Source organism: Arvicanthis niloticus, chromosome 13 (assembly GCF_011762505.2).
Source record: "Arvicanthis niloticus isolate mArvNil1 chromosome 13, mArvNil1.pat.X, whole genome shotgun sequence".
Classification (NCBI taxonomy): domain Eukaryota; kingdom Metazoa; phylum Chordata; class Mammalia; order Rodentia; family Muridae; genus Arvicanthis; species Arvicanthis niloticus.
Genome location: NC_047670.1, coordinates 6,317,776 through 6,389,277, shown reverse-complemented (window position 1 = coordinate 6,389,277; position 71,502 = coordinate 6,317,776). Strand labels below are relative to the sequence as shown.

Below are 71,502 nucleotides of genomic sequence, written 5' to 3'. Positions count from 1 at the left end.
TATTTCTCCATCTCCCCTTCCTCTGCCCAATCTCTGGCTCCAGCCTTTATTTTACAAATTAAGATGGGCAGAAAGTTCACTAGAAATCACTCACATGACTCACACCTCCTCTGCAGCCCTTCACAGGAAAGGGGAATTAATATCAAAATACAAGGCCGGGGCCATCCACAACATGCTTGTCAATAAAGATAGCTACCACCCACCTCCTGGGGTCCAATTATAGGATTAGGGATGGCTGTAAGAAACTGTGCAATTGCCCGGCAGTGGTGGCGCACGCCTTTAATCCCAGCACTTGGGAGGCAGAGGCAGGCAGATTTCTGAGTTCGAGGCCAGCCTGGTCTACAGAGTGAGTTCCAGGACAGCCAGGACTACACAGAGAAACCCTGTCTCGAAAAACCAAAAAAAAAAAAAAAAAAAAAAAAAAAGAAAGAAACTGTGCAATTGGTTACAATTGGTCCTTATCAAGTACTTTTAGGAAAACCTTGGCCCCTACTCTACTTTCAACATATACTTCAGTCACCCCTTCATCTTGCAAGGCTTTTGGAAGGAGCAGGTACAGTTCCGTCCCTCAGGACAGCAGACATCTCCTTTAGCAACACTTACTATGTAAGTTTTTTTTATTAGCTCTAACCAGATCTTATAATTTACTTGACTCTGCCCTCCATTCTTCTTGCCCCACCCAAGCCCTGCTTTGGATTCTATTATCTGCACAATAAAATCTGTTCTTGGGTCAATTCAGCAAGCAATCTGAACATCTCCTACATTTGAGGTACTATTCTATATTTGATATAGTATTAAATACAACACAGTAAACACCTACACTGAACTCAAGATCTCTAAGATGGGATGTCTTTGTCTGGCATTTAACATATTTTAAATGTTGGCTCAGTCTACCTTTTCCTTGGTATCTCCTTAAGCCTCAGCACTCTGCACCTGGTCGCCTGGCCCCTTGCACAGCCATTTTCTTTTCTTTTCTGCTGTGGCTAGCCCATTTCTACCTCCCAGCTGTCACTAATATTTGTTTAGGAAATCTTTCTTTCCTTAACCATACACAGTTGTCTCATTCTTTATACGCATTGAGTGTCTTTTCCAAAGCATTTGTCCCAGGCTTGATTTTTCATTTTCAATATGTAACTAGTGGTTTGTTATGTTCCCTCTCATTTATAAGGTTCCAGAAGCCAGATTTGGCCTCCTTCGTTGCCCATTGTATTAAAATTGCCTTGAGCCTTTATCTTTTAGATGCTAAATAAAATACATTGAGTAGATTACTGAGTCTCTTCTATGCACCTGCCCAAGTGAGTCTGGCACAGGTTTCTGTACCTACTCTCCTTTCCTTTGTGTTCTTGCCGTATCCCCTCTGCTTGGAATGTTTGTTGGCACATCTTCACAAACCTCTTTTAAATGTGTTCCTCTCATTATCACTTCTATGGTTATTTACAGCTTATGGCTAATTTTATAACTTTCTCATCATTTACTAGGTTCGGCTATATGGTTATAATCTGATATTTTACACATTATACATTTGTTCTCTGTGACATTTACATTTTTTTTTTATTCCTGATGAGGGTAGAGCCATTGTTCTCAGGTTTTAGAATGGAAAAAAAAGTTACAACCTAACTACCTGAAAAAGGAATGTCGGGCTGTAAACAGAGGAGAGACATAGAAAAATATTATGAATTGTTATTGACAGTTCAAATTCAGAAAATAAAAAGAAAACAAAATAAAACAACATTCATCAGCAATAGAAAATATGAATGATTTATCACACAGTCATCTTTACCACAGGGAAAATTAGTTAAACACAGCCACATGCAAGAGTTTTCATGAAACAAAAATGTAACAATGAATGGAAAGATAAAAGCCGAAGAATGTGCACCACGTCACTCTACATACATATCATCCAAAGGGCGTCACCGCATGGGCTAAGCACCAGTGTCTAGTATTATGCCTATGAAGAAAGATCAAGAAAAAAAGTTACTGGGTGCCAAGAAAAGAATATCTGTAGTGAGGAAGGATGGCTGTTTGTAGAATACCTGAGGAGGGGTTGGATAGCATACCTGAGGTGCAAGGGGCTTCCTGATGTCCTGCTCTGGCTTCTTTAATGTTCTCTGTATAATTCTTTATGAATCTGTCTGTAAAATGTGTTTACATGCTTTTCCATAAATGTATTAGGGTTTGTAATAAAAATGTCTATTGTAAGGTCATATGTGCTAATATCAACAATTAATAAATGGGTCCCCATGAAACTAAAAAATTTTTGTGAGGCAAAGGACATTATCAATAGGACATAACAGCAGCCTACAGAATGGAAAAAGATTTTCACCAACTCCGCATCTGACAGAAAACTATTATACAAAATACATAAAGATCTCAAGAAACTAGACAATCGCAAACCAAATAATGCAATAAAAAATGGGGGTACCCATCTAAAGAGAGAAAATTCTCAATAGAGAAATCTCAAATCACTAAGAAATACTTAAAGTTAAAGAAATGTTCAACATCCTTAGCCAGCAGGTAAATTCAAATCAAAACCACTTTAAGATTTAATCATCCACTGGTCAGAATGGTTAAGATCAATAACTCAACTGACAGCGCATGGTGGGGAGCATGTGGAGCAAGGGGAACACTCCTCCGTTGATGGTGGGAGTGCAAAATTTGTAAGCCACTTTGGAAATCAATATGGTGGTTTTCCAGAGAATAGGATCAATCAACCTCAGGTTCCAGATACACCACTCTTGGGCATATACCCAAAGGACACTCCATCCTACCACAAATATAAGTTTAACTATGTTCATCGTGGCTTTATTTATATTAGTTAGAATCTAGAAACAATATAGATGCCCTCTAACTGAAGAAAATGTGGTATATCTACACAATAGAATATTACTCAGCTGTTTTAAAAAATGACATTGAAAGAGTTAAAAAATTTTAAACCTTCCACAGATGGAGTTAAGAGTGTAGATCAGCTTGTTCTTCGATCTGGGTCCTAGGAAACTAGCTATCCACAAGACAAAATAGATAAATAGGAGTTCAGAGCTGAGAGTTCAGGCAGCGTGACCGTGCACCATGGGTACCAGAAACTAAAAACTGACCATAAGATAGATTGAATAGGGTTTGAGCTGGGAGTTCAAGTTAGCGTGCCTGTGCACCCTGGAGACCAGGAACTTGGCTGACCACAAGATAGATGGCTGATTATGTATAGGCTCTTAGAGAATAGCCTGTTCCTTGTACCCTGTCACAAACTGAATAATGGGCTGGGACTTTCCACAGGTGCTCTCCAATAGCCCTCCCTTACTCCCCCTGGGTTGTGGTTTCCCCCCTGAGTTGTGGTTTTGGGCTTTAAATTCTCTCTGTCTCCAAAGCCCCGGGGTCAGACCCCATTGCCCCTGCGTGGGCTACAGGTCTTGACCTCAGTATACTGATTAAAATATACCTCTTGCTGATTACATCAAGTTTGGTGTCTTGTGGGTTAATGGGTGACCGAGAATTCCCAAGGCTTGGGTGAGGTCCTCCATTCTTGGGGGCCTTACAACATCATGAAATTTTCAGGCAAATGGATGGAACTAGAAAACAACAGCCTAAACAAGTTAACCTGGACACCCAAAGAATACAAACATGGTATGTATTCACTTATAACTGCCAATAGCATGCACTTATGTAAATGATAAGTATACTAAACCTACAGACCCAGAAAGGCTAAGTAACAAGATGGGCTCTAAGTGGACATATGGATCTCTCTAGGAAGGGGAAATAGAATAGATTTTGCAGGTGGACTGAGAGTGGGTAGAAACAGAACAGGAGGGATGGAGGGGAGGAGGAAGAGTGCAGGAAGAGATGACTAGAATTGTGAAGCATTTGTGGGATACAATGTGGAAACCTAGTTCAGTAGAAACTCCCAGGATCCTATGAAGGTGTCTTAGGGTTTCACTTACTGTGATAAAAACACCATGACCAAAAGGCACATTGGTGAGGAAAGGGTTAATTCAGCTTACACTCCCAGAGTATAGGCCATCACTGGAGGTAGTTCAGCTTCAGAAAATAACCATCAAAACTAGGTGGCTTAGGACTACATCCAGGAGGTTGAGGCAGGAGGACTAGCCTGAACATGAGGTCCTGTGTCTAAAAAAATCATAACGAAACAAAACAACAACAACAAAAGCCCCTTTACTGTTTACACAGCTACCCAATAAACTGTTGTAATCTAAATAAAGAATAACACAAAATTCAAATTCCAGAACAAGGAGCATAAACTAAGTTCTTTGTTTCCTCTGTTTGCCTGGACAAAAATAGCAGCAGTAATTTGCTTGGCTCACATTTCAAGTGTGAAAGAGGAAAATTGGGGCATAATAAGGGTGCAAAATGCTGAAGGAACTCCTATTATTATTCCATAAAATTCAAGGAAGGTCTGAATAATGTGTAGAGTTTGGGCAATGGGGATGAAGATGGTCTAATAGACAATGAAGGTCTGTCATGTCATCACAGTTTGCTCTCCTCATTATCAGGGCCGTGTGTGTGTGTGTGTGTGTGTGTGTGTGTGTGTGTGTGTGCCTGTGCGCGCGTGAGCGCATGCGTGTGAGCGCATGCGTGTGTGCACATGCGTGTGTGTGTGTGTGTGTGCATACGCATATGTGCCCCTGCATGGTGTATATGTATGTACATGTGTGATTCTGTATGTGTGTTGAAAAACATCTTTTAATCAAGAGTTTTTCATCAGCCAGTACGTTTGTAACATTTTCTTAAGTAATTGCTCTTAGAGAGATAATTTTAGTAGTCCTTATAGGCATACATGAAATTATTTGAAATGACACCTTAAATTACATTTGGCATGGGTTGAATCTTCAAGTAAATTAGTCTAATTAACTATGGAGATTTTTTGATGATGCAATGACAGCTACTATTAACATCACTCCTTGAAATTCTTAGCAATCAAACAGGAATGAGATCTTTTAAACTATGATTTATTTTCTAGCAAGGATATTTTGAACAAGGGCAAGTGCTTACCCCTTCCTCTAGTGCTACGTGCAGTGTGCACGTCAAGATTTCCTTTCTCCAAGTAAAAATGGGCCAACATTTTGTTAGAACTTCTGGGCACCCCTCCTGTATTATCAGAGGAATGATGCAGATTGTTGGATCTAGCAGATGATTTCGGTATTTTATCAGTTATTTATCAGAGACAGCCCTCTCAATACATTCATTTCTTCAACAAGTATTGATAGAGTATTGACAAGTATTGATTGAAAGCTAAGCTCTGCTTTCCAAACTGGGAGGATATGGTGGACAAAATCAATACCAATGTTTGTTCTTTTGGGAAACGTTGTAGAGGCAGAGGGCATTGAAAAGACAGAGTCTGTAAAGCAACCCAGCGTATAGTAAGTGGTGGGCAATGACATGGAGAAGCTCAGGGGAGGGCTAGAGGCCTGTGGTTGTTAGAGTTTGAGAAGATAGGCAACAGTTCTAAATGTGAGGGGGTGGTGAGCACAGAGTGAATAAGATGTGGGGAACCAGTAGGGTCAGGTGTGCTCAGAGGAGGAGCATGTATGTGTTCTGCATTTCAGCCAGAGCCCAGGGAGGCCACGAGGCTGAAGCAGAGAGACCTTGACTCCAGTGCGATGTGCACTCCTCTGAGTACTCTCTACTACTGAGTGGTAGAGAGCAAGGACAGGTTTAATTATCCTGGCAGGAGTGAAGAGAGTCTAAGATGTTTGTGCTCCTCCCTGTGGCTTATCAGACTATGGGAACAACTGTCCTTCCTTGGAAAATTGGAGTTTCCCTAAGAATCTCATGATGGGAGAAGAAAAAGGCCCAAGGCTGATGCCAACTAGAGGAGGAACTTGTATTCCAGAAAGAGATTCCGTGGAGTCCAGACAGGTTGTCACACCCCCTTCCAGGGGAGACTGGAGTGGAGATAATTCTGGGTGAGACCACAGTCTGACTGTGACTACTCTGCTATTTCTTGATTCCTATTTAAACAAGAACTTCTGATTAGGACCCAAGATGAACTTGGGAGTATCAGTAGACCTCTTTGCTCCTCTTCCCAATGTGAGCACACTGAGTGTATCTCTCTTCTCTTTCGGCTTTTCCTATTACTTGAAGATTGGTGGGCAAGTCTAAGACCCTGGCACTGACTCTAAAAACTCCCATAGCTTAAGGAATACTGTAAATAGCAGGGGTTGATATCACTGTTGTCTGGCCTTGAAGACTAGCTGAAGACCTTGGCTTTAGAGTAAGGTAGGAAGTTACTCTAGTTCTGTGTAGGAGGACATATGTATAGGGTGTTCTGGTATTAGTCTACTGAAACACTCTTGGTAAGAAGTAACTATATCTCCAAGCACAGTATGGGCAATTCAGGTGGGGACAGGTGGTCAGGTTTACAGTCAAATCTAAGAACCTCTGAAGTCTTTAACATCTTTGTAAGCTGTTCTAGTCACCGGCACAGTATGCTTTCATTTTGAATTAGGGCAATCAAACTTCTAGTTTTATAAAATTGTTGCTTTTCATTATGACTACCTTTCTGCTCATTATTATGCTTGAGTGTTACATGCCATGCGTGTTTGGTTCTGAGAAACAAGAAATTCTGATGGAAAGAATGTGTACATGCTTGCCGAGCTGCTTAACAGATAACTATGCGATGCTGTCTGCAGTGTGTTTAAAGGGTGATTCTTCTTTGCTGCTTTAGAGAGCTCATTTGACATTCTAAAAATGGATGCAATTTCACAGGGCAACCAGAATGTATCAATTAGCTTGACATCTAGGTCTCTTTAACAGATCTATAAATTTCCAATTTCCTTTGCCATCTTAACCATGGTAAATCATCTTGAACAAGATCATTCTTTTGAACAAGAGGCTCCTTATTAGCTGAGATCAATTGAGATTAGAAAATGAAAAATACTCCAGATGCTGAGAACTCTTTATGAAACCACATTTGTCAGACGAGTGTGGAATGAAGATTAATGTGTTATTTTCAGGTTCTAAATCATTGATTTACAAATTTCTTTTCTATATCTCACTGCTGGATTAAACACTAATGTGTGTGCGGACGGTTTACTTGCTGGAAAGCACCATCTCTCTCCCACTGAACTTATATATTAATGGAAGGGAATGAATTTTAATTTAAATGTGCTTTGCTTTGCATACCACATGCGGTTTTGAAAGTGCTACACATTACAGTGGATGAAATAGTTTTCTGTTGGATTATAAATCATTGACTAGATTCTTTGTTTTAAGTAACCATTGATTTTTTTATCTTTTTTGTTAAAATATGGGACCCTTAGTGTATAGTATAGACCCCATGTGATCTGAACTTTGTGTGCCTTCAGAGGAAATCTTAGCATGCTTTTTTAATGGACTTCCTTCAAACGCTAATATAATATTTGGATATTTTGGGTATAGTGTATTTTGTATTATAATTCTCTTTAATATTCTTTCATATTGTAGAACAATATACTACTTTATTAATCGTCATGCCTTGACAAGAATGTAGGCTGCAAAGAATGCATAAAGGATAGAAAATACACTCAAAGCTTTATAGAGCCATGGTTTAAGTGATTTCAGTGATTAAGAGCACTCTTGCTTGTCTAAGTTAGGGTTATTATTGCACGATGGAAAAAAATGGCTGTCTTAGTTATGATTACTATTGCTGTGACCATGGAAACTAAAGAAATGTTTAATTCAGGCTAACTTACAGTTCAGAGGTTTAGTCCAATATCTTCATGGCAGCAAGCATGGTAACTTGCAGGAAGACATGGTACTAGGGAGGTTAGTTGAAAATTCTATATTCAGATCTGGGGAGAGAGAGTAAGAATGAGAGAGGGGGTATACATGGAGGGAGAGGGAGAGGAAGAGGGAGAAGGAGAGGAAGACCACCATCTTTCCCCCAGTGGTACACTTCCTCCAACAAAGCTACACCTGCTCCGGGGCCACACCTCCTACTTCCTGCTTTGGGGCCACACCTCCTACTTCCTGCTCTGGGGCCACACCTCCTACTTCCTGCCAAGTAGCCCTATTCCCTAATGACCAAACTTTCAAATCTATGAGCCAGTTGGGGGGCATTTTTATTCAAATGACCACAATGACCAAAAGTAACTTGGGGAGAACAAAGTTTGACTTACATACCCGGAGCCATTGTTAATAGAGGGAAGTCAAGACAAGAACTCATATAGGTAACATCATGGAAGCAGGAGCTGATGCAGAGGCATGGATGGGTGCTGTTTGCTGGCTTGCTCCTCATGGCCTTCTCAGCTTGCTTTCATATAGAACCCAGGACCACCAGCCCAGGGATGCTACCCCTACAATGAACTGGGCTCAGCATCCATCATTTATTAAGAAAATGCCCTACAGGCCTGTCTACAGCCCAGTCTTATGGAGGGAAGCATTTCTTAAACTGAGTTTCCCTTCTCTCAGATGGCTGTACCCTGTGTTAAGCTGACATAAAACTGGGCAGCACACAGCTCTATCCTGAGGACCAGAGTTAGGATCCCGCATCCTTATTGGGTGGTTGCCACCCACCTCTACTCCAGCTCCAAAGGATCTGACTCTGTTCTGGCCTCTGAGGATACTTTAGAGTGTGCATAACTGCATACACACTCAAAGATAATAACCATACCAATAAATCTTTTAGAAATCTACTCAAGTAAAACAGTAACTAAGTGAATGAAGAAAATTCATTTACTAGGCACTAATTTTTCTGTGCAAACTTTGTGACTTCTTTTCATTTTTCAAATAACAGCATAGTTTCCCCTTTTCCCCAGGCTCTTCTTTGACTTCACGACAAGATCTGTTTTCTGTGTATTATTTGTTTTGTATGTGCCCAGATTTCTCCTCAGAAACTGTTAGAACCTTCCTTTATCAAGTCTATTATCTGTGAGACAATTTGTTTACTTTCTGGGTTCCCTCTAAGCTGTAAGCTCTGTGAAAACAGGAAGCATTTCTATTCGTTCTTCATTTTATCCCTAAGCTTTCTACCACAGCGGAAGGATATGCATGATCCGTGTGCATCTGATGAATGAATATGGACAGGAGCTAGTTACGCAGCTCAGTACCCTTTTGGTTCTCAGGTTCTGACTGTTCAATGTTCTCTCAGAACCACCACCAAAACAAAATGTATAATTGGTAGACCACCAGATAATGACTTAATATACTGGATTCATTTCTATTTAGGCATACATGAATTTAATAATGTTTATGGGATCCATTACTTTTTTAATTTTAAAAAAAAACTTTAGAGACTTTTGTATGTGAATACTGTATTTACATCATTTCCTGCCCCCCAGTTCTTCCCTTGAGCCCCCAATTCCTTCTCAAGTTCTTGACCCATCCAACTATCTATATATCCACATCCACACACACACACATACACACACATACACTCACACACGTGTACACACACACCCACACACCCACACACCCGCTGAGCCCATTTAGGAATGCTTGTATGTATATGTGTTAAGAGCTGGCCCATTGGGATTGGATAATCCTCACCAGGGATGAAGCGTGACAGGCTATTAAAAACTGCTAAGAGAAGAATAAGTCTTTTTCATGGGGGAGCCCCCATAGGATCTAATACTTTTAAAGTCATAACAACCTCCCCTTCATTTCATGTTATTCAATTAAGCAAATGTTCATTGAGTTTCTGTTCTTAGTGGGGGAAGTTGTACAAACAATGAAAAGAATGAAATCTTACTGTGTAGCCCAGGCTAGCTTGCTTGAACTGTGAGAGCACACCACCAGACCGGACTGGGAAGACCAATGAAGAAGGATTTAAGCCTGAAGCATCTCTTCCACTCTGACTGCTTTTGTGAATTTGGCCCAGCTACTGATTGAGTCTGAGGTTCTTCATCTATTGGAACAAATAAACTATTTTTATCCTAAGAAGAGTAGACATGAGGCCGCTTCACAAAGACACCTTTGTGTACTTATGAATGAGTTAGCAGGATTTTAAAAAAGATGTTTACAATAAACATGTAGAAATAGCTATTTTGTCAAGTCTATCTACACACAGTTGATAATGCAGACAGTACCTATGACACCCAGAGGGTGCCTGACAGATTACAACGGTTACTTCCAACTTCAAAAAGCAAGTTTCAGCTGGATTTCCCAGCATCATAGATCCAGAACACACACAATAAAGGGGAGGTCAAGTGTCCAGCAGTGGGAACAGCTGCATGACGAGATGTGATCAAGAAAGTAAGGAAACGTGTTCTAGGAGCTTTCAGATAGTTGGCAAAAATACTGGTTACACTGGATACTTAACAAATTAGAGAAAAATGTATGTTATTAACCATATGCTTTAGATGGTCAGTAGAATATGACAGGAGCTTTCGGCTATTGTGGCTGTGTGTGCACGTGCACAAGCGTGCATGTGTGTGTGTTACTAATAACCTCAATGTTCAATTTTTGGCAAAAATTTCAGCTAGATATAGCAATGTTGGATACAAATGGATTAATTGGCCATGATGGCATGCAGACTGGTTTACTGGTCTTAGGTCTCAAGGTGAGTGTCATTGATGGATGCTGTCTCTAGCAGTGGTTTGTTTATGATCACAAATAGATTCTGATGATGTTGTTCAAATACGGCAGTGTGACACATTAGGCGAATCCTTGGAATTGCGTGGAATAAATGCCGCCGGCCATTTCTCGATGATGCTTGTCAAATAGGTTTCCAGCTGTATTCTAGCATCAAACCAAAGGCTTTGCTTCCCCTCCAAGAGGTGGGGCAGATAAAAATCACCATGGAGGAAAGATGATTTATTTTCTCCTTTTTGTTACTTGGATATCCATGTGAAGGTGTTTGACAAAGATCCAAACACAGGAGCAGCCCCATTTAAGGTTCAGATACACAGCAGTCACACTGTACGCTTGGTATTCCTAATTACAGAAACGAATATGACCATTAAGCACATACAGAAGTCCTCTCAGAAAAGGGGTGGTAATCGTCTTACGAAGATCACCAAGCACACGTCACGTCCCGCGGGACTGTATACATACAGAGGCTAGCCTAGCCAGCACAGCCTCTGCTGTGCCCACATCTTCAAGGTCGGGGAGGTCAGTGTCCTGCTTAGGGCACCCACTCAGAGGAACGTGACAGAATATTCTTGCTCATAAGAAAAGAGATTGGAGACAGGAACACTGTGAACTCTCTCTCACACTCTCAAAAGAGCACTTTGCATATCCAGGTGGGCCACCTGCACTCACAGCTTTCCGGCCTGGCCAGACACCCTTGGAGCGAGATAGATTTGCTTTTCTCTGAGCCACTTTCTCAGCAGTGGCTCCTGGATGCGTCCCTAGTGCAGACAAAGCAGTCCCTTGCTCCTGGCCAACTTTTCTCGGTTCCCTGACTCCCAGAGGGCGGAGGCGCAGGCTGTCCTGCCCCCTCCCGGGTGGCTATTCGAGGGCGGGGCCGAGGAGGGCCAGGAAATGCCCGGGAGTGGGTGTCACCTGCCGAAACAACTTGTTGATTCCCAGGAGCCTTGTTGGCTCCGACTGTGGCTCACCTGTTTCCAGATCTCTGGGACGCTCGCCCCGCACTCCTCAGCCATGAGCAAGTTGGGCAAGTTTTTCAAAGGGTCCCGTTCCTCTCGGACCCGCACGGCTCCCAGCGCCCAGGAGGCCCTGGCTCGCCTCCGGGAGACCGAGGAGATGCTGGCCAAGAAGCAGGAGTACCTGGAGAACCGAATCCAGAGGGAGCTTGCCTTAGCCAAGAAGCACGGCTCCCAGAATAAGCGAGGTAGGCTGTGCCCCAGGCCAAGCGGTTCTCACCCACTCGAGCCCTTCCCTGGGGATAATCTCCGTCTATGAGTCTGCGTCCATCTAGGCCGGCTGGCTTGCCTTTCTAGGAACCCAACAACCCTCCCCCCCCACCCCCCCCACCCCGCGCCCTCACCCCAGGGCCCGGTGATTGAAGGGAGCTGAGCTAGGCACTTGCCAGGGTGGCAATATGTTAAGCTCCAAAAATAGTAGTAATCGAGATGAGCAAGGTGTGTATGTAATATTTAAATGACCCAAATCAATCCACGATGAGCCCGGAATCAAAACTTCAAAGTCAAGATGAATGTTACTGATCATTTTTCTCTTGTCTTGAACTCATGTCTTGGATTTGAATGGCACTTTCTTTGTTAAAGTTCTTTTTTATGTGATATTTTTGCTCATCAGTTTTGTGTATCATATTTGAGTTTTAAGAATATTGCATTCAAAGGAAGTTTAACTTGGGAGTGTATGTTTGTGTTCAAGTCACAAATACAGTTTATGTGTAAATAAATATTTGGTGAAGCGTGTTCTAAGATGTTCTGGTTTATCTTGTTTCTTTGCTATTGAAAACTTCAGCTGCCTGTTGTGCACTTGCAATCTTAAAAAAAAAAAAAAAAACAGAATCAAGGTATTAAATATTAAGTTTCCTATCTGGCTTTTAGTACACACAAAGGACTTTGAGTCAGAAATGACTCTTGGTGAAGCCTGTCACACCTTGAACTTTTTGCTCTTTGTCAGAGTTCATTGGTATGTGCATGCAAACTCAGGGAGGTTAGCTCTAGGGCAGTGGAGACACCCCTCCACCTGCGGCGCTCCCCCTCCTCCTGCCCGCGGCGCCCCCCCACACCTCCGCGGAGGAGATGAAGTGGTTAGCTCCAGGGCAGTGGAGAGCCCCCCTCCGCCTGTGCCCCCCCCCCCAACCGCGGGCACTGGAAGTGGCAAAGGCTTTGCTTACTGATAAACCCCTGAATATTTGTGACCCTATGTTTGGCTTCTTTACCATAAATGGTACCTGGAAAGAACCTTTCTCCTCATGCCCGTCCTCTTTCCCCCATCTTTCCTTTGTATCTTTCATGATCTTGTAGGTACTGAGGGCAGAACCCAGGGCCCCATGCATGCCAGGCAAATGCCACACCCTCAGCCCAGATTAGTCACAGTGAAGCCCTGGGAAGAATTAGCTCACCCTGATGACACTCTTTTGTTCAACCCAGGAAAGTTGTGACCTCTCAGGGCTCAGGGAGGTGACCGTGGCTCTGCATCTTCTTATAAAAGAAGGGCCTGGATATACTCGCTCTTGTTACCATGACAAGAAGGCCAAATTTCATTCTCCTCTGCCATTGCCTGTGACTTTAGCCACAAAACAACATGGCTTAGAGTTAAGGACTGGGTTCTATTTTTATTCCATGTTAAAAATATTTTGGGAACTTAAATTGGGTGACATTTTCTAAACAGAGACCATGATTATAGCTGGCTAAAAAGTCAGTGTTCATTGTTCATGCTGTCACTCCACTTCCCCTTGCACTCTGCAGACTTGCTGAGTGTCTGTCACAGCACGGATGCCTGGTTGTTTGTTTGGAACTGTGTGTTCCTTTGCTTTGTGTTCAGTGGTAACTCAGTAAATGTCTATTTAATAATATGAAAATTTGAACATCTACTTCTAGGAATTTATAAAAGTGTAGATTTGCTTTCAGAGAGTGAAATGTAAAGTAATATGGGTTATATTGGCTTCTAGTGGCGGTGCCTTAAGGTGTATCACAAGCTTACAGGATAAACAAGGACGAAGCATTTGAAGAGGTTGCTGAGTACCAACCCAGCTTCCTTAAGTTGGGGAAGTTACAATGCACTGTGAGCAAGCAGTCACTGGAGCAAAGACTGATTCATCATCTAGATAGGTGACTTCAATCCAGTGGCCCTAGGAATAAGCAGAGGCTGGCTTGCATGAGACCATCTTTAATACAAGCTATGGAATGAATGTAGTCACAGGCCTCTGCATTAGAAGCTCCATCAATAGCATTGACAAATAAGCCAGATAACTCCAGAGACACACAGCCATTTCTTTTTATTAGCCAGCCACTAAGAATACTTTCAGATATATAGGAAAATAGGATCCAAAATATTGATCACTACAAGGTCCCTGTGCTACATAATGATACTGCTAGGTTGGCTGTGATTTACACTGTAATCTGAGAGACAATGCATTCTCAGTCGAAGCTTGGCTTCCATAGATGGTCACCTCATGTGTCAAGCATCCTAGCTGAATGGTCAGGCACTATGAGACCAGAACCACAAGTTTTTCAGTGATGAATGTTCCACAACAGAAACAGATAGCATCTTGAATACCCAAAGGGTGTTTTACTGGTGAAATGGGCAACTTTTAGTTTTTATTTATCTTAAAAAAAACAAAAAGACCTGGAATTCTCTGACAAGTGAAGACAATAAATAAACCAGGGCAGACTGCTCTGAAACCCAAGCACTGAACTACAATGCCGAATAGTTTGTATCATAAGAACCATATGAATTTCCTTAAGAAGCTAATTCAGGATGCTAGTAAGGTCCCACGAGAAGCTCCTGAAATGTTTCTTCTGGAGTAAACAGGGGTCATGGGGAGTAGGTATTTCTCACTCAGGTTTCTGGATGACAACAGAAAGAGAAAGACTAGGAAAGAAACAGTTCCTCCAATTTACCAGCTCTTTGAATATCAAATCATAAGTTATTAAGCTTAATGAATCACTGTAGTTCAGGCTGACCAGGCTGGCCTTGAACTCAGAGATCTGCTGCCCCTGTATTACAAGTCATGCATCACCACTCCTGGTCTCTCTCTCTCTCTCTCTCTCTCTCTCTCTCTCTCTCTCTCTCTGTGTGTGTGTGTGTGTAGGGTTTCTCTGTGTAACAGTCCTGGCTATCCTGGAACTTGCTTTATAGACCAGGCTGGCCTTTAATTCACAGAGACCCACCTGCCTCCTGAGTGCTGGAGCTAAAGGTCCGCACCACCATCCACAACCCTAGCTATTTTTTAAATAAGCGAAATACATGCCAAAAATGAATCCCATTGATAAAATTACAAATATTGTGGATTGACTACCGTGGTTTAGGGGGTCCTTTCCACTCCCCCAGGTTTGAATAGGTAATGGGAATCTTTTGGACCCATAAGTAAATATCAACATGGTACCTGTTTGATCTCAAATCAGGGATAGTGTCTGGCCACTGGTTGGGGTGGATTCTGATGGAATTCTTCCATAGGGCATATTCTAGGGGCTGTCACTGCCTGCTTCAGTGTTTTAAACATGGTGTTCTGGAACACCCGAAAGGACAGAGTTAGAGTTTCACTGGTCTCGTAAATTAGATAAACAAGTTGCTTTGCCAACTTGCTACTGAATATTTGTTTAGCAACATACATGCTGATCCACTTTTCCTGAAAATTGGGTTGAATTATAACTAACAGTAAGGAAATGCACAAGAGGTTAACTCTGACCTCTGACCTTAGACTTCTTTAGACGTCATCATTTGCTGTGTCCTGGAAAGTGTGAAATGCACACAACTAAATGGCCTCTGCACCTGCGGTGTCATGATGTCAAGGAGCTGATGGTCTCAAAGAGTAAACAGCTGGAGAAAGATTTATAATTTGATTAAAAACTTCAAGAGGCCTGAGATGTCTTAGAACTCTTGTTTTATACCTAGTGATCTGTTTTGGGCAGAGGCAGACTTATTATATATCACTCACTTTTTCCCTACTTTGCCATTTCACCGAGAGCTTTGTATGATCCTGTCTGTTTACTGAGGTCACCTGGACACCAGCTTCTATTCCGGAGATTCTGATCTAACTGCTTGGAACTGGACTCTAGTATTGGGTTTTCAAAAAAGGGTTTCCAGTTGCTCTGCCCTAGGTGGAAAATCTAAGTCCATTGTAATTTTCTGCTGTTAATGAGGTTGAAAATCTAGGCCTCTCTCTGTTCCCAGCTTCCCGGGTCTTCCCACATCCCAGGACCTAAGAACAATGACTGTTTGTATACTTCTTTGAGGTAGGGTAAGCATCCTAACTCTTTGTGCCCTAGGCTGGTGGCCTCAGAAACTGACTTGTGTGGTATCACACTTCAAACCTGTGCTGACACGTTGGTTTGACTCCACCCCATGGAGGTGTCTGTTTTTATTTCTTTTTGAGGTGTTTTTTAATGTTATCCGAGATAGATGGCTGGGATGCAATACTGAAGTTTAATCATTATAATTTGACACAGAGTACTGGGTGCTGTCGTCCCAAGCTGGGCTTTAGAGAAGTCAGCGCTGCTTTGATTTGTAGTTCTTCCTGTCACTCTGCAGCTCTGTTCTCTGACTAGTCAGTTGGCCTGACTTGTGACTTCTCATTTGGCAGCGAGAGCACAGATGCTCAGAGCTGTGTGGATGAGTGACATCACTGTGAAGAGCATTCAGTGGAATGTAAATATCAGCCCCTGGTCTGTAACATTTTTTTTTTGAAGTTAAAATTAGCTCAGATTTTTCTTCCAGAATAGCAATAAATAAATCTTCATCTCCTTTCATATATTTGAGGACAGCGGGCACTTCTCTAAGTACCCCCTTTCCTCAACTTCCCTGATTCCATTACCTGAAAGGCTTTTCTTGTGCTAAGGCTGGCTTACTATGCTGGGCCTAGAGAAAGGCTGGTGACAGGATACTGTGAGCCTCAGAGTGAGTGCTGCCCTGCCTTCCTTTGTGGCACCTTCCGCCTTCTAGTCCTGACCCAGCTGCTCATCTTGTCTAGGGCCCCAATCACACGTGTGGAGCAGGAACTCTAAGTGAGAAGACGTGGATCTAGCCAGGGGGTTAACTGTAGGCCTGAGGCATCGAGTGAGTGTGTTGATAGAAAAGGCCGGATAAGCAAATTTAGGAAAAAAATCCCTCTTCAGGGTCATTACACACTTGATTCCAGTGAAGCATGATGCCTGAACCATTTGCTCTTCTCCTCAGGGGTCTGTTTGGAGAAATGAGTTTCCAAGGCAGAGTCCTCAGTTTCCATTGGGAGCCAGGGTTGTGAATGGACAAGGTTGAGTTTTATTTTGGAACTGGATGCAAACATGATATTGCCAAGGCTGTGTGTGTGTGTGAGTAGACAGGTGTGTACTAATACACTGGGATCCTATTCATATGGAGTGGGACTTTGTTCACAGCCTACTCTTATCTCAGTGGGAGGAGCCCTCTATGCTGTTGACTTAACTTTTTAGTACAGTTGTCTTTAACGACTTCTACCTCAGACACTGGGGAGCAGAAGGACTTTGATGTAAAGAGAGCTGCCGTCAGCTGGCTGAATGCCAGCACAACTCTGGATTAAGTGAGACAGCCATGAATTGCAGGAGCATGGAGACAGCCTCCTGGGAGAGGTAGCTTACCTGATGACCTCCTTTCTGAAGACAGAGTGTGTGGCTCTTTGGCCATGGAATTGAAATTTTTTCTGGATGTTTATTAAAATGCTCACTCCCAGGAACCCCCTGGAGATTCTAATTTAGGAGCTGCTTGGTAGATAGCACACTCTGAATTTGGAACATACCCAGTGATTTTGATCCTCAGTAAACTTAAGAACCTATGACTTGTTATTCAGTGAGCCACTAAATTGGAGGGACTGACTGCTATTGTTTTCTTTCCATTATTTAATGCATGTTAATTTTTCAAACTAATAGGTTTTACTATGGCATTTCTGTATACATATACACATCTATATACATATATGTAATCATAAATATATACATATATACATACATCAACTTTGATGACTCCATCTTTTTTTGTCCTATCTTCTCTCCAGTTTCTCTTCCTATGTCTAACGTTCCCTTTCTATGTTCAATTCAGTTGTTTTGTTTCCATATAAGAGTGCAAACAGGAGATACTTTTTTTTCTGTATGGCTTATTTTTGCTTAACACAAAATCTTTTAGTTCAATCCATTTGCCTGCATTCAACAAAATTTCACTCTTCTGGATGCCAACAATCTATGGTGTACATACTGTTGTTTATGTTTAGAATGTTCCCCAAAGGCTACATATTAAAGGCTTGGTCTCCAATGTAGCAATGTTCGAAAGTGGGCTTTTCGGATTTTTTAAAGCATTACTTCTCTGACCTTATCAGTGGGACCTTATCTACTGATGGGGCATCGTTTGATTGGATGTTGGAAGATGATAGAAACTCAGTAGGTGGTGCTTTGTTTAAGAGTGTGGATCTTGTGGGTCTGCACTTGGAGTTCTGTTTCTCTTCTGTACCTCTCTCTTCAATCTCCTGCTTATTGGTTGTCATGAAGTAATCAGACTCTTGGTCACCTGCCCCACCTGCCATGGTGTTCAGCTTTGCTGCAGGTCCTAAGTAATGGAGACTGTGGACCAGGAACAAAGTCTGAAACAAAGCCCCGATGACACCTTTCCTCCTTTAGCCTTCAGGGTGTTTTTCTCGGTGTTTTCACAGTGATGTCGGGCTGACTGGCAGCATGCACACTGCATTTGCTCCATCTGTTCATCTGTGGGCATCTAGGTTGACTCCATGGCTCAGCTGGCATGTGTGTCTGGTTCTTATGGATCCAGGGCTCTCTCAGAATATGGAAGATCTTAGATTTATTCCACACTCAAGGTAAAACTATCCACTATCCATACTGTTTTCTAGGCTTTTGGTTATCTGATTGTTTTGTGCTACCCTCAGTATGCTTGCTCCTGGAGAAAACTGAGTTGTGTAACTAGAACATTAATCAATACCCATGTAAGTGATACTTTACAATCAACTGTCCCCCTCGCTTCTTCAAAATAAGTTGATGGAAAATACCCTGCCCTATGTCACCCCAGAAGCACCACTTAGACATTCATTCTGCAATGGGCTAACCTCAAGAATCTATACTAGCCCTAAGAACTTCACTCACTTATACTGTCACTTAAAAACTTCTAGCTTACCCCTCTCTTGATGTCCCTTCAGACCCTGACAAGGACTCTATATAAAACATACTTCAGCCACATGGTTAGATACTGTGCAGCATGGAGTGAACTGGTTTTTTTGTTTTGTTTTGTTTTCTTGATTGTTCTTTAAATATTTTTTCATTCTTTTGTTTGTTTTCTGGAGTAAATAGAGGGTTTCACAGGGCTGGAAGAGAGAGAATCAACTTGCAAACGTTGTCTAACCTTTACTCATACATTATAGCATGTGCATGCCCACACTCACATATCACACACACACACACACACACACACACACAGAGAGAGAGAGAGAGAGAGAGAGAGAGAGAGACAGAGAGACAGAGAGACTGAGAGACAGAAAATAGTAAATACAAAATTTAAATGCTTGCCTTAGGATTTGATGGCAAGAAGCATGGTGACAGACAGTACTCACACAGACAGACATGGTGCTGGAGAGGTAGCCAAGAATTTTACATCGGATCATCAGGCAGCAGGAAAGAGAGAGCGACACTGGGCCTGGCTTGAGCATCCGAAACCTCAAAGCCCACTCCCAATAACACACTTTCTTCAAAAGGCCACGCCCCTCCAACAAGGGCGTACCTCTAGTGGTGCCATTCTATGTGAGCCTATTGGGGACTTTTTTTTTTTTTTTTTTTTTTTTTTTTTCGAGACAGGGTTTCTCTGTGTAGTCCTGGCTGTCCTGGAACTCACTCTGTAGACCAGGCTGGCCTCGAACTCAGAAATCCGCCTGCCTCTGCCTCCCAAGTGCTGGGAGTAAAGGCGTGCGCCACCACTGCCCGGCTTGGGGACCATTTTTATTCAAACCACAGTTCTCCTACTTGCTGATGTCCCCTCTCCTTGTTCAAATCAGTATATTAAGCTTATGTTTAGTATTTTACATTTATTTTTATTAGACAACACGTCTAGTTATCTTAGAATTAGAAAATTAATTTCTTTTTTTATACAAACTATGTTATGTAGTTGAACTTTATTAAAAAACCTACAGACTTTTCTGTTGTTATATAAATATTTATTAAAATATCTAAAGTATTAAAATGTAGTATTTGTAAAATATAAAATTTTAAAATATTTTAAAATTAAAATTAATTAGATAATTTAAATTTATTAAAATGCTTATTTAAATTACATAAACATCTATTAAAAGTTGCGAAGCCAATGCCCTTTGGCTGCCTGACACCTCATTCCTAGAGGGCAGCTGCAGTATAGGAGCATGGTTCGTCTAAGATTCAGCCAAGACTTTTGATGGCCTTTTAGCAGATCAACACTTGACAAGAGTTTTATTCATCTAGATATGAAACAACTGACCTATTTTCTAATTTTTGTCGTCTTATTTCTATTATTTTTTCCTTCGGTCACACCCTACATACATTGTAAATTATGTTTCCAAATCTAAAAGACCACACATCTGTGGGTCCACAGATGCTGGTTTATAGACGGTTAGTGTCATCAGAGCCTCTGGGGAGCGTTTGACAAGGACACACTGGATGATTTAGCGTGAATGACAGAATCAAGGGGCTCAGTTTTTTTTCTGGATGATTCTTCTGTGAGATGGGCTAGAAGCCCATGGGCGGGCGCTCTGTGGCTTTCCCTTGTACCAGTCAGTATGCCACTAAAAGAGGGAACCATGAGTTGGTTTAGTAGTTTTCAGATTTGGGAAGTCACATGGGCTTCTCGAGATAGTGATGCTCTTTTCCAGCCTCTCAGACACTAAGAGTGTAGACTTTTGAATTCTTTGTAAAAGATGGGTGATATGGATTTTTGTAGTTTTCTTTGATTTGTATTGTTTTGCATTTTATTGAACTAGCCAAAGTAATTAGAATCAGGTAGAAAATATATTACTGACTCTGATTGTACTTTAACTAATAAACACGTCTAAGAAGCTGTGGCAGAGGGTACTGTGAGACATCGTGACACATCATAGGTGCACTTCGTGTTTCTATTGTGTTTGTTGGCATTCAGAACTACTTAGTCCAGACAGCTTCATATCAGAAAACTCTGTTCTAGTCAACTACCCTAAAGGAAAGTTACCCAATATTTAGTTTTTTGAGTTTATGATTCTTGCTTTGTATATCACTTTTGAAGTGGGCATAAGTGATCTATTTTGGGGTTTGTCTTACTTACTGTTCTAGAGCTGTGAAGCGACACCATGAACATGGCACTTGTAGATGCAATCATTTTTTCATTAATTTATTTATTCATTCTACATTCCAATATCAGCCTCCATCTCCTCTCAGTCCCTTAACCCCTCATAGAGCTCCTTCACCCATTCTTCCTTCCCCTTCTCCTCTGAGAAGGGAGAGGCTTCCTCTGGATATCCCTCACCCTGGAATATCAAGCCACATTCTCTCTCACTGAGGCAAGGCAAGCGGTCCCAGTTAGGGGAACAGGATCCACAGGCAGGCAGCAGATTCAAGGATAGCATCTGCTCCATTTGTTGGGAGACCTGCATGAAGACCAAGCTGCACATCTGCTACATATGTGTGGAAGGCCTAGGTCCAGCCCATGCTCACTCTTGGTTGGTGGTTCAGACTCTGGGAGCCCCCAGAGATCCAGGTTAGTTGACTCTGTTGGCTTTCCTGTGGAGTCTCTGTCCTCTTCAGGTCTCTCAATCCTTCTCTCAACTCTTCCACAAGACTCTCTGAGCTCCATTTAATGTTTGGCTGTTGATCTCTGCATCTGTTTCCATTGGCTGCTGGCTGGAGCCTCTCAGAGGACTGTTATGCTAGGATCCTGTTTGCAAGCATAACAATATCATTAATAGTGTCGGGGACTGTTTCTTGCCCATGGGATAAGTCTCAGTTTAGGGCAGTCATTGGTTGCCCATTCTTTAGATGGAATCATTTAATTGGGGGCTTGCTTATAGTTTCAGAGGGTAGTACTGCGAGGTGTATGGTGGCAGGCAGCAGGCAGGCAGCAGGCAAGTAGGCAGCAGGCAGGCAGGCAGGCAGGCAGGCAGGCAGGCAGCAGGCAGGCAGGCAGGCAGGCAGCAGGCAAGTAGGCAGCAGGCAGGCAGGCAGGCAGGCAGGCAGGCAGGCAGGCAGGCAGCAGGCAGGCAGGCAGGCAGGCAGCAGGCAAGTAGGCAGCAGGCAGGCAGGCAGCAGGCAGGCAGGCAGGCAGGCAGGCAGGCAGGCAAGTAGACAGGAGGCAGGCAGGCAGCAGGCAGGCAGGCAAGTAGGCAGCAGGCAGGCAGGCAGCAGGCAGGCAGCAGGCAGGCAGGCAGGCAGGCAGGCAGGCAGGCAGCAGGCAGCAGGCAGCAGGCAGCAGGCAGGCAGGCAGGCAGGCAGCAGGCAGGCAGGCAGGCAGGCAGGCAGGCAGGCAGGCGGCAGGCAGGCGGCAGGCAGGCAGGCAGGCAGGCAGCAGGCAGGCAGGCAGGCAGGCAGCAGGCAGGCAGGCAGGCAGGCAGCAGGCAGCAGGCAGGCAGGCAGGCAGGCAGCAGGCAGCAGGCAGCAGGCAGGCAGGCAGGCAGGCAGGCAGGCAGGCAGGCAGGCAGCAGGCAGGCAGGCAGCAGGCAGGCAGGCAGACAGCAGGCAGGCAGGCAGGCAGGCAGGCAGGCAGGCAGGCAGGCAGGCAGCAAGCAAGCAGGCAGGCAGGCAGGCAGGCAGGCCACTGGACTAGTAGCTGAGACCTTCATTCTCATTCATAGGCAAGACACAGGGAGGGAAAGACCTAGGTCTGGTGAGGGCTTTTAAAATCTCACTCCCAGTAAGAGACCTCCTTTAATAAGACCATACTTCTTAATCTTTCCTAAACAGTTCCAACAACTAGGAAACCAAACATCCAAATATATGAGCCTATGGGGGCCATTTTTTTCTTTCTTGGAGTCATAAGTACATGTTAATCCACTTATAAGGAATAAGATTATATAGATATTTAAAATAACAGTTAGTTTTGGGGATTTTTAAAAATCATATTCCTGAAATATTTACCTTAAACTTAGCTGGTTCTATACATTTAGCAGAAGATGGTTTTGTTGTTGTTGTTTATTTCTCTTTTTCTGGTTATTATTTGGTAGAAGTATTTTCTAGCAAACCCACAATCGGTTTTAAAGTTTGAGAAAGAAGAATGGGGGAAAAGCAAGCGTAATGCAGAAACAAACCATTTCCTGATTGGGTTCTCTTGCACACAGACTTTGGTTGTTTCCCTCAGACAGCTGATGTGCATAGGGAGTTACTTAAAATGACACGTTTAGGACACATTCTAAAACCATAAGGTCATTGTTTAAAGTGGCAGGAGCTGAGCCTCTGCAGCTCTGACCGTCAGTCACTGCTAAGGACCTTTCCAGACAGTTCTGACTTGAAAGCATTTCCATTGAGCGTCTGGGAGATAGATGGGTCCTTCAGGAAGGAAGAAGCTCTTATTTCCACAGCTCTGTGGAACCTCCCTCATGTCTTCTCAGTCTAGCCTGCTATTGACTTAAAATACCAACACAATTAATCACTATCCAGGAAAAAAAACACTGAAGCAAGCGTTCAAGAACAGTGATCTTTAGAATTATAGGAGAGAAAAGGAAGTTAAGTCTCTGTTAGAACTGAAAATCTTGCGTTAGAAGTTAAAGTCTTCATTTAAAACACTAAAACTTAATATTGACCATAGATAAAATAAGGCTTACGTATTTTTACCAGGCTTGAATAGGAATTTAAGATAGTAAACTTATTATGATTATTGTAACATAATTTTTATTTTGCATGTATGGGTAGTTTGCTTGTGTGCCACATGTCTTTTGTCTCCAAAGCCAGAGGTGGCATTTATATCTGGAGTTACAGACAGCTGTGTGTCACTGAGTGTTGTGAACTGAACCCTGGCCTTCTGGAAGAACAGCCAGGTCTCTGACCACTGAACCATCCCTCCAGCCCCTGCTGATGAAATTATAATCAAGTACTTGATGAACATTTTGGATGTTAAAACTCTAACTTCTCATACCTTTTACTATTATAATAGGGAACCATATTATATATGTGTAAAATAATCATATGAAAAAAGTTATATATGCCAAACAAACAAACTACATCTGTAAGCATCTCTCCCCTGGGAGGTCAAGCACAGTTGCTAATCCTGAGACTTTTTGGTAATATTCACTAGTTTCATACCCACATAATTTCCCTACATTTTAAGTCATAGCTGATCCATAAAGTTGACTAATTTGTGAGGTTATAAATAACACTGTTAGCAAATAAAAATAAACACTTCAGTTTTATTCACTTACGTATTCTGCCTGGAGTCAAACAATTAATGGTTTTTTTTTTTTTTTTTTTTTTTTTTTTTTTTTTTTTTTTTTTTTTTTTTTACAAAGAATATCAAGTAGATTCTAATGAATGTATTTGTATGTTGCTCTAATAACTGAGTGCTTCACCTGCTTGGTAATTGACCTCTGAAGACATTAATTGTAAGGAATGAGAATTTTACTGGGTGTTTGAAATTAATCTTTTGTGCTTGTGTTGTTGAGAACTAGGGTCAATAGCATTTTTCTGAATCATGAACTTCCCCTCTTAGATTTATCTCTTTTAATGTTCTCTCCTGATCAGCTGGTGCTAGAATGGTCTGATCTTGAGAATGAGGGCAGAAGCTTCATTTTTATCAGAAAATAATTTCAATTGTCTTGGTCCATTTGTGCTCACCTCTCTCCCTGAAGAAGGATGGATGTACTAGCTTAACCTGGCGTTCTAACTGTTTACACTGTGTGATAATAATCAATTTTGTCGTTCTTGTGTATTTTAAAACATAAGATTTGGTTTGGAGTTAGTGGCTTGCTTACAGAATAGACCACTTCCTGGGGATTGTGCCTCAGAATATTTTCCAGGTTGACTCTCTTTCCTCTGGTCTCCCACTACATAGTCACGTCCGTCTCTGTTGTGGTGTAGCTGTTTTTAAAGCTGTTTACATTCTGTATGACATTTACTACTGGAAAGATGTCTGAAAATATGGAGGTTATACTTAGGAAACAGCTGGTGTGATTTGCTGCTTTTCATGGTATATAGTTCCTGGTGTCCTGTATATCCAAGCCAGAAAGTTCACATTGGTCTGAGATTTGCACTGGGCAGAAGTCACACATTTTATTGAACTGCATGCTGAGTGTACGTGCATAGGATTTTGATGTATTTTCTTGATCCGCATGTTGAATGTATGTGTACAGGGCTTTGAAATATCTGTGTGCCTTGTAGATCTCTTATTTTTCTCCTCTGTATCTTCTCTAACCACTAGAGAGCAAATGTAATTTATATATGTTAGTATCTATGGGCACAGAGCACATTACATAGTAGTAGTAGATGCCACCGTGTCCCCTGTTTCTCTGTAGGGCCTTTAACGTAATTGACAAATCCTCTCTCACTGATCCCCACCCCATCCAAAATAAATACACATGGCTTATCAAATGAGGAATATGTGATTAAGTGCCCATTTCATGTCTTGCCTTCCTGAACTTGTCACCTTTCTTTGTCCTTCAGAGCCTAACAGTGCCAGGCCTGTGGTATATACTCAGCATGTACTTAAGAGATTGAAATGGATGAACCAAGAGCATGTTTTTGCAAGTGTAAAAGTTCAGAGAAATTCATAATAGGAAGATCCTGAGCCAAAGTCTCGATTTTTTATATTGTTTCCTCAGCTATTTTGAATATAACTGTGGACTTTGAACAGAACTGTTTGAACTGTATTGTGTGAACTAAAGCCATGCACCACCACTACTGGAGACATTTCCTAATGCATAATTTGCATATGTGTAAGAATAGGACTTATACTAAAGTTCCCCAATTAAACATTGTCGTGAGACTTTCCAGTAAAAACAGAAGATGACATAATTGTTTCTGGATTGCATCTGTCTTTTGAGCAAACTCATAACCTGGCTGAGCTTCTGGAGCTTCATTATTTAGTTCTTAGTTCATCAGCTTCTCCTGGGCAAGAAATAGGCAACCATATCCTCGTGTATAGTTCACAAAAAGGTTAACTGTGCTGGCTGCATGTGTCGGTCCCTCCAAGGTTCTTATAGTTTAACAATGGCACTGTTTACACAACTTGGATGGAGGGAATAGATTAACCTTTAAAGTCAAGTTGTCTTACTTATAAACAATCAAGTGGCAATTCTTTGTGCTGTCTTGAATTATGTAACATTGATTGTTGAAAACCTTCCTTCTTTGGCAACATGGTAGAGTGGAATTATAAAGGTCTGGTTTAATTTTGGATTGCATGGATAATTCTTACATTTCAGCCTTAGTGAGTGGTTGAAGTGTTCCAGCAGGTGTCCTGGTAGCAGTGCACTTACTTACAAGGCACTGTTCTGCAGTCCCTAGCTGAGGGTATGTTGTTGTTAAGGGAGGAGACAAGCCTCTGGCTGTTTCTCACTCAGAAGAGACTACAATTGATGCCTTTGTTGTAGAAAGAATGTTGTCCAGGTCTTACCAGCTGCTCAACAGCACATGCAGGAGGTTGGAAGATTGAATTATACCTTCAAAGTGAGTTAAATTACATGGTTCTGAAAGGGGCCTTTGCCAAACCAGATTAATGCTTACTTTGCAGCACTAGTTTGACCCTGAAAAAAAAGGACAGCTGTTTCTCTCTCAAATCATTCATGGAACCAATGTCAAGGCCACTCAGGCTGCATCAGTGGCAGCATCACTTCATGTAAAACCATCTCATGGAGAGATTAAGTTCTTGGCTTTTAGGAACTGACAGCTCTTGTCTTAATTCCTGGGAGAAATGTTAAGGTGACAGGAAAAAGCCACAGTGGTTTTCAAGTGTCTTGGGAGCAGATTCAATCATGGAGAAGCTGTTGGGTTTATTCACACAGCAATAAGATAAACAATTCAAATTTCTATTCTGAACACACATCTAGAGGCCTTGCTTCTTTGGAACACATGGCTATGTGGCCTCAGTGGATGGAGCCAGCTGTGCTGCATCTGCTAAGACAGAGCTATACTCGCATGTCACTGGGTCTCAGGTCTTCTTCTTGGTGTTCTGAGCTGGAGGCTTGTGTTGAGTGCCATTTCTTGCTACTGTGGCACTATTATTATTGTTGTTGTTGTTATTAATATTATCATCATTTTTTCCATTATTATGATTGTATCATCTCTCTCACAGGAGAGAAAACTAAGCTGGTCTTTTCAATGACTTTCTCTCTGCTTCACCCATTTTCATTTGTAGTTTTCAGACTTGAGAATTATAGTGTGGAGCTGAGATGCCAACTCTTGAGGAATTTTTCACATTTCTCGCAAGTGTTTTGAAAGCAAGGAGCCATATGCTGGCTTAGGCATTTACGATGTGGCTGCCTTTATATTGGAATGTGAAGTGGAAAGGAGTCAGGTGAGCCAGCATCAGGTGAGCCTGCATCAGTCTGTTGCCTAGTGCAGGGAAAAGACAGAGCTCTTGCCTCAACAAGATGCAAGATAAGAACTGGCTCTTGAAAGCTGTGTTCTGACCTCCACATACACACAGAGGGTGCACTTTCCAAACAAAATAAAATAATGTCTGATAAATGACCCGCGCAAGGTTGTGTTTGTAGCTCCATCTCTGGAATTCTGACTGCACATGAGGGAGGTGGGCATTATGATCAGAATCTGAGTGTTCAGACACCACAGTAGACATTTTCCATACTTACTAGCAAAATGTCTAACAGCTGGGTGTGGTTCTCCACAACTACACAGTTTACAAGAAGCCAGTGATTTGAAAGCACAAATTCCAGAGAACAGTGTTCTGCTGTCCTCTGGGCGTGACTCTTCATCATCTGGGAGAGGAACATTAGCAAGAAGAGAGAAGGTCACACTACATCTAGGTCAATGTACACCCAAGTTATTAAGTGCTTGAGGTAGGATTAAGTCATAGGAACAGATCACAAAGCTTCTCTTGTATCAAATTGTTTTTCCTGATTTTCAAGAGCAATCTGTGTAATCTGTAGATTTTTAAAATAGTAAAGATGTCATAATTATTAATGGGAACCTAAACATTTCATTAAAAAATAAAGGCCACCCTTGTGACTGTACATGTTGCTGAGTTTTCAATCAGCGTAGACCCTGTAGCAGCTGGATAAGAGAGTGGCGACATACTGGCATTCTACTTCCAGAATGTTGGGTAGAGATCTGAAGTTTAGCTTCTCAGGAGACTGTTGTGCTTATGGAAATATGGAGATGTTTTATTATATTGTGTTCATGTTGGAAGTCATCCTAGAAGCAATGGGTAGTTTATTAATGGTAATTACAAATAAGATGTACAAACTCATTATTGGGAATGTGATATAGATAATTATTATTTAGTTAAGGAGTATATAAGGTAGTCTCATAATGTATCATTAATTCCTGTAATTCCCCAGTCTCAATATAAATCTCGAGAATCTCAAACTGAACTTTGACACAAGAGAATGACTTTCCCAAGAGCAGATATTTGCCAAGTCACAGAAAACTCCCACTCCAAGCTTGAGGGCCGTATGTTTTTCATGGTATTGTTATTATACAGATCCAGAAAGTTTTGGCATTTTCCAATTAATACTCTTTCCTTGCACCTCCTGTAAAGCTAATACTATTGCTTTCTCTTGGTATTCTTTGATGATTAAATCAGAAAATCTAAATCTCATAAATTACTTAACCCCAGTCTGGCTGACATAGTCACTTTTCTCTTGCTGTGATGAGACACCATGACCAAAGCATCTCTTATGAAATAAAGCATTTGATAGGGGTGGCTCACAATTTCAGAGGCTTACTCCATGATGTGGAGCTTGGCAGCACACAGACAGACCCGGTACTGGAGAAGTAGCTGAGATTCTACACACCAAGCCTAAAGCAGAGAGAAAGAAACTAGGCCTGTCACAGGCTTTTGCAACCTCAAATCCAGCCCCCAGTGATGTAGTTCCTCCAACAAGGTCACACTTCCTAACCGTTTGATCCTTTCGAACAGTTCCACTCTGTGGTGACTAAGTATCCAAATATTTGAGCTTATGGGGCCTTTCTTATTCTAGCCACCATACTGAAATAGATAGAATTCTTAGTTTTTGTTGCATATTTTGTTAATTATGTGCCAGCAGCTGGGGTGGGTGCTGAGGAAATAGGCTCATAACGAGCTCTATCTTGGACTGGAGAGATGGCTCAGTGGTTAAGAAGTACTGAGTGCCCTTCCAGAGGTCCCGAATTCAATTCTCAGCAACCACATGGTGGCTCACAACTATTTGTAATGGGATCTGATGCCCTCTTCTGATGTGTCTGAAGACAACAACAACAGTATATATATATATATATATATATATATATATATATATATATATATATATATCTTTTTAAAGGGCTTATAAGCACAGGAGAGGTGGGGTGGAACAGGCTTTGTAAATGACCACAGACGGGTGCCATAGATCAAGAGTAGTTTTGAATCCATGCACTGAGTGATAAGAAAAGGGTCATCTGTCCTTTCTCGCTGTGTGCTGAGAGTCCCTCTCCCAGCCTGGTCATTAATGTGCTCAGCCCTATGTAAGTGTGATATTATAACAAGGACTTTAGACCAGTTAATTTTTTAAAAAAAAATAGTACTAAACAGTCCCTAAAGGACAGGTTATACAAGTAAGACCTGTTCTCTTTATGCTGTTTATCAAGGGTTCCAAATGTGAAAGTTGACTCCCAAAAGGGAAACAGAGACACTGTCCTCCAGCTGGGCAGGTTGAGCAGTGTGCAGGGGAGCACAGAGGAACCTTAGGATTTTCAAAGAAATCAAAAAGGTGGCAAACTCAGAGGGAAGCCTTTAACCCCACATGCAGGAATCACCAGCTGTGTATTATGCCCTGCCATGGCAGGAAGGCATGACTCTTCCTCCATGGAAGCACAATCTTCTCTGAGAGCTATTTTATATCATAAGAACACACAGCAAACTATTCTCTAATCTTTAATTGACAAATGTGAACCTGTAGAAGACGATGAGAGTTCTGAGAGAAGGCAGCTGTATGAACAAAAAGTATCATAATAAGCAAAGCAAGCGATGGGCCCGGGAAAGAGAGAATGTTGGGAATAAAAGATTTTAAAAACCAAAGTTATGTTTTCATGCAGGAAGACTGAGGAGGCTGCTGTATCTATAAAGCAAGAGCATCGTAGTCGGCAACTAGAAGGCTGGGAAACATTCTTAGAAATTAAAAACACCACCCAAGTTGTGGCGGTATGTACTAATATCAACACAGAAGGCAGAATAAGGAAAATCCAAAGTTCAGTGCCAGCCGGGAGCACACTAGGCCCTGTCTCAGACAGCACAAACAGCTTCTTTCTGACTTGAATCCAGCAGAAAGTCTCCTGCAAAGAAGCACCTTGAGAACAATAAGGGATGTTCTGTTATCAAGGAGGTGTCAGCATGCACCATGAATATTCTTAAGCACATCCACAAGTAGCCTTCAAGGTGTGTACCTCTCAGGCACTCAGAGAAGTCAGTAACATTGCAACAAAAGAATTGAGGGCTTCAGAAGTGCACATTGATACCAGGCTCAAGACCAGAGGCATAAGGAATGTTCCACGTGTATCTGTAGGTCTTTGTCAGATAATTTAATGAGGATGAGAGTTCCCCAAGCAAATTATATACTTTGGTAACTTGTGTTCCTGTAACCATGTTAAAAAAAATCTGTACAAGTTCAGTGTGGATGAGAAGCAACTACTGTGCCTAACTTATAAAACTGAAATGCAAACTAATCCCACAACAAACAAAAAAGATTTTTAAAAAGTCAGCAGAAGTGTATATAGCTGAAGCTAAGCTAGGAATCTAGAAAACAAAGTCAAGAAGGCACCCTAGAACTATCAAATACAGACATGTTGACTATATTTAGGACAGAGCCAAAAAGCCAGTATTGAGACTTACAGGGATTTCAAACGAGAGAAAGCAACCAAGCAACCAACTAACCAACAAGACAATGTTCACTAAGGGGGCAAAGATGTAGCTAATTAAATAAAAACAAATAAGGGATTCAGAAAAAAGTTCATAGAAACAATGGAGAAGGAACAACAACAACAACAAAATAACAGAAGGCCATTTTCTTGAGCTGAAGGAAGACCTGATTCTACAACACAAAAGTATTCAGCCGCCAAAGCGGGAAGAGGCACCGCCATGTCTGCACATCTGCACTGGATGGTCTTGCGGAACTTCATGTTCAAAAGGAGGAACCAGATGGCACAGCGCTGACCTTAGTAATCTGAAGGCCCGAAACTCCTTGTGCTACAGTGAGCAGATTCACCGCCAGACTGTGGGAGTTGAGCCCGCGGCATCATCTCAAAGAAGGTGGTGGAGACCGAGATCAGGCCAGGGACAGCCAGCCGCTTCCTAAGTATGGGCCACCATCAACTAGAATGCCTATGCGACCCTCAGCAGCACCAGGCACGTGGACTGCAAGGAAAAGTGCGGCTCTGGTCTGTGCATGGCCGTTTGCAGTCAGTGCCATCCCCACAGCCTGTGGCGAGAAGGAGGAGGAGGAGGTGGGAGGTGGGGTTTGTGCCGGCTAGGACGCCTGAGCCCCATGCCTCAGAAACAAGAATGAATTCTGACCTTCCCAGTCCTGGGTGTGGGGAGTTTGGAGGATTCTGTGTTTGGTGAGAATACTCATTGGATGGCTAAAAAAAAAAAAGTGATGCCTACAGTCACTTAAAAAAGAAAAATAGAGCCTATTCATACACTGGTGAACGCTCATTACTTGTAGTCAAGGGCCATCGAGCTCCTGAGCAGCGCGGCAGCTGTATTGATTTCATGGACTCTGACGTCACATGCAACCTTAGGGCCGTCCCAGTTCAAATCAAGGTGTTGAGCTCAGAACTTTAGGTTCCAGCCTCCGGAACCTGCCTGCCTTTAAGCAAGTCACTTCTCTTCTTTGGGTCTTGGTAAAGGGTCTTAAAGACCCTTTAAGAAAGCAAGGCTAGATTTGACAGTCATTAAGTTCCTTTCCTCTTGTGAAGACTGGTTTTCTTTTTACTATTGTATGGCTTTTCTTAATGTTTTTAACCAATGCTCTCTCCCAAATCCAGCACTGGCACAAATATTTCTGTGGCATATTTTGTGAATATGAAAGTTGACTTCCCATCCTCTTACACTTGGAAGAAAGAATCTCAGGGTGTTTGAGAGAGAATAGCTGATGTAGAGACTTGGCGACAGATGTTCCCCGTAAGTGTCATTTACAGGTTGTCCTCAGGTTTCAGCAGATCTGCCGCCATGCATCATGCTTGGTCGGAACCCCTTCAGTAAGTGTAGCTGTTTCTTCTGATACAAACCTTGGTTTCTTCCTGATTTAGCTGCCTTGCAGGCACTGAAAAGAAAGAAGAGGTTTGAGAAGCAGCTCACTCAGATTGACGGCACCCTTTCCACCATTGAGTTCCAGCGAGAAGCGCTAGAGAACTCACACACCAACACTGAGGTCTTACGGAACATGGGTTTTGCTGCCAAGGCCATGAAAGCGGTTCACGAAAACATGTGAGTGACCCAGACTCCTTGGTCTTAGTGCTGAGAAGAGTCTTTGAAATTGTATGGTGATTTTGGTAGAACTAGGTCACTATTGGATGGAATGTGTTCTCAGAGGTAGTTTAAAACTTACAGGACATAATTATATATATATATATATATATATATATATATATATATATATATATATGAATCATGCTTTCAATATTTCTCAGTTCATTTGTGAAATTCAACTGTAATTCTATAATTTTAACAATGCTAACATCAGCGAAGGTGTTAGAACTGTGGAATAGCATTTGACAGACTTTGTTGGGTATCAGAATTATCTAAGCTGTTCACGAACATGCCTCCCTGGACAAGACAGATATTAGACCTTTTGTTTTTAACCAAGTTCTCCAGGCTGGGGCTGACACTTCCTTATAGTTGAAAACCACTGACACACATTACAGGGACCAGGGTTTGTAGTTTTCTGGTGGTAATCTCATTCCCACAGTTTCCTCAGCTGTAAGTTCTTGCTTACTTCCTCTGCTTGGTGTGAAATTCACTGAGATTCTAGATAGGTGGGACACAGTTTCTGCTCCAGTCTGAGATCCGGTAAGGTGCACTCGGTCTGCATTCACAGTGGGAAATGCAGACCTGGGACCTGGTCCTCTGCTGATTAGGGACAGTGAGAGTAGACTCCTGTCTAAGAGAGCATAAGAGGAACAGACACGGTTCCAGAGGATGGGAAGAGGTGACGATAGTGCCTGGGGTTGTGTTTATCTCAAGAGCATCTTCTTGCCTTGCATACTAACTCATTAAGCAGCTGCCATTCTGTCACTGCAGAGATCGTTAGCAAGTGGCTGGACTCCCAGTCCCCCATGGTTGTGGTAAGCTGGTTGCTGACTGAAGTGGATTGCATAGTTTGGCTGTGTCTCCAGGTCCCTTAGAAGCATCAGACAGGACTGTGCTTTTGGAGATAAGTTCAGATGCGCAAGAATGGAGGCCCCATTGCTTCCCTCCAGCTAATCAGCCTGCCTGGTTCCGAGCTGTAGGAGTGGTTCAGAAACACTGTTATAAAAACAAGATGGAACGTGGCCCGTCCACTGAGACTAACCTTCATGCAGCTGTCTTGAGCCTGGACCTGCCTGCCTTCATTTGCCTTCATTGGCCTCCGTGAGGGCATGCTGAGTCAAATCCTTCCAATTTAGCTCCCACACATTGTCTATAGGGGAAAACCTTCAAGGAGCAAGCATTCCAGAGCCACTGTCTTACAGAAAGTTCCAGCGTTTGGTTGCTTCAGGAATGGCTGCCGAGAGCTGCCTTGTCGTCTCTGTCACGGCCGTCCTCAGGAACGAAGCACACAGAGGCACCACACACACTCTGCTACATGCACTTCCCAGATTGATCCACAAATAATGTTAATCACAGTTATTTTAGTGATTCTTGGAGGTAGAAGGTAATATTGAAAATGCATGTAACTGTGTGGGATTACTAAAGTTTTGACAAGAAAATGATTTTTTTTGAATTGATGAATGTTGGATCAGGAATTTTATGGTGTTGAAGTGGTTAAAGAATATATGTGACATTAACTGCTTTTCCTATGGAATCAAGTCTAGATTCATAATTGTAAGATGAAATCCTAAAATCCCAACAAAATGCTTCCCAGGGATCTCAACAAAATTGATGACTTGATGCAAGATATCACAGAGCAGCAAGACGTTGCCCAAGAAATCTCTGAAGCATTTTCTCAAAGGGTTCAGTTTGCTGATGGCTTCGATGAGGTAGGTGCACTACGAAAGAATGTGGAACTGTGGCTGCTATGGAGGGCAGCCTCCTCTCACGGAGAGCAGACGGTTTGCTCGTTGCTGAACAGATAAATGATATTTATTGGAAGTGAGATTTCAAGGAGGGAAATGAGGTGTTAGTAGCTGACTTCAAGGAAAGATGACTAGTTTGGGAAACAGCTTCTTAATTAGGTTTCCAGCTATTAAGGAAAAAGAAAACAGCCTGTGATTATGTAAAGTTAGTGACTTTTAATGGTTGCAGTATAAATAGTCGCATTATGAGGGATCATGTGCTCTCACATCTGGCCAAACAGAGCAGACGGTGTCACTCTGTAAGCAGCAGATGGATTGGGCTCTGTGGCTGTTAAATTAGGAGTTAGGCTGCTTGCGTTCATTACTCAGTCTATAAAACAAGTAATTGTGTAATTGTGCAGTGGTATTATTTACACTCCCATTCCATTTGTATTAATCAGTCCAGGAAGACTATAGTTACCTTGGTGGTGCCCACAATGAGAATCTTAGTGATTCCATTCCTACACATATCCAGGATGAGGACATTGTTAGGCACACTCCCAAGGGCCTGAGTAGCCCAGCTTCCTGTTTCTAGGTCCTATGGCAGGATGAGTCTAACAGGTCAAGATGTGGCCTATGGCATCTTAGAAAATGGCAGTTTGCTGCTGGTGATGCCAAAAAATGGTTTGGGTCTGGGACTGGAGAGAGGTTCAGAAAACTTGTTACCTTTGTAGAGGACGTGCGGTTCTGGTCCCAGCATTCAGAGTGGATCAAAATCCTCTGCACTGCAAGTTCTATGGAATCTGATGCCTCTTCTGACCTCTGTTGGCACCTGGTACACATGTGCTACACATGCGTTTATTAGACAATATGTGTAAGGCATTGGCAAAATACAGCCTGTAAGTCCGTCCTGGCTATCTTTGTGTAACCCTCTAAGGATGATGTGCGCTCTCTTGAACTATAGGAAATAAGAAATAAGATCTGTTACTAAGGAGGTATCTGACCTGCAAAGCCTAAAATACTACTGTCGGGATGTAGAAGTGCATGAGAGTTTTGAGTTCAAGGTCAACCTTGGGCCACGTAGCGGTGTCAAAGCCAGCCTGAGATATATATATCTATGTCAAAACAAATAACAGCAACAAGACAATCAAATACAAGGTGCATGCATATATGCATACATTCAAGCATAGGCTCCCCCTTGATGTAGGGCATACTGATTTACCCTTGCTCTGACCAGGAATGCCATCTCAGTAAATCTGTTGAGTGATGGGTGAATAAATAATTGGATGGATATACAGTTATGATAGATCTTTTCCGATAGTTCCCTGTTGAAAGACTACACTTTCTAGCTTCCCTTGAGACCAATGAGAGGAAATGTAACATACATGATCTGGTCTTTTCCGCCCCTATGAGGGGGGCCACCGTCCATCTTCTGTAGGCATTTTGCCCATTTTCACACATGGGTGACAAAGATGCCCCCTTGCTGTGAATAAACCTGGTCCTGCCTAAGTTAGACCAAGCCTCTCTCTACCTTCTGTCTCTCTACAGTTTCTATCTCTGACAACCTCTGACACATAATGAAATTTTCTTTGGATTCCTGCTCACTTCTGGCAGGCTGATGTAAGCTGGAGAGCTTCGCAAGTTAGGTAGGTGTGCACTATCTCAGATTAGGCAAGAGGTGACCCATATCCATAAGGTCTCAGCTGCCATTAGAGTTCTACAGGTGCTATTGAGCCAGACTTTGAGGAGCCACTATAAAGAAAAAAAAAATACACTACACTAGTTTTGAAGTTTTCCTAACACAAACACATGAGCGGGGTACATAGTCCAGTGGTTGAGTGCTTGTATAGCGTGAACTGCTGTGTCCCATCCCCGGCACTGAGAACAAAATCACCTAAACACACAATTTACATTGACTTGGATGATTTGATAAAAGAACTATGCTATTTTTTTAAAATTTCTGTACAATATATTTTTTGGTATGCCGGTTTTATTTTCAATAGCATTAACTCAAGTATAAATATTTATTTCCTCTAATTAAAGTTTCAGAAATTCTCAACAGGAGAGAGAAAAAATGAGCATACTGGAAAACTAACAATCACGGTGTGAATTTCCAGAACCGGAGGAGATTATATATTCAGCACAAGTTACTTGAATAGCTGTTTACTGAAGTATTATAAGATCAACTACGACAAATTTGTACAACCCAAAATATTCATTTCTAATCATTGCTCAGTGTTGCAAAAAAGAAAAAAAAAAGATTAGTTTTAAAATAAATATTCCGTTTCACTGGGTTCCCACATATCAATCAGGTAGCAGATGTTCTCCTTGTTCTGTTTAGGGAAACCCACCCCCTGAAACATGAGCTCTGTAATTCTTTCTTTCTTCCGTGTTCAGGATGAGCTTCTGGCAGAACTTGAGGAATTGGAGCAGGAAGAATTGAATAAGAAGATGACAAGCCTGGAGCTTCCAAGTGTGCCTTCCTCGTCCCTCCCAGCACAGCCCAGTAGGAAGGCCAGCATGCCCTCCTCCATGCACCGGTCTCGAGCAGGTCTGTTTCCTGCCCCTAGACCTGTGCTCTCCTAGGTTCCTAAGATAGTAGCCAGGTCTGTGCTTTCAGTACTTAGTTATGTCTGATGTTTATAAATTATATGTAATTCCTACGTCTTTTCTATGCTGAAATGACTACTAATGACTAATGACTAATTGCTGATTAAGACTAATGACTGGTTTTCTTCCCTCTTCTGTTCTAGCATCTTCCAGGAGGGCAGAGGAAGACGATGACTTCAAGCAGCTGGCAGCTTGGGCCACATAAGCTACAATGTGAAAAATTTGACACCTAAGTTATTGAACTGCACATAAGACATAAATGCTTTTGCAAAGATCAGAAATTAGCAGAGACCTGTTTTATATGAATTATTGTCTTTAAAGTAACAGTTAAGCTACAGTCAGGGATGGAAAGGGGACAGTAGCATTATAGGAGATTCTTCCAGGTTGATGGAGTTGGGACTTGTCTACCTGCTTTATTTACCACTGTGTTTCTAGCCCTGGTACATAGTTGACTTTTGTTTTGTTTTTTGTATATATGCATTGAAAGCAAACTGAATTTTACTGACATTTAATACATATTCCAATTTATAAGCCATCCCAAGGAATACCTAGCATAAGTGAGGGGAAAATGTCTATGCAAATACAAGGTAGCTGTGTGCATCCAGGTCACCTGCAGTAAAAACACATACATGGCTAGAACAGACTTGTTTTAGTGAGTCTATGTATACATAGTTTCACAGCTGAAAATCTTCAGGGAGCTTTCCTTTAATTGATGTTCATTCTGCCAATTGAGTTTTGAGTGGGGCAGTGGGTGAATCTCCCCAAATACCTGAAGGCAGTGACAGCTTAGTGTGCTGAGCAGGACTCTCCAGGGTGTGATCAGCACTTGCAGGCTGCTCCCAACACTGCTCATTCTCTTCTGTTTTGTGTTCTTTTGTACTTCAACAGAAACAAAACAAAAAACAAAATCCAAACACTTCACAGCATGCACTTTGCAAATATATTAAAATCCTGCCAATTAAAAAATATATATCTTGAGTAAAATTTTTCCTATAATTATCTTTAAATGAAAATAAATTATAAACTTAGGTGTCATGTATGCCATATCATAGCAGTTAAGTGTCAAATCCCATGATGTATGGTGTTCTGGTGTTTCCTCCACCCATTTGAACAACGCTGCCTGTGGATTGGGAAGAGTCCCAGGCTTCACGTACACAGTCTTTGACCACTTGTTTCCGGTTTGGAAGTCTGAGTGTTGTGCTGGATGATCCCAGGGCTCCCATTCTGCCACAGGTGCTTGGCATTCTTTCTGCCCCGCAGAGCATACATACCAAATTCTCCTCATTCTCTAAATTCTGGCTAAAATTTTCTATCTTGGGAAACTTTTAAAATCTTCTCCCTGTATACTTGTTTGGTTTTTTTTCCCCACCCTGCTTACTCTCATGGCATTTTTTTTTTCATGCTCTGTATCACACACCTAACCTGAGGGCTTTCTCCTGATGGTCTATGGTAAGGTGAGGGGTGAGGCTCCATGTCTTTAGTAGTCTATTTCCAGGGCTCTTCAAAATCTCTCATATACAGCAAGCAGTCTGTCAATATTTCCTCAGTGCACAACAACCAATAGATTGACAGGATTTACCTTCTGCCCTTAAATAATTATCAGATTGGACCAAGCCTGTGAAGCAAAAGTGAAACAAGAGTGTTGGAGTAAAGCAACAGGACTTAACTTAGACACTGAACTAAAGACAGCACTGGACAGTGATGCCTAAGAGAAAGGAGACCCATGTGGTAAACACACCTAGTGACCTGGCTCGCTGAAGGAGAACTGGACAGAGCCAGATGATTTTGGTGAGTTTATTTTTGTTGGGAAAGGGTCCTAGAAAAGAGACTGTTATAGAGACAGGTAGATTCATCTGTACAGGAAGGAGTAATCTATAGAATAAATGTTTGAATGTCCTCTAGGGCACATTTACAATCCTACCTCCATGATGGTGGATATCTTAGTTAGGGCTTTACTGCTGTGAATAGACACCATGACCAACGCAGCTCTTCTAAAGGACTATATTTAATTGGGCTGGCTTACAGATTCAGAGGTTCAGTTGATTATCATCAAGGCAGAAGCGTGGCAGCATCCAGGAAGGCGTAGCTTGGGAGGAGTTGAGGGTTCTACATCGATCTGAAGGCCTCTGGAAGAAGACTGTTTTCAGGAATCTAGGAGGAGGGTCTCAAAGCCCATCCCCACACTGACGCACTTCCTCCAAGAAGGCCAGACCCACTTCAACAGGGCCACACCTAATAGTGTCACTCCCTGGGCCAAGATTATTCAAACCACCCAAATGGGTTTTGTCAGTTGGCCCTTTAAAGGACATGTTTGGGTCACAAGAGCAGGACCTCAGTGGTGGGAATAGTGATCTTACGAAATTTGAACGTGTGGGAGCTTGTTTGTAAACTTCATTCATGCAGGAAGATGGGCTAAGGAGAAGATGTCTAAAAAAAAAAAAAAAAAAAAAAAAAAAAAAAAAAAAAAAAAAAAAAAAAACGCAAGGTGAAATGCTAGACATTAAACCTATAGCAACTGGGGGGAAAAACTACCTCAAACAGCCACTAATTTCAACAACCCGGACAATTAAGGATTTAGTGTTCAGTTGGCTTGATTTTGATGATTATAGTTATTGGAGATAAAAAAATTAACTGTTGAATAAAAATGTGTATGTATCTAACAACAACAAAAGCCTACCAACGGAGGTATTAACAGCTAAGTCACTGCAGAGGAAAAGAGGTGTAAGCAAAGGCACAGCAAGAGATACAACTGCAAACAGACAAAACAACAAGAGACGGGGCAAATTGAAAAGAACAGAGAAAGAGTGCATTGTAGGATCATATTAAGCCACCTAGCAGTTGGAGTCCTAGCCTGGGGTGGCTGGGCCAGATAAGTGAGTTAGGGGGAACCGGATAAAACATATTTACAAAAGGCTCTGCCTAACTTTCTGGAAGAAATAATGGTCAAACTTAAAATCTGACAGAAGGATAAAGTTACAGCTTAATAAGATTCAGCAAAACTGACAATCCATTTTCTGCTGCTGTAACAATACCTGAGACTGGATAAATCACAAAAGACCTAATTTGACTTACAGTTTGCTAGACTGTCCATGTGCACAGTGCTGACGCTGGCGAGGGTTTCTTGCTGCACAGTAACCTTAGAGCTTGGAGTGTGAGTAAGTGGGATCCCCCTTCTTAGACAGCTTCACACCCAGGACCTCTGTAATCATACCTCCTGGAGGTCCTGCTCCTGCATACGATTACCATGTGCATCTGAGGGTTCTTTGTTACTGTGAACTTTGAAGGGACCCATCTAAACCACAGCAATACCCCAAGCAGAAACAAGAATCACTGTAGACATTTAAAATGTTAAGCCTCAAGAGTAAGATTTGAGATGCTTTGCTTTGTCTTCCACCTGATTAAACACAGGATCCACAGGCCTGATGGTGCAGCTAGCCTTCTGGGTCTACACAGTCTCTGTCAGACCTGTGAAAGAAGCTTGTTTAGAGTAGATTTTAATTATGTTTAATTTTAGCTAATTAAAAACTGTTTCTCAATACATTTATTAGAAATACTGTAGAATTTCAATAACTTGGCTCTGCCTTTTGTAAATACGTTTTCTTTATGTCTCTGTCTCTCTGTCTTTCTGCTTCCCTCCCTTGTTTTCTCTGCCTGAAGTTCTGAGTCAGAGCCTCACTGTGCGGCACACGAGATCACTTTATGCCTCAGGCTAACCTTCCTTCCTCTTGCTTTGGCTTCTGAAGCCCTAGCACTACAGGGATGCATTGCTGTTGCCAGAGCTAGGAAAACCATCTGTGGTAGAAATTTGCAGCCGACCTGAGATGCACTCTAAATGTAAGATACCCATTGGGTTTCAAAGACTTGGTGTAGAGAACTGTAAAATATTTCATTAATAATTGTGAAGTGGAAACTTCCGGTTTCTTTGGAAAGTCAGTTGGGTCGGATGGTGTTTTGCTGTGGCAGACACGTGAAGGGGTGTTTTCTTGAAGTGGACACAGGTGAAAGGATGTTTTGCTAAAGCAAACACGTGAAAGGACGATGGATGAAATTCTGCGCTAACAACACACATGTATTGTCTCACCTTACATTTCATTGCTGAGCTCCGCTTGTCATGAGTTCATAAAAACAAATGCACCAAAAAACTTCTGGTGCTGCTCTGGCAGCTTCTTGCTGTGTCCGGGGACTTGGGCCAGTTGGCAGAATGATGATGTTAGCTGATACAGACTGAAGACGTGTGGTGAGGTAAGACCCGTGGAGGGCACGTGATGTTTGGAGGGAGTATAAATAGGACTTAGTGAACAGTGGCAGGGGCTTGCTTGCTTGCATAGCTACCTCAGCAACGCTTCCTTGGTCTCAAGTGTTCACTGATCTTCACTTTGTTGAGAGAGGCACCACAGAGAGTTTGGAGCCTGTGTCTACTGAACTGCTGATATACCCCTGAAGTGTTTGCGAGTGGATTGAGCGGCTGCTGCTGATTTCTGTGAACTGAACTGCTGATTTCCTGGTAACACATATCTGATTTACTCCAAACAATAATTTCTAAACAGGTCCACTTCCCCTGTATCCTAATAACCTTTCTTGTCTACTACCTTTGGTGTGTGGTGGGCTAGAGAGTTTAAAGCATTTAAGAACCCCTATTAAAAGTAGGCTTTGAGAAAAATTAAAGTCTACATAATTGTATATTGATCGTATGCAGAAATACTATTTTAAATTAATTGCATTAAACAAAACACATTATTGGAAATTTATTCTATTTCTTTTTTATGTTTCAAAGTTGTTTTTTTAAATTAAATTATGTTTTAAATTTTGTTTTATGTGCATTGCTGTCTTTCCTGCATGTGTGATGGTGACAGATGCTCTGGAACTGGAGTTAAAGACACTTGTAAGGTATCATGTGGGTGCTGAGGACCGAACCTGAGCTGAGCCATGTTCCTAAGCCCTCTGTTTTTTTTTTAATGTGTAATTCCTGAGAAATTAAAAACTATGAATATGGTCTCATTATGTTTCCATTGTTTAGTTCTGGGTAAGACCAGCTCCTGTCTATCATTGAGGCTCCAGGTAATATATGAACTGAGTCTCTAAAATGCCAAAGTACAACAAAGAAGTTGTTCCTTTTTTTAAACTATAAATGATATTACCCTGAAAGAAACAAAAATACTTTGAAATGAATCCCTGTTGACATTTTGGAGTGAAGGAGGCATGACAAAAGCCAACGACCCTAAATCTCAGGGCTGAGGCTATGACAGGCCACTGTGGCAAAGCATTCTCAGCCTAGAAAAACTGTCACAAGATGGCACATTCTGGGATACTCAGGGCTGCAGTGGGAGACCTCAGGCTTTGTGTTGTAAGATATACATCCGAGATAGTATAAGAACAAGCCCAAGCTAGTGCTGAGAGTCAAAGGGGATGCTCCCTGCAGCCACAGCCAAGACACTGCTGTCTCAGGGTGGCCAACTTCAGGGAACACGATTGCTGTCATTTGAGCAGGTGTCAATATCGCTCATATAGTTCCTGATCCTCCAGAGTGGGAAAGCAAGATGGGCAGGGTGATAAAGCCCTATAACCAAGATGGCTGAAGAGGGACCTCCTGCCCATGCAAAACTTCATCCACCTCACGCCGTGGTGTCCGGACTACAGGGAGGAACAGCTTAATCCTGATTGTAATATTTTATTCCTTGGAAAACAGAATCAGAGCATTGGCTTACTTAGTGGAAACTGAATTAGCAAGGGGGTTAGACTTCACAATGACATCTGTCTTACTACACACAGTAGATAGTGTGGTAAAGCTTGCAAGCTTAGCAAGAATAAAACAAACTACCCTGCCCACGGGGATTCGATGAGACCCTAGAGAAGGGGGCGAAAGAATGAAGGGACAAGAGATACAAAGGAGGAGAGCAAGTCTGGGGTTTTGACCAAGCTCTCTTTCAGGGTCAGGTTATAAAGACACAGCAAAATGGAAAGTTTAGGTGTAGAGTGAAAAATTATAAAGGCCATTTTATGAAATATGTGTAGATTTCTTTGCCCTTAGACCTGGGCAAAAAAGTGCAGATTCCAGAACGAGGAACTGAAAATAAGATTTCAGGCCTTCACTTTCCCCGGGGCACATTCTGGGTGGAGGACATTATCCCCTGAATCAAGCCTCAGGCAGTAGGCCCGCCTATGGGTGGAAAAGACCCAAAGCAGGAAGACACATTCCTGACCATAAAAAATACAAGCCATCTAGGTGGGGCTGTGACTGGAGGAAGTGAGAAATATTTTGTAATGACGGTATAGGGGACAGTGACTTGGTAAGACCACATTTTTGAGAAAATGATTGTACTGAGTAATTTCCATGGCCATTAACCTTTCAGGGTGGGTTTCTCTGGAATGTTTCACTGTTCTTGGTTACCCCTCCCTCCCTTGGTCTTCCCAGTGCTATGTTCAAAATTTGTAAAACAACCAATCACGTGTAACCTCGCGAAAATGCAACCAATCATGTGTAACCGTGCAAAAAAATGCCTTTCTTTCCCCACCCCATGCTATAAAAGACCCCTTAGACCGCCATTCGAGGCCAAACCTTGCTCTTGGAGCTAGAGAGCTTGTGGTTTGACCTCCAGCCAATTTCCTTAATAAAGCCCCTGCTGATTGCATCCAGGCATAGTTTCTTGTGATCTTTGGGTGGTCGTGATTTTCTGAGACTTGAGGAAGGGTCTCCCTAGTATGGGGGTCTTCATAGGCAAGAGTCATTGCCTAGGGCCATCCCACTATCGAATCCTCATTGTCTAAGTAAGACCATCTCACTGTGCGTATCGGCTTCCAGGAAATACCAGATGTTCTTTAAGTTCCTGGGATCAGAGGGAGACCCTTTCTTAACCTTGTACTGACCAGGCTTTCCAGAACAGCAGGTAATTTCCTGGTTTTGGTTCCTGGCAACAAACCACAAAGATGCAAAGACTAATAACAGCTTCAGGACATAAACAGATGACACGATAGTTAATTTCTGTATCCTCTCCCCACTTTCTTTCTCTTATCTACTTAATTTAAGACAGTTGTTAATGTTTCTGAGGGAGAAGGTGCTGCTTAAACTAGCTGGGCTCCTTCCCCATCTTCTGACTCACTTATATCATTTGTGTTTTGGCTCAGTAGAAGCTTCATTGCATTATATACAGAACACTTGAGCTATTTTTAAAAAGAGAACAACCCTGAGGACTGTGCAGCCAGGGATGTAGAAACATTGCTCAGAAGACAGACTCACACTCTGAGCACACAGGACCTCTGACTAGGAATGCTGTTCCGTGATCATGGGGTTCCCAGTGGAGGAATGAGAGAGAAGACTGAAGGAGCAGAAAGGGTTTTCGGGCCCCATGAGGAGAGCAACAATACCAATCAACCAGAGCTCCCCGGGGTCTAAACCACCAGCCTGGGAGCACATAGGAAGGGACCCATGGCTCCAGCTGTATTTATAGGGAAGGATGACAGTGTCAGGCATAGGTAGGTGAGGAAGTCCTGGGTCCAGTGAAGGATGGACACCCCAGTGTGTGGGAAATCATGAGTGGGGAGGTAGGAGTGGGAGGGTGGGTGGGGGCATATCCTCATAGAAACAGGAGGAGGAGGGATGGGATAGGGGGTTCCTGGGTGGGAGGGAAATGGGGAAAGGGGATTACATCTGAAATGCAAATAAAACATCCAATTAAAAAAATAAAATGAGTAAATGTTGTGATATATAAATTATACCTCAATGAACTACCTTTTTAAAAATGAACATACCATTTTGTATTCTACATTAATTACAAAATAATAGTATGCATCTCTGTTGATATGATCAAGATAATCAGGTAAGACAAAGCCAAGCGCATCAGAATAGGACAAAATCAACAGGAAAAGAGCAAGAAGAGGCACAAGGAACAGATACGGACCCAGGTAGCATGCTTGTATTTACTGGGGGCTTTACATTTTATTGTTGGTTAGTTTAGCTAAAGGTTTATCAATTTTGCTTTTCCTTTCCAAAAAAAATTATTAACCAAATAAAATTTATTTATTTATTTTTAAAACATTAGCTTCTGCTTTTCTTTAAGTAAGTTTGTGTTTGTTTATTGTTTTTTCAAGACAGAGTTTCTCTGTGTATCCTGGAAGTCCTATAACCTGCTTCACAGCCTAGGATGGCTTTGAACTCAGAGACCTGTCTGCAGTTAGGTAAAGGAAAAGAAATGAGCAAACTGAAAGTTTACTGAAGTTAAAAAAAAACACAGGAAACAACTCAGTATTTGTATATTAAGTATTTATTATGGTTTGGACATGAGATATCTATTCCCCATGGATTCGTATGGAAGGTTTCCAGGAAGGTTCTGGAAATGTTAGGTAGGACCTATCTTAGGAAGTAGATGTTGGCTTAGCCTTTGAAGGTTTAGTCCTGGCTGGCTGCTCCCTTTCTTCCTGAGGGGATTCACCTCCTCCTGTACATGCTCTTGCAATTCAAAGAGCCAATCACTTCTCAACACTCCGAGACTAGGAGCCACAGTAAGTCTTTTTTTTTTCACTTTTAAAATCTCCCCTCCTGTGTTTTGGTCACAGATATACCCATGATCAATTTTATGTTCTCTTGTGATGGTAAAGAGAAGAATTTGCTAAGAGAGTCTCAGTAAATGAAACTCACTGCTGAAATTGAGAAGTAAATGGAAAGAATGAGCACTGGTTTAGCTGCTTCCATTCATAGCCGCGGTAATCAGTCATCTAAGATAAGTCTTGGGATGTATCTCCCCTAGGTCAGGCAAGCCCATGAAGTATGAGCTGCTCAGTCATCTGAAACCTTGGGACTTTTAATCCTTAGCCAGGCTGATTCTCTGTTGGGAGTTCTTTGCAGAATGTCATCTTATGCTGTTATTCATAGTAACCACCAGGGGGCACTCTAAGCCTATCATAAATGTTTCGGAAGGCGCACTGACTAAAATCTGTCTCCAGTTGTGGGAAATTGAGAACAGGTTGTATTTTATTAATTGGACTGTAAATGAAAATAGTCGTTTCAAAACGAGGCAATAGGGCAAACCATATAACTTAACGGAGTCTCTGAGAAAGTACGGTCTTTGAGGTGGCTTGTTTGCCTTCTCTCTTCTCTCATGACCGCAACTGCTGGGGTCAGGCTACATACAGGTGGCAGCGACACTTGAGAGTGCATCCCCACCTTCTACTACAGATGACTGGGGCTGTAGTAGTTGGAATATGATGCCCATGGTTAGGGAATAATTAATGGAAGACCAAGAAACCTTGATTAGATTTGAGCTTACTGTAACCAGCAGCCTCAGATGGCAGGCCTCCGGCTCCTCTTCGCAGAAGAGGCAGGACCTCGTGACTTTAGGCTTGGCTGAGAGAAAAACTGCCTACCTTACAGGGAGGGTACAGGCATTGCACCCTATCCCACAGTCTTGCCTTTCATCCTCGAAAGAATCCACTTAGGCGAGCATCCATTGTCTGCTCCTGTAAGCAGATATTCAGAAAGCTCCGCTCTGGATTGTGAGTGGCGGAGGTTGAGGCTGTATGTTTCCAGTTGCTGACAAACCGATCGTCACAGGATGGAGAGGCTTGAATCAGACACCTTTACAGGGCAGAATTCAAACACTCAGGGCTCTCAGAAGGCTACAATGAAGGCATGGCTAAGGTTGCGATCCTGTCTTCCAGTCTTCGAAGTTACCTTGCAGCTTATTATCATAGCCAGGAGATGGCGCTCTGCTTCAAACGAGGTTACACAGGACTACCCAGACAACCACGGGTTGTCTCATTAGGAGGCCTTTCACTTCAGCACATCAGGCAAAGCCATTCAAAAAAAACAGGGACATTTGGAAGCTAAGTCAACACCGCACTTGCTCTACGAGTCAGTTCATGTATAATTCTGTTCAGTATTTTGAGCTGTGTGAGTGTGTTGGAGGCTTACTTCTTGTCATTAATTAAAGCATGAAACAACCTGTATAGAAATATCTCTGAGCCTCTCTAAGCGTGGATTACTAATGAAGTCCTAGTGCGTGCCAGGCATCATATTAGGTGGTAGCCATGCAGTGCTAAAAAGCCAAGCTCTTACGTTCCCAGTTTGAGGTTTCATTTGTAAAATGAGCAGTCTGGAGTGGGATGATTAGGTTTGATGCTTGAGTCAACCAGGTGGGGTTGGTCTGTAAATCCCACAGTGGGTGTGGGAGAACTTCCTGAATCACTGGCATCCATGGAAATGATGGTCCTGGGAAAGAGTCTATGTGTTGTGGTCAGTTGGTCCAAGAACTTTCAGAAGTACTTTTGGTTATTAAACTTCTAAGTCCTTAGTACTTGTGAGTGGACTATAAAGTATTGATTGGCTGGGGCCTCAGGGTTACAAATATTATTAATTAATTAATTAATTAATTAATTTTGAGTCAGAGACTCAATATGTAGCCCAGGCTGGCCATAAACTTGTGATCCTTCTGCAGACTCCTGATTGTATAGCTTTCAGGCATGCACCCCTATGTTTGGCTCCAAATAGTCTATTTCTAAGTGTTCTCTTCAGGATTGTTCATATTTAATAAGTGTATATAGAGGCCCTGCAGAGAAGTCCTAATCTATTACATTTAGTCATGTGCTCCTTAGAGTCCATAATTGTGGATAGTTTTGGACACATGCAGCACAATCTGGTAAGTAGGTTGCAAGAGGACAGAACATGGTACTATAATGTTAGCTTCCTGGGTGTTCTGGGAATGTACCTTCCCCCCACCATGAGCAAGCCTGAGAGACCTTGTTTACCACAACAAGGTCAAGTAACAGGATCTAGGTGGAGTTACCCACCTTGGCTGCCCAGAACACAGAAGCAGAACTGCCCCTGGGCTTGCCTTGAGACATCTCCGGCCGTGACCTGGAACGAACTATGGATTATCCCACCCATCTGAAACCAGGAGGGGTTGTGGGTTGGGTCTTCCCCTTTAAATTGAGAGCTGAACATTAAAGCTTGGGGCCTTGATCAGAGAACTTTGTCTTGGCCTCATCTCTTCTCGCCCTCCTTCCCCCTTCAATTCCCAGCCCCCCTTTCAGGTGAACCCAGTTGACTTGTGGCCGAGGGCGGCTACATGGGAAGAATAGCCCAGATGGGAAAAATGCAGGTTTGGAGTTGAGGGCTGGTGGTGATCATTGATACGCAGAGAAGACTGGAGAAGTATTAGTGTCATCAAGGTCTTTGTTCATTGTAACACATGTCAAATACAAGTCCCACCATACAGCCTAACTAGACATCTTTGTGGATTACAGATTAAACTATATTGGTCTGTGGAGCTAGAAAGATGACTCAATGGATAACGAGCTTGCTGTGCAGGTGTGAGAACCTGCATTGAAATACTTAGGCCCACAGGAACCAGGCTGTGGGCGTGTACATCTGTAATGCCAGCATTCTTGTGCTGAGGCAGAAAGCCAAGGCAGGAGATTCCCTGCCAGCTTGTCAGGCAGCTGGCCTGGCACATGCAGCATGCATAACAAAGAGATGTTGTCTCCAACAAGGTGGAAGGTGAGAGCTGACAGGTGAGGTTGTCTTGGGACCTCCAGATGTGCAGTGTAGTGAGTGCGCTCGCGTGCACACGCGCGCGCGCGCGCGCGCGCACACACACACACACACACACACACCCCTGTACTCATACATAGGAACCAGAACACACACCAGTGAACATAATGCTCTGTTGTCCCACTTTTCCAGAACTCCAGGAAATAAGGCAGAGATCTCAGATTGTTGAGGGAAATGGGAAGAAATTCTTATTCTTAATTCAAATTGATGCTCTAAAGGAGCACTCTCCCGTTTTAGCAGAAGCTGGTGAAGAAAAAAATGTGGAAATGTGGATAGAAGGGCAGGCTCTAGTACAGCCAGGCTAGACAACCACAGACCCGAGCAAGGCCAGCAGGTGCAGACAGGTTTTGCCTCTTCCTCTTCTCCCCCTTGCTGGACCCTTAGATTGCATCCCTAAAGTGAGCCACCAAGGTCCACTCACTCATCTGCCACTGACTCATTCCTGAGACTGATCACCAGGTCCAACTATCAAAACATCACGGTCCAGCAAACAAAATTCACTCTTTTGACTAACCTAATTAAAATACCCAACCAGAACTAACTGTCCTGTCAAGGGCACTCAAAGACAGACCTCTCCATTTTCCCTATTAAAATGAACACAAGGAAAGCTATTTGCTGCTGTTTCTGTGTGATTCAGATTCAACCACCATGTCTCTTTGCTCTGCTTAATAAAGGATCTCTTTGCAGATCTTTGTGTTTGGGTGTGGTCTGTGCCTAATCAGGGGTCCAGAGGGGAGCACTTTGAAGTATGTGGTGCCTTCAGGGTTCAAATAGTGTTCACTTTCAACCATCTTAAATTAGAATTTCCATAGTTATGTGAGGAATCAGCGCTCAGTGCTCATGGTTTTATCATGGTGACCATTTTGTGCTTTGAGAATCTAGGAGTGCCTTTTGTGTATGATGTCTTTGTCTTGACAGCAAACAAGATAGCCATTACTCCTTTGACACAGTTGAAAGATGGGACTGGGCCCAAAGGAAGAGAAAGCTTCCAAAAACACTTCAAGGAGTCTGAAACTTGATCCTGAATGGACCGACTTTTAGTTTCTGAGTTCTTTGTGCTCATAAATAATACCTTTGCAAGTTTGATACATTTATGTGGAAAGTTGTATTTTAATTTTTATTGCTTATAAAAACAAATCATAAGCATCATATAATCCAACATGAAGGTGGGAATTTGGAATTCTTTGGCTGTGTCTAGTCTTTATTTACCTGCAGAGAAGGCATTGGGAGAGAATACTGCTTGAGGAAGGAATGTGTTCAGAACACAGGAAACAGGACTGGGCCAGTATGGCCTGTGAGTCTGAGAACGGATGGGAGGTGAGCTGGAAAGGCTAAACTCCCATTATTGTCAGTTGAGTGCTTTTAAAATTTTCCTGACCAAGTCTGAGGTTCTAGAATCTTTAAGGAGGCCCAAGGTAGGCAGACTATGTCTGACTCATCACTGCAGGTCTCCTTTGCTTGGCCCCAGACTCCCAGGGAGCTTTTATCTTCAGCAGATTATAGCAGGCTCTGGGGAAGTGCAAATCTCTCTGGAGGAGAATGCCACCTTTACTTGACACAGGATGCATCACACTGCTCCCTGGGCAGTGATACTGGCTCTACTGTAAGGGTTGTAAACACTCTGCAGGGAACTTTCTAAGCTCTGCCCAAGTCCTCCATTTCACGTGAACACCCAATGCTCAGGAGAGTGGAAGAAGATGATTCAGTTGATAAGAAGCAGAATCTAAATGTAAGCATAGGTCTATACAATTTTAAGTGCATTCTTGCCTTTTGGCTGGGGCAGACACCTAACTGTTCTATTCCCACGAAGACACCATATCTTGAACTATCCTGGAGGACCTACTGCACTCAGAGCAGCAGGATTTCAGGATCCCAGAGGCAGTCTGATTCCCAGGAGCTCTTTCACCCAGAAGCTCAGGATCCCAAGATCGCAGAGGCAGCTGGACTCTGAGGAGTTCTGACATGAGCAAGGTAACTGTAAAGACAGGGTCCAGTCAGAGACAGTGAGTGCAAGTAGCACTAGAGATAACCAGATGGTGAAAGGCAAGCTCAAGAACAAAAGCAACAGAAACCAAGGTTACCTGGCATCATCAAAACCCAGTTCTCCCACCATAGCAAGTCCTGGACACCCCATCACACCAGAAAAGCAGGATTCAGATTTAAAGTCACTTCTCATGATGATGATAGAGGACTTTAAGAAGGACATAAACAACTCCCTTAAAGAAATATAGAAGAACACAGGTAAACAGGTAGAAGCCCTTGAAGAGGAAACACGAAAATCCCCTAAGTAATTGCAAGAAAGCACAACCAAACAGGTGAAGAAGTTAAATAAAACAATCTAGGATCTAAAAATGGAAGTAGAAACAATAAAAAAATCTCAAAGAAAGACTACCCTGGAGATAAAAAACCTAGGAAAGAAATCAGGAGTCATAGACACAAGCATCAGCAATAGAATATAAGAGATAGAAGAGAGAATCTCATGTGCAGAAGATACCATGGAAAACATTGACACAATTGTCAAAGAAAATGTGAAATGCAAAAAGCTCCTAACACAAAACATCCAGGAAATCCAGGACACAATGAGAAGACCAAACCTAAGGATAATAGGTATAGATGAGAGTGAAGATTTCCAACTTGAGGGCCAGTAAATATCTACAACAAAATTATAGAGGAAAACTTTCCTAACCTAAAGAAAGAGATGTCCATAGACATACAAGAAGCCTACAGAACTCCAAATAGACAAGACCAGAAAAGAAATGCCTCCTGTCACATAATAATCCAAACATCAACCGCACAAAACAAAGAAAAAATACTAAAAGCAGTAGGAGAAAAAGGTAAAGTAACATATAAAGGCAGACCTACCAGAATGAAACCAGACTTCTCACCAGAGCCTATAAAAGCCAGATGATCCTGGACTGATATCATACAGACCCTAAGAGAATAAAAATGCCAGTCCAGACTACTATACCCAGCAAAACTCTCAACCATTATAGATGGAGAAACCAAGATATTCTATGACAAAACCAAATTTATACACTATCTTCCCACAAATCCAGCATTTCAAAGGATAATTGATGGAAAACTCACCTCACACAGTAATAGTGGGGGATTTCAACACCCCACTCTCAGCAATGAACAGATCATGGAAATACAAACTAAACAGAGACACAGTGAAATTAACAGAAGCTATGAACCAAATGGATTTAACAGATATCTATAGAACATTCCATCCTAAAACAAAAGAATATACTTTTTTCTAAGCACCTCATGGTACCTTCTCCAAAATAGACCATACAATTGGTCACAAAACAGGCCTCAACAGATACAAAAAGATTCAAATAATCTTTTGCATCCTATCAGATCACCAGGGACTAAGGCTGGTCTTCAATAATAACAAAAACAACAGAAAGCCCACATAAACGTGGGAACTGAACAATGCTCTACTTCATGAAAACTTGGTCAAGGAGAAATAAAGAAAGAAATTAAAGACATTTTAGAATCTAATGAAAATGAAGGCTCGTCATACCAAAACTTGTGGGACCCCATGAAAGCAGTGCTAAGGGGAAAACTCATAGCTCCAAGTGCCTACAAAAAGAAACTGGAGAGAGCATACACTAGCAACTTGACAGAACACCTGAAAGCTCTAGAACAAAAAGAAGCAAATACACCCAAGAGGAGTAGACGGCAGGAAATAATCAAACTCAGGGCTGAAATCAACCAGGTTCAAACAAAAAGAACTTTACAAAGTATCAACAAAACCAGGAGCTGGTTCTTTGAGAAAATCAACAAGATAGATAAACCCTTAGCCAGACTAACCAGAGGGCACAGAGACAGTATCCAAATCAATAAAATCAGAACTGAAAAGGGAGACATAACAACAGAACTAAGGAAATTAAAAAAATCACCAGATCCTATTGCAAAAGCCTATACTCAACAAAACAGGAAAATCTGGATGAAATGGACAATTTTCTAGACAGATACCAGGTACCAAAGTTAAATCAGGAGCAGATCAACCTTCTAAACAGTCCCATAACCCCTAAAGAAATAGCAGCAGTCATTAAAAGTCTCCCTGCCAAAAAAGCCCAGGACCAGATGGTTTTAGTGCAGAATCCTATCAGACCTTCAAGGAAGACCTAATACCAATTCTCTTCAAACTATTCCACAAAATAGAAACAGAAGAAACACTACCCAATTTGTTCTATGAAGCCACAATTACGCTCATACCTAAACCACAGAAAGACATAACAAAGAAAGAAAACTTCAGATCAATCCCCCTTATGAATATCAATACAAGGACTTCCGCTTCCGGCTCTCCATTCACAAGGGTCCCGGGAGCCAAGCTAGCGGAAAAGTGAGGCCTTTGACTGAAGAAGAGACCCGGGTAATGTTTGAGAAGATTGTGAAATACATTGGAGAGAATCTACAACTCTTAGTGGACAGACCCGACGGCACCTGCTGTTTCTGGCCGCACAACGACCGAGTGTACTATGTGAGTGAGATGATCCTGAAACTGGCTGCCAACATCTCCGGAGATAAGCTAATGTCACCGGGGACGTGTTTTGGAAGGTTACTAAGACCCACAAGTTCCGGTTGCACGTTACAGCTCTGGATTACCTTGCACCCTATGCCAAGTATAAAGTATGGCTAAAGCCTGGAGCAGAGTAGTCCTTCTTGTATGGAAACCATGTGTTGAAATCTGGTCTGGGGTCGGATTACTGAGAACACGTCTCAATACCAGGGAGTAGTGGTTTATTCCATGGCAGACATTCCTTTGGGTTTTGGGGTGGCAGCAAAGTCTACCCAAGACTGCAGAAAAGTGGACCCCATGGCAATTGTGGTGTTCCATCAAGCAGACATTGGGGAGTATGCATGCCATGAAGAGACACTGGCTTAGGATGGTCATCCCAAGAACATTCTGCTGTGTGAGAGGGCTTAGCTTTGTTTCCTGTGTGCAGGCCATCATGTTAAATCTGGATGCCACTGAGATATGCAGCGTGGATTCTTATCAACAGAAGTAGCTCAAAAATAGGGTTTCTGGCCCTTTAGAGGCAAAAGCAGGGTGGGTCACAAGTATAAGGCCGGCTCAGGTTACTTGGCAAGTTCAAGACTTGCCTGGGCTACATAGTGAGACTTGTCTCAAAAAAAAAACCAAACCAGCCCCTGTGAGTGTCAGAGTAAAGAGAGTGTTTCTGTTTTGTATCCGCGGCATCCTTGTTTGAATCAGACTTGTTCTGAGTGATGGTTTCTAAGTTACTTCACTGGGAACAGGACTAATCTTACTGTTATCTGTGATAACGCTGTTTTCCAGGCTCATAATAGCACAGTAGACTTTCTATTGTTAATTAATGTTATTAAAGGTAGAAACAGCCATATAAGGATAGTAGGCCCTGCCTGTGGTTTTACATATAGAATTTAATAAATTTTAATGGTTTTACATTAAAAAAGGAACATCAATACAAAAATACTCAATAAAATTCTCACAAACTGAATCCAAGAACACATCAAAACAATCATCTGTCATGATCAAGTAGGCTTTATCCCAGGAATGCAGGGATGGTTCAGTACTCAGAAATCTATCAACATAATCCACTATATAAACAAACTCAAAGAAAAAAACCACATGATCATCTCACTAGATGCTATGAAAGCATTTGACAAAATTCAATACCCCTTGAATTGAAGTCTTCAAAAGATCAGAAATTCAAGGCCTATACCTAAACATAGTAAAAGCAATATACAGAAAGCCAGTAGCCAACATCAAACTAAATGGAGAGAAACTTGAAGCAAAATCAGGGACTAGACAAGGCTGCCCACTCTCACCCTACCTATTCAGTATAGTACTAAATGCCCTAGCCAGAGCAATTGGACAACAAAAAGATGCCAAAGGGATACAGATAGGAAAGGAAGAAGTCAAAATTTCACTATTTGCAGATGATATGATAGTATACTTAAGTGACCCTAAAACTTCTGAAAAGTATAGAAAATTTATAACAGGTATAGAAACATTTTTATGACCCCTAGAGCTGAGCCAAAAATATAGGCCAGTGGTTCACTAGCTCCAGGTTCCAGGAACTGGCTGACCACAAAGGAAGCAGAACTAAAAATACAGGTCAGCTGGGTCATTCTGGGAACTGGCTGACCACAAAGTAGATGGTTGAGCAAGATTGAATTCTTGAGAAAAATATGTATAGGATGTTTCCCAAATGACCAACTGAACAATGGGTTGGGACTTTCCACTATTTTTATGGTATTCTTCCTTGGTTTCCCTGGTTTGTGGTTTTTTCCTTTAAATACCCTTCTCCCCCTGGCCTCAAGGTCGACACTCCTTGTTATGAGTCTCAACCTCAGCCGGCTGATCTTGAAATAAAGCCTCTTGCTGTTTGCAACAAGTGTCTTGCGAGTTATTGGGTGGCCATGATATCCTGAGACTTGAGTGAGGGTCTCCCCTATTGGGGGTCTTTCACTTGCACCAGAGAACTCCTAACCCTGATAAACAACTTTAGCAAAGTAACTGGATATAAAATCAACTTAAACAAATCAGTAACCTTTTTCTACTAGAAGGATAAACAGGCTGAAAAAGAAATTAGAAAAATGACACCCTTCACAATAGTCACAAAAATTATAAAATACCTTAGTGTGAATCTAACCAAGCAAGTGAAGGATCTATATGACAAGAACTTCAAGTCTCTGAAGAAAGAAACTGAAGAAGATTTCAGAAGATGGAAATATCTCATTCTCATGGATTGGCAGGATTAACATAGTAAAAATGGCCATCTTGCCAAAAACAATCTACAGATTCAATGCAATCCCCATTAAAATACCAACTCAATTCTTCACAGAATTAGAAAGAAAAATTCTCAAATTCATTTGGAATAACAAAAAAACCAAGGATAGCAAGAACTATTCTCAACAATAAAAGAACTTATGGGGGAATCACCATCCCTGACCTCAAGCTGTACTACACAGCAATAGTGATTAAAAACTGCATGGTATTGGTACAGAGATAGTCAGGAAGATCAATGGAATAGAAGACCCAGAAATGAACCCACACACCTATGGTCACTTGATCTTTGACAAAGGAGCTAAAACCATCAAGTAGAAAAATGACAGCATTTCAACAAATGGTGTTGGTTCAACTGGAGGTCATCATGTAGAAGAATGCAAATCAATCCATTCTTCTCTCCTTGTACAAAACTCAAGTCAAAGTGGATAAAGGACCTTCACATAAAACCAGATACACTGAAACTAATAGAAGAGAAGGTGGGGAAGACTCTGTATGAAATACCTGGGCACTGGGGAAAAGTTCCTGAACAGAACACCAATGACTTATGCTCTAAAATCAAGAATTGACAAATGGGACCTCATAAAATTGCAAAGCTGTAAGGCAAAGGAAACTGTCAATAGGTCAAAATGGCAACTAACTGATTGGGAAGAGATCTTTAACAATCCTACATCCGATAGAGGGCTAATATCCAATATATACAAAGAACTCAAGAAATTATACTCCAGACAACCAAATAACCCTATTAAAAATGGGGTACAGAGCTAAACAAGGAATTCTCAACTGAGGAAACTCGAATGGCCGAGAAGCTCCTTAAGAAATGCTCCACATCCTTAGTCATCAGGGAAATGCAAATCAAAACAACTCTGAGATACCACCTCACACCAGTCAGAATGGCTGAGATCAAAAACTCAGGTGACAGCAGATGCTGGCAAAGGTGTGGAGAAAGAGGAACACTCCTCCATTGTTGGTGTGATTGCAAGATGGTACAATCACTCTGGGAATCAGTCTGGCAGTTCCTCAGAAAATTGGACATAGCACTACCTGAGGACTCAGCTATACCACTCCTGGGCATCCAGAAGATGCTCCAACATACAATAAGGACATTCACTCCATTATGTTTATAGCAGCCTTATTTATAATAGCCAGAAGCTGGAAAGAACCCAGATGTCCTTCAGCAGAGGAATGGATACAGAAAATATGGTACATTTACATAATGGAGCATTACTCAGCTATTAAAAATAATGAATTTGAGAAATTCTTAGGCAAATGGATGGAACTAGAAAATATCATTCTGAGTGAAGTAACCCAGTCACCAAAGAACACACATGCTATGCACTCACTGATAATTGGATATTAGCCCAAAAGCTTGCAATACCCAAGATGCAACTCACAGACCACATGAAGCTCATGAAGAAAAAATAACAAAGTGTGGGTACTTCGGTCCTTCTTAGAAGGAGTAACAAAACACTCATGGGAGCTAGTATAGAGACAAAGTGTAGTACAGAAACTTAAGGAGGGGTTGTCTGGAGAAGGAGGGGTCGTCTGGAGACTGTTCCACCTGGGTATCTATCCCATGTGCAGTCACCAAAGGCAGACACTGATGTGGATGCCAGGAAGTACATGCTGACCGGAGCCTTATACAGCTGTCTTCTTAGAGGTCTGCCAGAGCCTGAAATATACAGAGGTGGATGTTCACAGCTAACCATTGACCTGATCATGGGGTTCCCAATGGAGGAGTGAAAGAGAAGACTGAAGGAGCTGAAAGGGCTTGTGACCCTATGGGGAGATCAACAATACCAACCAACCAACCAGAGCTCCCAAGGTCTAAACACCAGCCTGGGAGCACATAGGGAGGGGACCCATGGCTCCAGCTGTATATGTAGGGGAGGGTAGCCTTGTTGGGCATAGGTGGGAGAGGAGATCCTTGGTTCCGTGAAAGCTGGATGCCCAGTGTAGGGGAATTCAAGAGAGGGGAGGTGGGAGTGTGGGTGGGACACATCCTCATAGAAGCAGGAGGAGGGGGGATGGGATCAGGTGGGGGGAAATGGGGATAACATCTGAAATGTATATAAAATATCCAGTAAAAAAAGTGTATTCCTAACTAGACTAGATGAAGAGGTAGGGTTAAGCATGGCAGGCTCTAGGGCTCTAAGACCTATTTCAAACTCAGAAATATTTTGCAGATACAAAGCACTGGGGAACCTAAACTCCACCATTTGGACAAACCTTGTGTTTATGTATTCATGTAATTAATTCAGCCCTTAGGTGAGCAATTGCCATCCAGCTGAAAAATGACAGTTCTCAGTGTCTTACTTAGTCTTTCAGCACAGGCAACAAAGATCTTGCTTGGCCCTATTTTGCTTTAGCTCATATATTGTTAGAGAATGGTTTTGTGCACTGTGTATTCCAATACTGATTGCTGTCCCCAGACATCTTGTTGCAGTCTGGATGATGGCATGGTCAAGCATCTCTGGTCTGGATGTTATATAAAAATTGTTTTTCCTCACCTCTGATTGGTTAGTAAAGATCTGATCAGCCAATTAGCAGATCAGAAGCAAATGGGGCGGGACTTCCAATCTTAGGTTGGGGGTCCCGAAAGTAGAAAGAAGAGGAGAAGGAGAGAGGTGTGGAGAGACCAATTGGATGGACTAGGAGGACTCGCCATGAGGCGTCAACGAGAGAGCAGGCGTGAGTACAAACATAGATCGGAGCAAGCTAGGGCAAGACCACGTGGCAAGTAGTGGTACATTTTGCCGGATAGTAACAGCCTAGTTGTATTAGAATAGCCCAGAACCTGCCCAGCTTAGTGACAGCAGCTTCTTAATAGAAATACCAGAGCTCTGTGTCTTTCTTTGGGAGCTAAGACAGGGTGGAGTGGGAGTAGAAATTCCCTGCAGTTAATGGAGCAAAGGGGTGTAAGAAAACCCCCAAGAATTACATTTACAACATGTTATAAAAACAATCCTCCAAGATCCTACCCACACCTGAAGAACAGAGACTTGGCATATGGAAACCGCAAACCTACCAGACCTGGCTTAGCTGTAGCTGCCTTTGTTTCCTGCTCATTTTTCTGGCATCTGAGAAGCTTGAGACCACATGTCACATTCTCTTTCTTTATGTGACTGTATATTTACTTAATTCAAGCAGAGGCCAGTTTGTACTTCTTTCTTTGTCAGCAACTCACAGAAAACTTGTTTCTAGTTTAGGCTGGCTGATGACACACACTTGCAACCCTAGCACTCAGGAGCAGAGGCAGGGGGATCACCACAGGCTCTAGCCAGTTTGGTCTACATAGAGTTCTAGGGCAGCCCAGGCTATGTAGTGAGACTCTTTCAAAATCAGCAAATATCAGAGCTAGTGACCAATAGACTAAACAGCTGCAGTTTCAATGTGTACAGCATACAGGCCCTTCAGGGCTGTGAGGGCTTTGCCCAGGCTAACGGCACATCCAGCAGGGAAGTCGAGCCAGGGATTGCTTTGTTTCTATGACTTTGGTATACCATTACCCAATATACATTGCAAAGATCACCAGCCCCGAGTGAAACTCCCATCAGATCCACAGAGGATTCAGACAGCTCTGTCCTCATGTATTTGTCTCCTGCCATATCCATTGGTGCGTTTAACTTGGGTGTTGAGCTGTCCAGTTACAGCCGTTTCTATGCCTGTGTCAGTGCTCTGTATTTGGGCTGAGTCACTCTGAAATACATCAGATTCTTTCTCAGTATCCACTTACCTTTCAGCTTCAACTAAACTATATCCTTCAAACCTGTTTCCAGATAAAAATATGACTGTATTATTCTTGTAAATTACCAGTTTGATGTTGTTTTATTTCATTTCAAACAATGCACAAACATTCAATATTTTATGGATTTAAAAATCATTTTAATTTGATAACTACCACTTATTGAATGTGTAGTTAGAACTTGCAAACTGAATCGTTCTTACTTACAGTCTGGAATTAAAATGCAGGGTAAATGATTGGAACATGACTAATGACTAACACTGGGTCTGATCACCAAAACTGGCGTAATAAAGTTCTACTGTATTTTATGTTCATAGAGACATTTCTGAGTGGCTGTTGAGGATAATGTTTATTGCATTGTACCTGTGCAGAAGAAGCTGCCCTATTGTAGGTGGGGTGGTGCTGGATAGTTTGTTCATAATTCATTTAGACAGGTCAATACTGTAATCTGGATAGCATTCTTTTTCTTTTACAGGAAACAGGTTGAATTTGCTATAAATAAAACAGATTGTGGGGTAATATGTTATATATTTATTAAACATTTATTATATTTATTAATATAGTTAATAAATATATTAAATTATATATAAATATATACATATAAAGTATATAAATTAGAGCTAATTAGTATATTATTTATTTTAAAATAATTTTTTCAAAGTTACAGCTTAATAGAGGCTGCAGAGATGGCTCAACCATTAAGAACACTTTCTGGTCTTTCAGAGGACTGAGGTTCCGTTCCCAGCACCCAGTGAAGGCTTACAACCATCAATAACTCCAACTCTAGAGGATCTGACCTCTACCAGTACCAGGCATGTACAATAGACATGGATGCAGGCAAAACACACCCATACACATAATAGTTTTACTTAAAAGTTACAAATTATATATATTATATATATGTATGTATAATATATATACACATATATACATATAATCTATTACATTTACATATATTACATTTTGGTATATATTATAATTTATATATAATATATCACATAATATATCATATATCATATAATATATCATATAATATGTAATATATAATATACAATTTGCATATGTTATTATATATTTACATTATTTATATACAAATTTATTATAATATATTATAAAGGAAGCATATATTTGTTATATGTAATATATATTTATATTGCATTTATATATTACATATATATACAAATATATGTTTATCTATATCACAAATATATGCTTCCTTTAGGAAAAATGAGAACCTATAGGCACTTGAAAGGAAGTAAAAGACTCCTTCATAATTAATGGAGAAAATCACTCTTTGCTCTCCCTGTGCAGAGATACATAGACAGAGGCTATCAGCCTCTGACTGTAGGACCCTGCTGTCTGTAGTGTCCTTTCTTTTCCACAAACACCATTCCTCCTCCTTGGCAGTGTCTCTTCCTCAAGTGTCAGTGTAGAAGGCTGTGTGTCAGTCAGGACCTGTCAGTCCTGTTCATGTGGAAACTTCATGTTGAAATATTTGTGAGCAATGTGTTGCTCCTCCTGTGAGATAAACCTTATATATCATGCATATGGCTTCAGCATTCCAGAGAAATGACTGGGACATATATGTCTGACAGTTGGATGTTGTCTCATTAGCTCCATCAGTCATGTAGGGTTCATGTCCATACAAACAGCTACACAGAACCCTTGACAGCTCCACCCCTTCCTGTTTCTGTGGCTGTCTTGTACTTTTGACTACTTACGAGATCAAACTTACTGAATTTCAATGTCTTTTTCTTATATTTTGTTTTATATACTATGTTTTATTAAAATAAGTAAAGATGAAACTATGTGGTACTGTGCTATTAGTGCATTTGTTTGGAAGGAAAACATGATCTTCTGTGAAAACCAATTATTGAGGAAAGGAAAACAATTAACCGGATGAGACAGCTGGACCCTGTAGGCATATTTCCATGATGCTTGTCATCATGGCGTATGTGGCGTCTTCTTTATTTCAGTTCTGCTAACACATGGCTAATACCCACTAGAGCAGTGTTGCATGGGCTAGATGTGCAGAGATACAAAGGATAGGCCGAGTCTAACTCAGTCCTATCAAGTCAGGCCTTTCCCCTTTATTGGGGCCCACTGTATGTAACTGTCCACCAGGGAGCTTCCCCTGGACTGCCTAAGTACCAATAGCTAGTGTGTTCCTGTGAACCAGGACTGTGTCTGAGCGGCCACCACCCTCTCAGTCAGTAGCACAGCATGAGAACAAAAGAGTATCAGCCTTTAAGACTGAAAGTTTCTTTTCAAATATCCCTTGCTTTTGACTTTTTATTTCTCTAATAATCTAGTTTCAGGTTTTTATGATGTCAGTTACTCCATAATAACTGAATATGTAGTGTGTGATAGATCTTTTTCTAAGTACAAGGGAGAGGACAGAGGGAACAGAAAGGGTGTGCATTCTGGAGCAACTCCAGAGGAAGGCAGGTGAAACACTGAAAATGTACCCAGTAAACTTGGGACTGGGAGGCAATAAGGATACTTTAAGAGACATAAATTAGATGAGGGATGGAGGCAGGGGGAGGGAGAGAGGGAGAGAGGGAGGGAGAAAGAGAGAGAGAGAGAGAGAGAGAGAGAGAGAGAGAGAGAGAGAGAGAGAGAGAGAGAGAGAGAGAGAGAGAGAGAGGAGGAGGAGAGAAGGGGAAAGACTGGCTTTGGCGGGAGCTATAGAAATCTCAAAACCCATCCTAGTGACTCAGTTTCTCCAACAAGGTTATACCTTCTAATTCTATCAAAGTTTCAGTCACCAGTGAAAAAGTATTCAAGTACAGGAGCCTATGTGGGCCATTCTTATTCAAACTACCACATTCCAGTCCCTGTCCTCCCTAGGCTTGTAGCCATATCATAATGCAAAAATGCATTCAGTCCAATATTAAGTGTTCCCATAGTTTCTAACAGTCTCAAGACTGTTTGAAGTCTAAAGTTCAAAGTCTCTTCTGAGGTTCAAAACACTCTCCTAACTGTAACCCCTGTTACAGTTAAGTTAAAATAAAAATAAGGCAGATCACATACTTCCAGCATAAAATAGCACAGAATAGGAATTACAATTATTTGTAACATAACAGTGCCACAGAATAGACATTGCCATTCCAAAAAGGAGGAAGGATAACATAGTAAGGGAATACTGGACCAAAGCAAGACTGAAAACCAGCCAGGCAAATTCTAAGTTCTCTGTCTCTGTGTCTGATGTTAAAGCAATCTTCCAATCCCCAACTCCTTTTAGCTTTGTAGAGACTACAACACATTCCTCTCTCTTGGGCTGGTTACACATCCAGTCTGTGGCTTTCTTTGCCAGGAATCCCATAACTCTGGTATTTTCAACCTCTTGAGGTCTGCAACACAATGTAGGCGTCACCCTCAAACTTCATGCAATGGCCTCTCTGGGCCTTTAATGCGGAGATGAGCCTTTCACACACCTGACTTTTGCAGCTTTCCTTACCTCAGGAGGGATACTCCACAACCCTTCTCTCATATTTATTCTAATGTCAGAACCATGGCCAAAGCCAAGTTCTGCTGCCTGCTGGGGCTGGAACATGACCCCCTCTTTCAATTGCATTTGTATCAGCTTTCTGTTGTTGATGGTTTTCCCCACTGCTTAAGCTTTCCGTTAGTTATTTCTCTCAACTGTGTACTTGGTTGGGTGGGGTCTTGCTCTGAGGTCATCACTCCCTTTATTCCATTTAGCCTTAGGCTTCTTTTTAAGCTTTTTATCTCCTTGGGCACTGGCTTACTCCATTACACTTTCCCGTGTTCCTTTTCTCCTCAAACTGTACATTTTGTATTTATATTTGTCCGGCTTGGTCATTTACATTATAGATCTGAACAAGAGTGATTATTAATAACCATGGTACACAATCAATACTAGGCTGTCTTGAAATCTCCTCTGCCAAGGCCATTGATCTAAAATGCTTCAATTTAGCCCAAGGCATATTTTTAGGTCAAGGCAAAAAGCAGCCACATTCTTTGCCAAAATATCACAAGAATGGTCTCTGGACCACTTACTAGTATTCTTCCCCCTCTGAAGCTCCTTGAGCTGGAACCCCATTATTGAAATCACCCTCAGGACTGTTTTTTATGCTTTTGCTAGGATGGCCCATTAAAGAGTCGAACTGCTTTTCTAGTCAAAAGTCCCCAAATCATCCACATTCCTTCAACAAAAAACATGATCAGGCCTATTACAGCAATATTCCACTCTCTGACACCAACTTCTGTCTCAGTCACTGTTGTACAGTGAAGAGACACCATGACCAAAGTAAATTTTATGTCAGTGGACTTTCTTAGTTTCAGAGATTTAGTTCAGTATCATCATGGCAGGGAGCCTAGTGGCATGCAGACAGGCATGGAGTAGTTGGGAGCTACATTTTAATCTTCTGTCAGAAAGAATGGAGAGAGAGAGATAGCGAGAGAGAGAGAGAGACAGAGAGAGACACAGAGAGAGAGAGAGAGAGAGAGCTTGACATAAGCCTTTGATACATCAAAGTCTACCCTCAGTAACACACTTCTTCCAACATGCCACACTCACACCAACAAGGCCACACCTACTCCACAAGGCCATACCTTCTCATCCTTTATAAAAGTAAAATTTATTCATTTATTCATTTTTACAACCCAATATCAGCCTTTCCTCTCCTCCCAGTACCCCCTCATATAAGTCCTCTCCCACTCCCCTTTAGAAGGGGAAGCCCCTCTCTAGGTGTCAACCTCCCCATACACCCCTTCACCCCACCCCATCTTCCACTCCCACCCCATCTCCCCCACATCCTCCATCCCCTTCCCCCATGCTGCCTACCTCTTCTCCCCCTGCACCTTGATTCCACACATCAAGTTGCTGTAGACTAGGCACATCCTTTTCCACTGAGGCTAGACAAGGCTGTCCATTTAGGGGTACAGATCCATAGGCAGGTAGGTAGAAAACAGGCTCTGGGATAGCACCAGTTGTTTGGGGAACGCAAATGAAGACCAAGCTACTCATCTGCTTCATATGTGCCAGTGGCCTAGGTCCAGCCTTTGCTTGCTCTTTGGTTGGTGAGTCAGTCTCTGGGAGCCCTCAAGGGTTCAGGTTAGTTGACTCTGTTGGTCTTTCTGTGGAGTCCCTGTTCTCTTCGGGTCCCCCAATCTTTTTTTCCCAACTTTTCCATAAGACTTTCCAAGCTCCATCTAGTGTTTGGGGTGTAAATGTCTGCATCTCTTTCCATTGGCTGTTGAGTGGAACCTTTCAAACGATAGTTATGCTAGGTTCTGTCTGTAAGCATAATAGAATATCATTAATAGTGTTGGGGATTGGTTCTAAACCATGGGATGAGTTTCAATTTTGGGCAGTCATTGATTGGCCATTCCCTCACACACTGCTCTATCTTTGTCCTGGCACTTCTTGTAGGCAGGACACATTTTGGGTTGAAGATTATGTGGGTGAGTTGCTGTCCTTATCTTTCCTCTGGGATTCCTGCCTGACTACAAGAAGTGGCCACTTTAGGATCCATATCTCCTACTGCTAGGAATCTTAGCTAGAGTCTGCCCTTTAGACTCTCTGGAGTCTCTTCCCATCCCAGGTTTCTGGTACATCCTAGAGATTGCTCCTTGCCCCCAGCTGATCTTATGTCTCTCTCTCCTACATATGATCCCCCCACTGCACTACCCTCCCCATTCCCTATTTCACTCAGTTTCCTCCTTCCACCAACCTCTGATATCTATTTTGTTTCCCCTTCTGAGAAAGATTCAACCATTTTCTCTTGTACTCTCCTTGTTGTTTGGCTTCTTTGGGTCTGTTGATTATAGCATGATTATCCTGTACTTTATGTTTTATACCCACTTATAAGTGGATACATACCATGCAAGTCCTTTTGGGTCTAGGTTACCTCATTCAGGATGATATTTTCTAGTTCCATCCATTTGACTGCGAAATCATGTTGTTCTTGTTTTAAATGACTGAGTAGTACTCCATTGTGTAAATATACTATATTTTCTGTACCCATTCTAGAGTTAAGAGACATCCAAGTTGTTTCCAGTTTCTGGCTATTACAGATAAAGCTGCTATGAACATAGTTGAGCAAGTATACTTGTAGTATGGTGGAGCATCTTTTGGGTATATGCCCAGGAGTGGTATAGCTGGATCTTGAGGTAGAACTATTCCCAGTCTTCTGAGAAAGCACCAAATTGATGTACAGAGTGGTTGTACAAGTTTACCCTCCCACCAAGAGTGGAGGAGTGTTCCCCTTCCTCCACACCTATGCCAGCATGTGCTGTCCTTTGTGTTTTTTTAGTTTAGCCATTCTGATGGGTATAAGGTAGAATTTCAGGGTCATTTTGGTTTGCATTTTCCTGATGACTAAGGACATTGAACATTTAAGTGTTTCTTAGCCATTCAAAATTCCTCTGTGGAGAATTCTCTGTTTACCTCTGTATGCCATTTTAAAAATTGGGCTACTTGGATTGTCAGTGTCTAACTTCTTGAGTTTTTTATATATTTTGGATATTAATACTCTGTCAGATATGGGATTAGTGAAGATATTTTCCTACTCTATGGGCTGTATTTTGTCCTGATGATGGTGGCCTTTGACTTACAGAAGCTTTCAGTTTCATGAGGTTCCATTTGTTAATTCTTGACCTTAGTGCCCACACCGTTGCTGTTCTGTTCAGGAAGTAGTCTCCTGTACTGACGAGTTCAAGTCCATTCCTCATTTTCTGTTCTATTAGATTAAGAGTGTCTGGTTTCATGTTGAGGTCTTTCATCCATTTGGACTTGAGTTTCATGCAGGGTGATACATATTGATCTATCTGCATTCTTCTACATGCAGACATCTAGTTAGACCAGCACCATTTGTTGGAGATGCTCTCCCTGTTCCATTGTATGGTTTTGGCTTCTTTGTCAAAAATCAAGTGTCCATCGGTGTGTGGGTTTGTTTCTGGGTCTTTGATTAGATTCCATTGATCCACCTCTTTCTTTCTATACCAATACCATGCAGTTTTTATTACTATTGCTTTTAGTAAAGCTTGAAGTCAGGGATAGTGATACCCCCAGAAGTTCTTTTATTGTTCAAGATCATTTTAGCAGAAGTTCTTTTATTGTTTAGGATCGTTTTAGCTTTCCTGGGCTTTTTGTTTTTCCATATGAAGCTGAATGTTGGGAGCCATTTTGCCTGTTTCTGTGGAATCCTGCTTGTTAGGCAGAGTCAAGGTAGGTCAGGGCCTTCTGGCAGATTTCCTGGCTTGCTGACATATGGAAACATAAGAGGAGCTACATTTGAAGCTCAAGGTGAGGGTTTAACATTTTATTAATCTTGGTGGATGGGACGTGACCTCTGGATGGGAACAGATATCCAATGTATGTCAACTAATTGTTTCTGCTAGCTTGTGACTTTGTTTCCCATGGCACTGTAAAGTATAAACAGCCTATGAGAATTAAACTCAGAGCTACCACAGTACAACCCTCCCAGTCTCTAACTTTGGTCTCTGAGTCTAATTTTTGTCTTTCCTATAATCATCCTCACTCCCCACTCAGAGGACCATTTGACTTTGGACAGGCAATTGTTCTTCTAAGTTCTGTGAAAAAAAATGGGTTGGAATTTTGATGGGGATTGCACTGAATCTGTAAATTGCTTTTGGTAAGAGGATTCTTTTCACTCTGTTAATCCTACCAATCTACTAGCAAGGGAGATCTTTCTGTCTTCTGATATTGTGATGGTTTGGATATGTTTGGCCCATAGGGAGTGGTACTGTTAGAGAGTGTGGCCTTGCTAGAGGAGGGTCTCACTGTGGGGATGGGCTCTGAAGCTCTGGCCAGTTCAGAAGAGTCAGTTTTTCTCCTGGCTGCAGACAGATCAAGATGCAGAACTCTCAGCTCTTCCATCACCATGACTGCCTGGAAACTGCCATGATCCCACCTTGATGTTAATGGATTGAACTTCTGAACCTGTAAGCCAGCCCCAATTAAATGCTATCCTTTATATTCCTTGGTCATGATGTCTTTGCACAGCAATGGAAATCCTAATTTAGATATCTTCCTCAATTTCTTTCTTCAGAGACTTTCACTTGCTTGGTTAGAGTTACATCAAGCTATTTTATGTTATTTGTGGCTATTGTGTTAAAAGTTAAAGGGTACTGTTTCCCTAACTTCTTCCTCAGCCCATTTATTGCTTGTGTAGAGGATGGCTAATGATTTATTTGAGTTAATTTTGTATCAAGCCACTTTGCAGAAGGTATTTATCAAGTGTAGAAGTTTTCTGGTAGCATTTTTGGGGTCACTTACATATACTATCATGTCATCTGCAAATAGTGACACTTTGATTTCTTCCTTTCCAATTTGTACCCTCACGATCTCCTTTAGTTGTCGCATCGCTCTAGCTGGAACTTTAAGTACTGTATTGAAATGTGGGGAGAGTAGACAGCCTTGTCTTATCCCTGATTTCAGTGGAATTGCTTTGAGCTTCTCTCCATTTAATTTGATGTTGGCTATGGGCTCGCTGTAAACTGCCTTCATTATGCTTAGGTATGTCCTTGTATCCCTAATCTCTCCAGTGCTTTATCCTGAAGGGCTGTTGGAGTTTGTCAATCACTTTTTCAGCATCTAGTGAGATGACCATGTGAGGTTTTTATTTCTTTCAGTTTGTTTATACAGTGGATTATGTTGATGGGTTTTTGTATATGGAATCACCCATGCATCCATGGGATGAAGCCTACTTGATCATGGTGGATGGTGTCTTTGATGTGTTTTAGATTTGGTTTGGGAGTATTTTATTGGGTATTTTTTGCATTAATGTTCATAAGAGAAATTGGTCTAAATTCTCTTTCTTTGTTGAGTCTGTGTGGTTTAGGTACCAGGTTGACTGTGGCCTTATAGAATGAATTTGGCAGTGTTCCTTCTGTTTCTATTTTGTGAAATAGTTTGAGGAGTATTGGCATTAGCTCTTCTTTGAAAGTCTGGTAGAATTCTGCACTAAAACCATCTGGCCCAGGACATTTTTTTGGTTGGGAGGCTTTTAATGACTGCTTCTATTTCCTTAGGGGTTTTGGACTATTCAGATAGTTTACTTGATCTTGATTTAGCTTTTGTAATTGGTATCTGTCTAAAAAAAAGTCACCCAGTTCAGTAAAATTTTGCAATTTTGTCTAGTATAGGCTTTTGCAGTAAGACCTAATGATTCCCTGAATTTCTTCAGTGTTCATTGTTATCCCTCTCTTTTCATTTCTGTTTTCATTTCTGATTTTGTTAATTTGGGTACTATCTCTGCTTTTAGGTTAGATTGGCTAAGTGTTTGTCTATTATAGGTTGTCTTTCTAGGGAATGTAGAAATGGTCATAATTAGAACAGGGAGGAAATAGCTAGAGTTGATGGAATAGCCATAATCTCAATTGGTAGAAATCTTTATAATCTGTTACTAAGTTGAAGTCATAATTTCTTAAATGGTACAGAATTTATTTTGCTACAGAATCAAGGGTTTCATTGGTACAATTTTCTTCTATTGATACAAAAAATTTAAAAGTACAGGGTTTAGACCCAGTCTTTCTATAACTGTTATTATAAATTAATCTGAGATGATTAAGCCTGTGAGTTAAGGGCCAAATAACTAATTCATAGCTCTGAGTTTATTGTTAGGATGTTTTCAAGATTTTAATTAGAAATAGCTGAGAAAAGTTAATGGAGAACAGTTCAGATTACTTTACTTAGAAAGTTGGTTTTCAAAAACATCAGAAATCTACAGAATGTGACATTTAATGTTATTTATTCACTTGTTGTAGAGACAAGTCTGCTCTTGACAGCATCTTTTTCTTGGATTCAAAGAAGAAATTGAACATTAGTAGAGTTGCTCCAGTTGTGGTGAGACAGTCACAAGGCAAGATTTGCCTCATTTCATCTACAGACAAAATACTGTCTAGAAAAAGGACACAATTTACAGGTTAGGACAGTTTAGTTCTGCTGAGACAGAATAGGCTAGTCCTTAAAAACCTGTTTTTTAAAGATTTGTCAGATGATCCTGGGCCAGAAGGCTAAAGACTGATGCTCTAACTTCCCGACTTACTGGGGCTGTATAGGTAGGCAGCTGTCTCTACAATTTATCTCAATTCTGGAAAGCTATGTCAGGCTTCCTATACCTTCAGATATGTTGGTCATTCTCAGGTTTCTGACGGGGTTGAAAAACTACTTATAATCTCATCACCAACCCAGGCTACTTACTTTGAGAGAACAGATTTGAGAGCATGGTTTTAAGATGGCATACAATCTAAAGCCAGGACATAAGTCAGGTGCAGAATTATAGTCTTTTAAGTTAGGATAGAGGACAGTGTTCTATTTTATTGACAAAATGTTGGACTGGGTGTTAGGTCTATCTTATACTTTATAAATTACAAAATGCTAATAGTTGTGCTCAATTTATAACTGAAATAAAAGAGTCTTTTAAGTGAACAGAAAGGGGTTAAGTGTTGTGGATGGGCCTGGTGCTGTTTGTATTTTAATGCTAATTCTGCTCTCCTTCAAGGGGCTTCAGAGTAAGTCACATACTTAGGTGACTTCTTGTGAACCAATCCCCTAATGAATAAAGGAGCCAATCACTGGTCGAGTAGGAGGGAGAGAGGAAGCAGGAGCGAGTTAGGGCATTTGGATCAGGGATAGTGTAAGGGCAAGATGTAGCTGCTAGTGTCTCCGGTTTTATGGCAGATCTGCTAGGATTTGCCACCGGAGGAATTAGATTAATATGGTTTACATGATTAGGATTCTAGTTGTTGCACCCAGAGATTGAGTTACTATTGTTTCTAAACTAAGTTTGAGTGGTGTTTTTCTTCTCACAGTGACTCAACTGAATTCGAGAGAGAAAGACTGGGAAGCGTGGGTTTTCCTGATATGCACCACAAAGGGTGTGGGGAATTTGAAGCACGGGACTGGCATGGGAGATCCCACCAAGAGATATTAGCGAGTTGGGTGGAGAAATCTCAGGGCTCTGGGCCAGAGGTCTGCCGAGATGAGAACACTAAGTCAGCAATAGTATGGAAAGCCTGCTGGCCCCTCTTGTTTTTTAATATTTCCCACAACAGGTGGTTGTATGTGTGTGCACACGCATCACATGCACACATTTCTATTAGTTTTAATGGTGTGAAATTGTTTTTTGTGTGTGTTTTGTTTAGAATAGTTAGCTTCATTGGGTTGGAGTATTTTCCTTCTAGTATCTTCTGTAGGGCTGCGTTACTGGAGATACTGTTTGAATTTGATTTTGTTATGAAGTACCCTGGTTTCTCCATCTATAGAGATAGAAAGTTTTGCTGGTTATAGTAGTCTGGGCTGGCATTTGTGATCTCTTTGGCTCTGTAAGACATCTGCCCAGGCCCTTCTAGCTTTTAGAGTCTCAGATGAGATATCGGGTGTTAATTCTGATAGTTCTGCCTTTATGTGTTACTTGGCCTTTTTCCCTTGCTGCTGTTAGTGTTTTGATTATTATATGGCAGGACTTTCTTTTCTAGTTTGCTGTTCTACAGGCTTCTTGTACCTTAATAGGCATCTCTTTCTTTAAGTTAGGGAAATTTTCTTCTTCAATTTTGTCGAAGATGTTTTCTGGGCCTTTAAGCTGGGAATCTTCTATTACTATTATTCTTAGGTTTGGTCTTTTCATAGTTTACCAAATTTCCTGGATGTTTTATGTCATGGACTTTTTAGATTTTGCATTTTCTTTGACTGATATATTGATTTCTTCTATTGTGTCTTCTACACCTGAGATTCTGTCTTATATCTCCTGTATTCTGTTGGTGATGCTTATCCCCGTAGTTCTTTCCTAGGTTTTCTATCTCAAGGATTGCCTCAGTTTGTGTTTTCTTTATTGCTTCCATTTCCCTTTCCAGGTCTTGGACTATTTTATTCATATCCTTCATTTGTTTGTGTCTTCCTGTATATCCTTAAAGAATTTATTCATGTCCTCTTCAAAGGCATCTATCATCTTCATAAAATTGGATTTAAGATCTTTTTCTTGTGCTTCAGTTTCATTAGGATATCCTGGGTTTGTTGTAACAGAGTTGCTGGGCTCTGGTGACACCATATTGCTCTGGGTGTTGTTGCTTGTGCTCTTATGCTGTCTTTTAGGCATCTGGTTTTCCTTGGTGTTGGCTGGATGATCCTGATGGCAGCAGGACTTCTTGGAAAGATGGAGAGAGCCATAGACTAGCCAATGGAAGTTAGAGTATTCTGACCCCATTCTGCAGGTTGTGTTGCAGGTGGACTCTATTCTGCAGATTTTGTCCAAGTCAGACCCAGCTGGGGTGGTGGGGAGATCCAACTAGGATGGTTGGCCAGTTAGAGTTCCAAGCTGGTTAGTTTTGGAGTCCCCAAAGGTTTCCATGGGGAGGCATCTCCCATCCTTTTCAAATAGTGGCACTTCTTGGTGACTAAGCATTCAAATGTATGAGACTATACGGGACATTCTTATTCAAGCCATCAGAAGGAGCCTTACATTCTTTATGTCTAATAAACATTCTCTCTCATTTTCAAAAAGCAATTTTTGCCCATCTAACTTCTGTATTGTTGACAAAATATGCAATACTATTTGTTGCTAAAATTCCTTTCCTGGGGAGACATAAAGCAATGTTTACTTCTCCTCCTGAGGTCCCCACAACAGAGGCCCAATTGCATCCCAGTTCATTCTGGGGAACAATGAATTTATTGGGCTTCCGTACAGAGGCTAGGTAAGGGTTAAAATGATGTGGACCCTCTTCCACCCTTCCTCCAGCAGCATGTGAAAAGCCTTAGCCAGCAGGAATGAAGGCTTCTCCAGTAGTCAGATGGAGCCCACCTCTAGAAACTCCCATGGCTCCCGTACACCATACCCCTCTCTCACAAGCCATGTGCAGAGTTGCCAGATGGTGATGAGCATCTGGCTACTCAGAGGAGAATCTCATGCCTTACTCCCATTTCTTTCTGCAGGGGTAAACTGTAGACCAGCTCAGCTGGTATAATCTTTTAGTTTTTTATTTTGGGATGTAGTTGTTT

At 41.8% G+C, this 71,502-nt stretch overlaps 1 protein-coding gene and 1 pseudogene across 1 annotated transcript; both read left to right on the top strand.

Moving 5' to 3' along the window:
• Nucleotides 1–11,404: 11,404 nt before the first annotated feature.
• Chmp4c (charged multivesicular body protein 4C) lies at nucleotides 11,405–42,417 on the top strand. The gene is made up of 5 exons (XM_034515929.2): nucleotides 11,405–11,722; nucleotides 31,896–32,073; nucleotides 33,710–33,824; nucleotides 36,237–36,390; nucleotides 36,593–42,417. Exons 1-5 carry the CDS (start codon nucleotides 11,413–11,415, stop codon nucleotides 36,652–36,654), a joined length of 819 nt encoding a protein of 272 aa, XP_034371820.2. The 5' UTR covers nucleotides 11,405–11,412; the 3' UTR covers nucleotides 36,655–42,417.
• Nucleotides 42,418–49,278: 6,861 nt separating this feature from the next.
• LOC117718673 (60S ribosome subunit biogenesis protein NIP7 homolog) lies at nucleotides 49,279–53,367 on the top strand (annotated as a pseudogene).
• The last annotated feature ends 18,135 nt before the right edge of the window (nucleotides 53,368–71,502 follow it).

Bases quoted from the DNA above. Each gene is read 5' to 3' on its own strand.
- Chmp4c (XM_034515929.2), top strand. From the start codon at position 11,413: ATGCCCGGGAGTGGGTGTCACCTGCCGAAACAACTTGTTGATTCCCAG. The intron at 32,074-33,709 runs GTGAGTGACCCA...AATGCTTCCCAG, and splicing joins AAAGCGGTTCACGAAAACAT to GGATCTCAACAAAATTGATG. The intron at 33,825-36,236 runs GTAGGTGCACTA...TTCCGTGTTCAG, and splicing joins TTGCTGATGGCTTCGATGAG to GATGAGCTTCTGGCAGAACT.